This window comes from Microtus pennsylvanicus, chromosome 11 (assembly GCF_037038515.1).
Source record: "Microtus pennsylvanicus isolate mMicPen1 chromosome 11, mMicPen1.hap1, whole genome shotgun sequence".
Classification (NCBI taxonomy): domain Eukaryota; kingdom Metazoa; phylum Chordata; class Mammalia; order Rodentia; family Cricetidae; genus Microtus; species Microtus pennsylvanicus.
In genome coordinates, this window is record NC_134589.1 from 97,488,393 (window position 1) to 97,560,481 (window position 72,089).

General features: G+C 42.3%; 1 protein-coding gene and 1 pseudogene across 2 annotated transcripts; one reads left to right on the top strand and one right to left on the bottom strand.

Moving 5' to 3' along the window:
• The first annotated feature begins 9,381 nt into the window (after positions 1–9,381).
• Hapstr1 (HUWE1 associated protein modifying stress responses) lies at positions 9,382–41,094 on the top strand. Of its 2 annotated transcripts, XR_012907066.1 has the most exons (5): positions 9,382–9,947; positions 10,578–10,658; positions 20,132–20,407; positions 34,938–38,580; positions 38,722–41,094. XR_012907066.1 is itself a non-coding variant. In XM_075942006.1 (4 exons), the coding sequence occupies exons 1-4, from the start codon at positions 9,722–9,724 to the stop codon at positions 35,180–35,182; spliced, it is 828 nt and encodes a 275-aa protein (XP_075798121.1). In that variant the 5' UTR covers positions 9,382–9,721; the 3' UTR covers positions 35,183–41,094. The 2 variants fall into 2 exon arrangements, 1 of the variants encoding a protein (XP_075798121.1); XM_075942006.1 differs by having other exon boundaries at positions 34,938–41,094.
• On the bottom strand, positions 14,786–15,820 carry LOC142859638 (large ribosomal subunit protein eL39-like; annotated as a pseudogene).
• Positions 41,095–72,089: the final 30,995 nt, after the last annotated feature.

Consider the following 72,089-nt stretch of genomic DNA (forward strand, 5'->3'; position numbering starts at 1 on the left):
TTCAATTCCCAGCAGCCACATAATGGCTCACAACCATCTATGATGAGATCTGCTGCCTTCTTCTGGCATGAAGGCATACATGCAGGTAGAACACTATATACATAATAAATAAGTAAAATCTTAAAGAAGAAAAGGAATATTGTTAGCATTTTTTCTTTTTATTGTTAGCATTCTTGAGTATCTGGCTTTTGTTAGTTTCTTATCTATGTAATTTCAAACTAGCAATTCTCCTGCTTTAGTCTTTATAAATGTGTATTATTATACCTGGTCCATGAGGATAGATGTTTCTGGCTTTACACACACACACACACACACACACACACACACACACCATATGCTGGGAACACAGATGTGCACTACAGCTCACATTTTCCAAGAATCTTTTTTTATTTTTTATTTTTTTTTTTGGTTTTTCGAGACAGGGTTTCTCTGTGGCTTTGGAGCCTGTCCTGGAACTAGCTCTTGTAGACCAGGCTGGTCTCGAACTCAAGAATCTTTTTTTTTTAATATTTCAAAATTAGTTTTGTGTTCATTTTTATACGTATGACTGTTTTGCTTACACATATGTATGCATACCATGAACATGCGTGGTGCCTATCAAAGTCAAAAGAGGGCTTTGGATCCCCTAGAACTGAAGTTATGGACTGTTATCAGCAGTCATGTAGGTACTGGGAATTGACTGAGGCCTCTGCCTGCAAAAACAAATGTTCCTAACCATTGAACTGTCCCTCTGGTCACTCACAGAGGTCACATTGTTACTTTCATATTCCTGTGTTCCATGAGACACTAATAATAAGACAGGTGTGGAGACGCAGGTAATAATGTAGAGAATATTAGCTTTACTGGGGGCCAGGGGGCTGGAGAGATAGATGGCTCGGTGGTTAAGAGCACTGACTGCTCTTCTAGAAGACCCGGTTCTAATTCCCAGCACCAACATGGCAGCTCAGTTAACTGTCTTTAACTCCAGTTCAGGGGATCTGACACCCACACACATACATACCTGCAGGCAAAACATAATAAACAATAAAAAAAAATTTGGGCATAGTGGGACGCGCCTTTAATCTCAGCAGTCAGGATGCAGAGGCTGGTGGATCTCTGAGTTCAAGGCTGGCCTAGTCTATAGAGCAAGTTCTGGGACAGCCAGAGCTACACAGAGAAATCCTGTCTCAAAAACAAACAAACAAACAAACAAACAAACAGGGCTGGAGAGATGGCTCAGTGGTTCAGAGCACTGGCTGCTCTTCCAGAAGTCCCGAGTTTAATTCCCAGCAACCATATGGTGGCTCACAACTATCTATAGTGGGATCTTACACCCTCTTCTGGGATAAAGTTGTTCATGGAGACAGTGTACCCATATACATAAAATACATAAATCTTAAAAAACAAAAACAAAACAAACAAAACCCACAAAGAATATTACCTCAACTCTATGACAATTAGCATCAGAATCCACAAACTCTGACCTGCTAAAGTTGCTTGCTGACAATCTGAGTTTGATGCCTGAGACACGTGTGGCACGCACAGAAACACAAACAATTGCAATTTAAAAAGGGAGAGTCAGGTATGGTGGTACATTCCAGTACTTGAGAGACAGAGGCAGGTTGATCCCTGAGTTCGAGGCCAGCCTGGCCTGGTCTGGCCTAGAGTTCCAGAACAGCCAGGGCTACACAGAGAAACCCTGGGGTAGTAGAGAAAGAAACTGAAATAGAGTGTCAGGGTGCATCTCTGGAACAAACAAACCAAGAACCCTTTTTGAGAGGTGAAAATAAAGGCTTGCTCCTGCTGGCTGGAAGTTCTGGTAAGAAAGCAGACATCTTCCCATGTTTATTAGAGACCTAGTATTTGTGTAATATAATCGCATTCCTTCTTGGACCTATGACCAAAAATAGATGTCTTCACAAGGAAAGGTCAGAGTCAAAGCTGCTCATTGAATCTGAGAACAAATACGGCCTCATTTCTTAAAGCTTTAACAAGAGCCAGGTGTGGTGGTACATGCCTTTAATTCCAGCATTTGGGCAGATCTCTGTGAGTCCAAGACCAGCAAGTTTAATGTTGAGTTCCAGGCCAGCCAAGGCTGCATGGTTAAATCCTGACTCAGCAAACAAAAACAACTTCCAACATGGTCCTGGCATGGTGGTGAGTGCCTGTCAGTCCAGCACTGAGGAGGTTGAGGCAATGGTTTGAGGGCAGTCTGGACTACACAGTGAGTAGGAGACCATCTGGGACTACACAGCCGCATCACAAAAGAGAAATAACAATGAAAACAAAAACACCTGAACTCCAAACTTGATTCTTCAAAGATGAGGTAGTGCATGATCGTTGCACACAGAGCAGACATTGGCTTTAGATTAGAAACATTTTGTAGGGTTTATTTATTTTTTTTTTTTGAGACAGGGTCTTACTAGCCTTGGTTGGCCTGGATCTAGGGGTCTACCTTCTTCTCTGAATGCTAGGATTAAAAGTGTGCCACTACGCCTGTTAGGACTTTTTTTTTTACATTATTAATTGGTGTTTATTTTGTATTGTTGTGATCTGGCTTAAAGTATTAAGAATCAGCATACCCATGAGGGAACATGGTGACGAAAGCAGAGGTGTCCCTAAAAGTCTTGCCATCAGCTCTCTGCTATAGACGACATGGTCAGAAGGCATCAGTGTCCCATTAGATGAAGAAGCTGGAGCCCTACTTGCAACTGTTTTTATGATGAACTTATGCTTAATTTCAGTATAGTAATTTTTGAAGCCTTCTTTTATTCCATGTACTTGCTAGCTATCCCTATGTAATGCATTTAAAGGCCAGCCTGGGCTATGGGAGACTCTGTCTCAACCTCAGTTTGAAATGGCAATCCTGCCTCCAGGAATCTCAGAATGAGACTCCTGTTAGACATTTGATTCAGCAAATTGGGCAGGTCATGTTCTTTTCCCTGTGGAAAGGCCGTGTCTCACAGGCCACTACAACAGGAGTGAGGTGTAGAACTCTTGGGATTTTGTTTGGCAACATTGGCATTAAATCTGAGCAGTTACTGCATTCAATGAAGCAAAGCAGCTCTACAGGCCTCTTTTATGTTGTTAACTTGACATCATCAGACAGAAAGGAGCTTCAGTTGAGAAAATGCATCCATAAGATTAGGCTTTAGGGAAGCCTGATGTGGAAGGGCTCAGCCCACTGTTGGTAGTGCCACTCCTAGGCTGGTGGGTCTGGCTTCTATAAGAAAGGAGGCTGCACAAGCCATAAGGAGCATGCCAGGAAGCAGCACTCCTCCATGGTATCTGCACCAGCTGCTGCCCCCAGGTTCCTGCACTTCAATGATGAATAGTGATGTGAATGCATAATCCAAATAAACCTGTTCTTCCCGAACCTGCTTTTGGTCCTGGTGTTTTATTATAACAATAGTAACCCTAACTAAGACAGCACCTCTATCTAAATGTTTGCAAACTGGATGTGGGGTCACATACCTGTAACCCCAGTACCCAGGAGATTGAGGCAAGACAATTGCTATGCATTCCAGGCCAGCCTGAATGACACAGTGAGTGCCTCAGAAAACCAAAACCCAACCTAATCAACCCCCCCAAAACATGCTTGCTGATTTCAGGTTAGTAGAAAGATACTCCCCACCTCTGCCTTCCCTTGGCTCATTGTGGTGACTCCAGTTATAGGCCAGCCTTGGCTGCATAGCAAGACCCTTTCTCAAAAGTGGGTGGGTGGGTCTAGTGAGCTGGTTTAGTGGGAAAAGGCATTTGCTGTGCAAACTTGCTGAATTATTTGAGTCCCAGGATGCCTGTGAAGTTGACATGACAAAAGGTTTCTGATCTCTACATGTGTGACTTGGCATGTGTGCCTATTCATACATCATGCACAAATGTAGATAACAACAACAAAAAAAACTAAAAATGGGAGGGCTGGGGATGAATCTCAGTTGATAGAGTGCTTGCCTCTCATGTTCTAGCTTTGGAGCCTGTCCTGGAACTAGCTCTTGTAGATCAGGCTGGCCTTGAACTCATAGAGATCTGCCGCCTCTGCCTCCTGAGTGCTGGGATCAAAGGCGAGTGCTTGGATCAAAGGCGTACACCTCCACCCAGCCACTCTGCAGAGTCCAATACCAGGTGATGCGGGTTAAATTCAGATGTAAGAGTTAGCTAATAAGAAGCTAGAGCTAATGGGCCAAGCAGTGACTTAATTAATTCGTTATCTGTGTGGTTATTTCAGAGCTAAGCGGCCAGGAACTAACTAGTGGCCTCCTTGAACAAATTGGTGCCCAACATGGTTGACTAAAATCCACTTAAAACCTGAGAGGGCTTGAAAAGGAATTCTAGACACAAAATACAGAGTTTAACAAAGCTTCTTTCTTGCTGTTTGCTGGTGGTGTGCTGCAACTCCTTTAAGAGGTTTTCCTGATTCAGCGTAGCAGAAAAAAAGCCGTGCTGTTTTGAAATACCAGCTTTCTGGGCCATGCTGCCAGCAGGACCTCTGGTTCTTTCGGAAGACCGAATATTTGGATGGGGATTGTGAGCAGCGTACTACTACGGCTTGCCTGATGGCAACTTGGACCAGCTTTGTTCCTGGAAGTGGGGCAGTGTGTGCGGCAAGTGGCTCTGTCATGCTGAACTGGGCGGGTCAAGCAGGCAATGCCATATTACCCGTAGCAATGATATAGCTGAAGTTTTAAAGCAGCACTTAGCATTTTAAGAAGCACTCCTGGACAGTAAAGAATTACAGATACACAATAGGATAGATTCAGACATAAAAGACCTCTAAATGCGTCACAGTGTGTTTTAAAAATGTACGTAGGCTTAGGAGAGAGAAGAAAAAGAGTACAAAGAGTTGTAAAAATAAGTAAATGGTTTATAAAAAATGAAAAAGTCTGTAAAGAGAGAGTACAGACAGTCATAGATTAACGGAGTAAAGATAATAAAATAAATATTAAAAAGTAATAGATTTAAGACAAATAAGTCATGTAAAGATGGAGAATACACAGGGAGTCTGGATTATGTATACTATTGTGTTTCCTTTGAATTTTTGACTGTGAAGGAGCTAAATACAGACATTTTATTGTATGGCTGCTAAACTAAACCTACATATATGTTTTAAAGGTGTCTTGTCTTCAAAATTTGGGTCTAAGGATATGTTGTTTTGGAAAAGAGATTCTTCTTTTGTTTCCACAGAAGATAAGAACCTGTGGATTTCTTCCAAATAAATGTGGTTTGAAGGACCAAGACCCCCAACACCCCTCAAAAATTACTTCTCCCAATAAACAACAGGAAGCAGTTTGGAGAATAACTACGCCCGTGTTCTCAAATATTGTCTGTAAATATTTGTTTACATTTAAAGGGGGATATGCTATAGAGATTGCATTGGTATGGATCTTGGTCTATTGATACAAATTTAAGGTCAATTTTGTTATATGTCTATTTCTGCTCTTGATTAAGATATTGTGGTTGTGCAGTGCATTTAAAATATAATGTATAATTAAGAAATATAGGTTAATAGATATCATCTATAAAGTCAAGCTTGTAGTAATGTTAGTTAGATTTTCTAGATGTACAGAGATGTATTTCAGATGGATAGGTATTCTTTTTTTTTTTTTTTCCGAGACAGGGTTTCTCTGTAGCTTTGGTGCCTGTCCCGGAACTAGCTCTTGTAGACCAGGCTGGCCTCGAACTCACAGAGATCCGCCTGCCTCTGCCTCCCCAGTGCTGGGATTAAAGGCGTGTGCCACCACCGCCCGGCTTAGATAGGTATTCTTAAAACCTTTCAAAGATTACAGAATATGGTATTTAAACTGTTTTAAGAAGTTAGGACTTTTCATGACAATGAGACATATGTGCTCCTGGCAACACCAGTAACTTCAAGAAGAAGATGGGCATCGAAGAGGCTCCTTATGGAGTTTGTTAGCCATTTGGGTAAGAAACTGCTCTTGCCTGGACTGCTTGATGGCATGCTATATGAAATGAACATACAGGACCCACAGAGAAATGACTGTTGAACTTGCTGAAAGGTGAAACAGTCCTTCAGGGTTCCTGTTTCATGAAAGAGACTGCCAGACATTCTGCAGGACACAGAAAAATGTGACTGACTGCCAATATAGGTAGACTGTCTTTGGAATTTCCTGCTTCGTGGAAAAGTCTGCTAGATACTATGGGCCTGTAGACTGAAGTTGGGTGCCTGAACATTGCAGAAGAACTTTGGGTGACTGTCCAGGTAGCGAGATGTCTCTGTCAATTCTAGAGTTTTGGAAGTTGCTTACAATGTACTTCCTGTTTACTTAGGTAATATATTTTTCTGGAGTCTTTGATGGAATTGAAGAATTTATAGTGATATTTATAATTTTTCTTAGTTATGATAAAAGATAAAGTAGATATAAATATTGTAACCGTAATTCTTGCTTGATACCTGTTTTGTTATATGTAATTTTACTAAGTTAAAGTTAAAACCTTCCTTTTTATTTAAACAGAAAAGGGGAGGTAAGGTGGGATTCCCCTCTGTATGCTATGAATATCATTGGTTAATAAAGGACTGCTTTGGACCTATAGCAGGGCAGAACTTAGATAGGCAGGGAAAACTAAACCGAATGCTGGGAGAAAGGAGGCAGAGTCAGAGAGAAGCCATGGAGCACCCCCCCCCCCATGTAGATCGATGCTGGAACTTTAGCCGGTAAGCCACAGTCACTTGGTGATACACAGATTACTAGAAATGGGTTAAATTCAGACGTAAGAGTTAGCCAATAAGAAGCTAGAGCTAATGGGCCAAGCAGTGATTTAATTAATATAATATCTGTGTGGTTATTTCGGGGCTAAGCAGCCAGGAACTAACTTGCGGCCTTCTTCAACAAGGTGATGGTAGCACACACCTTTAATCCCAGGACTGGGGCGCGCAGGGAGCAGAGGCAGGTGGATCTCTGTGAGTCTGAGACAAGACTAGTCTACAGAGTGAGTTCCAGGACAGATAGGGCTACACAGAGAAATCCTGTCTCCAAAAGCAAAAACAAAACCAAAAACAACCCACAGTCCTTTGCTTCCTGACATGATTGCTATCCAAATTGTTATGAGGAAAAGATTTGGAGATTGAAGAATAATAACATGTAAAATAATCACTTCACCAAGCAGAGACACTTGCCTGTTATCCCAGTACTTGAAAAAAACGGAAATCGCCAGTAGTTCAAGCCCAATCTGGGCAAATAAATAGTGAGTTCTCGGTTAATCTGACATGAGATCCTGTCTCAAAGCCCTAATCAAACCAAACCAACTCCCCCCCCCACTTCAATGTATTTAATTTATTATTATGGTGTGCCTGTGCGTGTGGAGGTCAGAGGGAAACTTTGTGAGGCTGGTTCTCTCATTCCCCCTCTCTATGGGTTCAGGCTGTCAAGGCAAACACCTTTAAGCTAGGTTCAGCTAAGTCAGGGACTCACGCCCTAGGCTGACTTGGAAATTGCTCGAACCTCTGCCATTCCAGCTATCTCACCCTCCTTTTCCCTGGAGGGAGGACATCTACCTCTAGAACAGGAAGTCTCTCTCTCTCTCTCTCTCTCTCTCTCTCTCTCTCTCTCTCTCTCTCTCTCTCTTCTCTCTCTCTCTCTCTCTCTCTATATATATATATATATATATATTTTTTTTTTTTCAAATGACTCAGTTCTCAAAGGTTATTTCTGGGGAACAGGACTGTTTGGGAGGATCTGATGAGATAGGCAGAATGAATGACTTACATTTTTCATTCTAGCTTCTCCAGTCCGCTAGGAATTTATCTGTGCTTCACTCCCTAGTCAGAGAAATTGCCCCCTTTGAGTATCTTCTAATCCCACGCTGGGACTTGTCTACCTCCCATATTTGACCTTATGCTCTGTGGCTTTTGCAAAGCTGTTTTTAAAATTTTAACTTAATTTTTGGAGAGTTGGTCTGCCTATGATGTCCTGGCTTATACGGAAGGAACTCAATTTGTGACGATCCTCCTGAGTGCAAAGATTGATTTCGGGTGTGTTCCACTAGGTCTCTCTGACAGATAAATTGCTTTTTACAGGCTAGTTGTGGGCACCTGAAGGATCCATGTGTTGATTTGTGATAACATTGCTTAGGCTTCATTGAGGCCAATTTAGGATTTAAAAACAACAAAACGAAACAAAAATTTACCAGGTGTGGTGGCACATGTCTTTATCCCCAGATCCCTGGGGGAAGAGGCAGAAGGATCTTTGTGAGTTCGAGGCCAGCTTGGTCTACAAGAGCTAGTTCCAGGACAGGCTCCAAAGCTACTGAGAAACTCTGTCTCGAACCCCCCCCCCCCAAAAAAAAACACCCCAAACCAAAAACCAAAGCAAGGAAAGCGACATCACGCCCGCCTTTGAGTCCTGTCTCAAGTGAAAAAGGAATGCGAGCTTTCAGACAGACCAGATACTGGATTTGGGGGAATGCGACAGGTCGGGGTAGTGGACAGAACGGAGAGTGATTTCAGGAGAAGCTAGAGCAGGGGCAGATCCTGCTGGGACTTTCAGGTTGTGCAGACGGTGCAGGGACCTCGGCCTAGGCTGTCAGCTCGGAAGCTGAAAGGTCTCACCATCGCCGCTGCCCTCCGCCTTCCAGACCCGATACCCGGGACTGCCCACCCTTGGGCGCTGCGCAGGCGCGGGAATACCAGCAATTGCACAGCAGGGTCGGGGGAGGGACGCGGCCGTCGCACGTGTCCCGGGAGCGTGCACAGGACAGGTGCGGACCGCTGCTAGCCCCAGACCGATGCCCAGCTCGGCCTGTCCCGTTCTCCCGGGAGCCGCGGTGGGAGAACTTTCCTTTGGACTCGCACGATTTATTTGCCACATTAAGGTTAGGAACTCAGGCATAGAAACATGGAAGGCGCTATGGAAACAGACCTAGGCTGCAGGACCCAGGAACCCGGAGTCAGCACATAAACACCCCGTGCGCACGGGCTCTCAGGCCCCAGAGAGGCCCCCGCCGGGTGCGGTCACCCGGCCGCATCACGTGACCCGAGATGGACAATACGGCTAGCAGGCACTGCGCACGCGCAGCCCCTCTGCGCCGGCTGACATATACTTTTTTTTTTTTTTTTTTTTGCTTTGGTTGGGTGCACGCAAACACTGTCAACGCCTCCCCGCTCCGCCGTCTTCATCCTCCCTGACATTTACTCCTTCCCCCCCCAACCCTCACCCGCCCACTGATGACATCAGGGCGACAGGCGGACGAGCCAATCAGAACTCTGTGTTCAGGGGCCGGCACGCGGAGCCCGTTGCAGCGGGCCAATGGGGAAGGCTGACGGCGGGCGCGCCCCAACCGCCTCCTCCCGGGGCTGCCCCTGGCCCAGTGGGCGGCGCTTTCCAGTCAGCATGTGGGCGGGGGAGGGCGGGGCCCGGTCGCCGCAGAGGCGTCGACGCCGCCGCCGTCGACGACGTTCCTCAGTCTTCGGGGTGGGCTCGGCGGCGCAGGCCGGCCGGGGGACGCCGGGCGGAGAGCAGCGGGGGTCGGAGCGAGGTCGGGGCGCCGTGGGCGGGCGGTAGAGGGGTGCAGGCGAGGCCAGGGCAGGGTGCGGAGCCTTCGAGCGGGGTCAGGGGGGCAGAGGCCCCGGGCTGTGCGGGGCGGGCGCCGGCTCCGCCGGGCTTGCAGCAGGGGCCTGGGCCGGCCTCCGGGCCGCTTCTCCCCGGGCTTGTTGACGACGACGTTCCCGCGGGGGCCCCGCCTGAGGAGGACGCGGCGGCGGCGGCCAGGCCGCGGGAGGCCGCGGAGGATGGAGGAGCGGAAGGAGGAGGGCGAGGCGGAGATTCAGGAGCACGGGCCCGAGCACTGGTTCTCCAAGTGGGAGCGACAGTGCCTGGCCGAGGCCGAGCAGGACGAGCAGCTGTCCCCCGAGCTGCAGGAGGAGGCGGCCGCCGCCGCACAGCCCGAGCACAAGCAGCAGAAGCTGTGGCATCTCTTCCAGAACTCGGCCACTGCCGTGGCTCAGCTCTACAAAGGTGAGGCCGCGCCGCCATCTTGGCGCCGCCCCGGCCTGCGGAGCTGCCCTTCCGCCCGGCTCCCGGCTCGCTTCCCGGGGCCCGGTCTCTCCCCGCACCCTGAGGGCACAGCTCGGCGGCGGGGAGGGGACGGCCGCGCCTCGGACCCCTTGCCCTCCGACTCGCACCACGCCGACGGAAGAGCGGCCCTGGGAGGGGGAACGACGAGGAGACTTGGGGAGACCCCCCGACTTGGAGTACCCCTGGAGGGTGGTCCCCACATACCGGTCAGGGTGTCCCCGGCCGGATCGAGGGGATAGGGGAGGAGTCCCTGTCACAAAATGGCGAAGGAGGCGGTGGGGCGGCCCTATTGTGCCCCGAGTCGGCCTCGGGGCGGAGACTGCGAGGGGCGCCTCCCTGCGCCTGCCAAGCCGCGTTTGCAGCTCCGGCTTCGCTGATGTCAGATTCCCCCTCCTCGACCCAGTAACTCCGGTCTCACGCTCTTTTGGGATCCCCAAACCCTGAAGAAAATGGCGAAACCTAATATGGCCGTTGCGGAGTGACTGACGCCCAAATAACATTCTCTTCTTTCTCTGTGTCCTTGTGTGTCTTTTTATCTCCCCTATTGTTTCCCCCCCTTTTTATTTCCAGACCGAGTGTGTCAGCAGCCAGGACTTTCTCTCTGGGTCCCCTTCCAAAACGCAGCCACCGCCGTCACCAACCTCTACAAAGGTAAAGATAACCTTGCTGCATTGCCAGGCTAAGGGGGAAGGGAGGAAGGACGGGCCTCTTCAGATTGACGGCTGACGTTCTGAGTGTGTGTTCTGTTCTCAAGTCTAGCTTCTGCTAACCTTGAATGCTTTGCACTTTGAGGTTATCATTGGTGTTCTGGCTAGATGTCTCCAGGCAATTTTTGACAGTCCTCCGCCTTCTCCCTTGGGGGGGATATGTGACAGTGTCTGAGGAACACTTAGTTGTCATCCGTGAGAGGGGTCTGCTGTTGGCATGTGGTGAGTAGAGGCTGCTGATAATTCTGTAGTGTCTTGAGATATCTCCAGCACCTACCCTTTTTAGCAAGGACTTAATTTACCAAGTCTTCAAAGTGGTGAGGTTAATTGAGACGCTCTGCAGTGGAACACTGGTGAGTCTTGTTCTTTTGGAAAGGCTTCGAGGGAAGATGTGTGTGTGTGTGTGTGTGTGTGTGTGTGTGTTTTAAACTACAGAGGGGATCACCGGCCCTTGTAAGATTCATGAATCTGGCCTCTTAGAGCATTCAGTGAACTCTTGCTGTTTGGATTAGAGTTGTGCACACTTCCCTGTCTGTAGCAAGTTCATCAGATCTTTTTCAAAACTACTTTGTAACTGAGTGTATATTGTTGGTGTCTGAATGAGAGTTTTAAATGGCTTTGTGTTTGGTGCTTTTGGAGTTCATTTTTAGATCTGATTGAAGGTGTATAGGTCTTGCCATTATACTCTTGGTAACAGTAGATTTGACTTTGCATTGTTACAGCTTTGGGAATATCCTTGTGATAAAATTAATTTGGATTTGATTGTTAGTACACATGTTGCTAAAGTCAATGGCTTCAAACATTTAAAAATCCAGTAATGATAATAGAAATTTGTGCAGTTCAGCAAATAATAATTTAGGTTGGAAAATTATGGAGCATCTTTAGTGTTAGGATCTTTTTGTTGTGGGTTTTTTGTTGTTGTTGTTGTTTGTTTGTCTTGGAGACAGGATTTCTCTGTAGCTTTGTAGCCTCTCTTGGAACTTGCTCTGTAGACCAGGCTAGTCTTGAGCTCAGAGATCCGTCCGCCTCTGCCTCCTGAGTGCTGGATTAAAGGTGTGCCATCACTGCCTGGTGAGTGGAGATTCTTGTTGTCAGCATTTTGTAAGAGTTTTAGAGTATACTTGGCAGCTTGAAGGGACAGTAATTTTGAGAACTGTTAACTGTAATTAATGTTAATTTAGGGAACGAGAAGCTTATAGTCCAGTCTTACTGAAGAAACAGAAACTGCTTATTTATTGACTTTTTTTGCTTTTGTAAGATAGGGTCTTTTTCACTTTGTAGCCTAGGCTGGCATCAAACTTGTGGTTCTCCAGCTTGTCTCTACAGTGCTCGGATTATAGGTGTACACCTCCATGCCCTGCTAGAAACATAGGTTACGTGATTACTGGTCAGCTTTGATTTTTATATAGCTGGGTTTAAAGTTTTAGGGCAGAGTGTTAGGGATGGAGTCTAGGGTCCTCAAAAATGCTAGGCAGTTAGATAGCTGCTGAGTCACAACCCTAGCCCAAGTTTTATAAGTTTGACTTACTGAAAAAATTGATTTTTAGCATCTGTTGGTGCTTGGGTTCTTGAGCATTCTCTTTGGATAGCTCATGGTTTAAATAGAAACAGAATTTAGAACTAATACTTGAATTAAAATTTTACCAAATTTTAATTCCTTAGTGTATAATTTGCATACAATAAAATCGCCTTCAAAAAATGTGCCGTTTCATTTTGACACATACATTATTAGCAAATAGAATATACCTTCCCCTCCAGTCCCTGGCAACCAGATGGCTATATACTTATAAAATAGCTACATCAATTTCACATTGTAGGGTATTATTAGCTCAATGCTTTGCTTTATTTTTTTGAGACAGTCTTTCTGTGTGGGTCAGACTGGCCTGGAACTCAGAGGTCTGCCTCTGCCTCCTGAGTGGTGGAATCAAAGACTTGCACCTGCCACTATATTCTCCCAAAACTCAGTACTTTAATGTTGTAGAGTAATAATAATTTTGTTATCCTGATAACTAAGGCTTATCACTTTTTCCTTTTGTAGTTTTTGTCTGAAAGGAAAGATATTTTTCTGGTTGCTGGGTCCCTAGCCTAAGCCATATTACTTTCTGATGTGACGTCCCATGACTTGGTGCTAGTGCATGTCCCTCTAGGATTAAAGCTAGAACTTCTCTTTAAAAGATGGAATGAGTTGGGTGTGGCACACACCTTTAACCCCAGTAATGAAGGGGCAGAGGCAGACGAATCTGATTTTAAGGCCAGTCTGGTCTACAGAGTGAGCCCCAGGATAACCAGGACTACACAGAGAAACCCTGTCTTTCAAAACCAAAACAAACAAACAAAAAACCAAAATTGGTTGTATTCCGAAATAATTTTTTTTTTTTTTAGTTTTTCAAAACATGGTTTTCCTATGTCAGCCCTGGATGTCCTAGAACTCTGTAGACCAGGCTGGCCTTGAACTCAAGAGATCCAGCTGTCTGCCTCTGCCTCCTGAGTGTGGGGATTAAAGGTGTGCACCACCACCCCCTCCAGGCTAAAATAATTTTTAGTTGATTACTTCATTTGAAATGCTTATTGCTGGACATTGTGGCAAATGCCTGCAATCCCCGTAGGAGGATCACTGAGTTCAAGGCCAGCCTGGGCTCTATAGGTGAGACTCTTGTTTCCAAATAGGTAGGTTTTTTTGGTTTAGAAAATTTCTTGAGGAGCATTGCTTTTGTTTCTGTAAGACATGTAGTTCCTGGATTGTCAGTGTGAATTGATAGTAATAAGTATCCTGTTAATTAAAACATGCTTATTACCTCACAGGAATGGATAAATTTTGTATGGAATTCGGTATTTTCAACTCCTTAGTTTTGTTATAAGGAGGGTGAATAATATTGTACTTTCACACACTCCCACCTTTTCAAAGTGTGACCACTATAGAACAGGAATACAACTTTTTTTATTTTCGAGACAGGGTTTCTCCTTAGCTTTTGGTTCTTGTCCCGGAACTAGCTCTTTTAGATCAGGCTGGCCTCGAACTCACAGAGATCCGCCTGCCTCTGCCTCCCGAGTGCTGGGATTAAAGGCGTGCTCCACCATTGCCTGGCCAGGAATACAACTTTAAGAATATTTTGCAGCCGTGTGGTGGTGGCGCACGCCTTTAATCCCAGCACTCGTGAGGCAGAGGCTGGCGGATCTCCGTGAGTTCGAGGCCGGCCTGGTCTACAAAGGGAGTTCCAGGAGGCTCCAAAGCTACAGAGAAACCCTGTCTCGAAAAAAACCAAAAAAAAAAAAAAAAAAAAAAAGAATATTTTGTTATCTGGGAGCTGGAGAAATGGCTCAGTGGTTAAGGACACTGGCTGCTTTTCCAGAGGACTCGGGTGCAATTCCCATCACTGCAACTGCCTGTAACTCCAGTTTCAGGGGATCTCACACAGACACACATGTAGGAAAAGCATTAATGCACATAAAGTAAAAATAAATTATTAAAAAAATATTTGACTATCTTAAATAGAACCGGTAAAATAAGTACTGTCACAAGTAAATTCAACACTAAAAATTCAAGTCCGATTGTTCATAGTTCTGATGATCTATCTACTTAGGTGTTAACTGATTGACAGGAAGACAGACTTTGGAGGGTTCCTCTTAAGTGGGCGATGCTCTCATGTATTTAATGTATTCAAGCATATGATAAACTAAAAATGGCTTATTTTCCAGCCAGGGAAGAGTGGTGCTCCTTGGTAATTCTTTGATTTGAGCACACAGGAAGATCAGAGTTGAGGTAGAACTCTTTTAAAAGGGTCTTTGGGGACATGCTTATTTGCTTGCTTATTCATTTATTGATGAGTGTCTTCTTATGTAGCCCGAGATGGCCTTGAACTTGAGTATTGGAATAATTTACTGCCCCCCCCCCCGTTTTGTTTAAAGAGGTCCTTTTTCTGAAAGGTTCTGTCTTGTTATTGGACAAACTATGCCCCTGATTTAGACATAACCAAGTCTCCAGGTTAGAAATGTTGAACTGCAGTCTGGTAGGATTGATGATGGGTGACCATGATACAGACTAAAGCCTCAGTTTTACCATTGTGTGAATCCTTACAGACCCAGCTTCGTTCTCTTCTAGTGTCTTCGTGGAGTCATACCTGATTCTGTTAGCTGTTTTCATCTGAATCCTTTGAGGAACTGGACAATTATGCTTTTGTTTCTTGGTCAGGGCTCCTTTGATTCTGAAAGTCTTGTGAGAAGACAGGGTGAAAAGCAGAGTTGGGTATGGTGCACCATGGCAGAGGAGAAGCACAAAATATTTTCAAGTTACATTTATTTACTTAGTATGTGTTACATGTGTCTGCAGAAATCAAGGACATAACTTTTGGGAGTTGGTTCTCTCAAACATGCATCAAACCCAGGTCATCAGGCTTGGTGGCAAGGACATTTGCCTGCTGAACCATTCACTGACCCTCAGGGATCTTTTTTTTTTTTTCCTCAGGGATCTTTTTAATTGTCAGTAAGCTTTTGAAAAATTGAGCATGCAGTGGTGATTTAGTTGGGACATGGCCAGAAGGAATTGGAAAAGAAAAGCAAGTTAGTTTTGTCTACTTGTTGAGGACTGCAAATATGGCTTGTTGATGAGAGACGTTGGACCTTTTATGCCAGATCTGTCAAATTGTCTGCTGCTTTTGGGGGGGTTAGGCAAGAAAATTCTGGTGACTGGTTCCCAAGAACCAGTGATCATTCCAAAGAGAACAGCATGCCTTAAATGTTGGTTCCTTTTCATAGTATGAATTTTATGTCTTCAACTAAAGGGAGTGAAGTGGTTGTTCCATTCTGCGTAGGTGTGGTGGGTACCTAGGAAATAACAGTGCTCTACCTGCTTTACTTTGTTGAGGGTAGTGGTGTTGGATCTGGAACCCAGTTTGCAATGATCTGCCATAGAGCTGCACCACCAGCCAAGTGTCTGCTTCTCATCGACCTCATTTCCTTGGGTGATTTGTTTTCCATTTTGGTCTCTTGGTTCCTCATTAGGAAGGTATAGCATATACATCTTTTTTTTTTTTTTTTTTTTGAGGCAGTGTTCTTGCTGTGTGGCTTAGGCTGGTCTCCAGTATACCCAACCACTAGGATCATAGACATGCTATCGTGTCTCTGAATTTCTCCTTTGGCTTGGGGAACATAACTCCTTAAGATTGGACTGGTGGTTGTCATTCAGGACAAGGTTAGCCTGGGTGCCTTATAGAATACTTAGTCTGGGCTGGAGCTGGTGCCCTTGTTTATTAACCTTTCGGAGCCACAGAGAATCACTTCTCAAATCCCCGCCCCCCATTATTTCTAGTCTAGCCTGGCCTCCTGCTTCCTTTTTAGCTGTTGATGACCTTGAGTTTGAGATCATCCACCTTCCTGGGACAACAGACTTGTGTTATCAAAGTCAGTTTATTCCATGCTGGGTATCTTTAAGTTGTCTTAGCATGGGTTAGGTAGAAGTCTGTCACATTGAGAGCTTTCTCTTGATACTGCATACTTTGAGTTGTTGTGTATCTGCTTAGTAGTATTGAAGGATAGGTGAGCTTCATGCTTCAGAATCTGCTACAGCACAAGCTCTTCGTTTTGTGTTTGGCATTTAGGGGGTATTCAAATGTAGACAGTGCTGGTGATCAGGTTTTAACTGTTTCAGTTATTTTGCATAGTGCAAAGTGCTTAATATGAAAAGGACTAATTCTAATATTTTTTTGTCTTCTAAAGTTGCGTATGTCAGTAAACTTTGCAGTGTGCATCCTTTTTCTTTTTAACAAACAAATTAAATAAATCATGTCATATTCTCTCTCTCTTTGGTTTTTCAAGACATGGTTTCTGTTTCTCTATGTGTAGTTCTGGCTGTCCTGGAACTCAATTTGTAGACCAGACTGTCTTGAACTCACAGAGATCTGCTTGCCTCTGCCTCCTGAGTGCTGGAATTAAAGGTGTGCACCACCCCTCACATCTTGTTTCTAACAATCATTTCAATTCAGTGTGGCCAGTTTGGACTTAACCTGTTATCTGTACTCCAAAGGTGAATGGGCATAATGAAAATCTGGTACACGTTGGGAGTGCCTATAATAATAGTCAGACAAAGTGTTCTGCCTGGAGTAGATGGTAAAGGTCTGTGACTCTATTGTAAAGAGTACCAGACTTTGAAGCTTTTTATTATTTTGCCATCTTTTCTTTTTGAGACAAGATGTTGCTATATAACAAATATTTTAGGCTTTCTTGGAACTCACCATGCAGCTCAGGCTGGCCCTGAACTTGCTGTAGTTCTTTTGCCTTGACTTCCCAAGTGTTAGGATTACAGGTGTTTGCCACCATTCTGTCTTTAAATTTTATAGGATACAAGCATTTTCAGGTCAGTGAGATGGTTCTGTTGTTAAAAGTGCTTGTTCCCAAGTCTGAGGACCTGAGTTTGCTTTCCACAATCCATAAGGCGGAAGTGTTGACTCCTATGGTTGTCTTGACCTCTGAGCTTGTGTCCATATACATCTAAGTAAAATAAATAAGTTGGCTTTATTGGTGTGGACCAGTTGATCTCCCTAAGTTGTAGGCTGTATATAGGAATAACTTGATTTGGTGACCTGCTTTGTGTTTTTTCCTTGTTATTTATGTGTGTGACTTATGTCCATATCTATAGTTTTGTGTTGAGTTTGGTTTTATGTTAGTGCTACTTTGAAATGTAGAAGAGCTCATACTAACTTGCTACAGAATTCTTATCTAGAATTGAATGGCTTATTGAGAATTAGTACACCTAGCTAGGTGTGGGATTATACAAGTTAGTTGCTTAGGACTAAGCTACATGTTCTGTTCCTATATCAAATGTGGAGAAAACTTTGTTCAACACATAGTTATCCAGACAAAAACTTGGAGTAATTTAGGGAGCGGGGAAGGACAGGGATGCTTATAGCCATAAGTGGCTGCTGTGATTCTCTCCTGGTTCCCATCTTTTGTTCTGGGTGAAGATTAGAAAACCACATAGGAGGTGAAAAAGAAGTTCTTAGTTTTTGGTACTAATTTCTTAGGGACTGCAGGAGAGTTGTGTTCCTAAAATAATTGGAAAAAATTTCATTTTGACTTTTAACCCAGATCCTTATGTTCCTAATAAAAACATTACTTTGGTGTTGGTGATATAGCTCAGTTAGTTGAATGCTTGTCTAGCATGCTCAGTGGTCCTGGATCAAATATAGCACCTCATAAACGAGGCATGGTGGCATATGCCAGTAAACCCAGCTTTCAGGAGATGGAGGCAAAAGGATAAGAAGTTTAAGGCCATTCTTGTTATAAGTGAATGGCATTGCAGGTCAGCCTAGGTTAATGAGATCCTGTCTAAAAACAAAACCTAAATACCTATTTTTCCTATTTGTTGAATTGTAGATGGTCAGTGTAAATTTAAATTTCAGTATTTTGTGGCTAGCAATTTCCTTTAGAAGTGTTGTTTTGATCTAGTATTGTGTTCTAGGCTTGTAAAGAAAACTCATTTATTTATTTATTTAAAATTGAAGAAGTGGATTTTTGGTGACGGAACTCTGCCTCTTAACCTAGCTTTGGAATAGGCCCTTTGAGTCTCAGTTCTAGTTTCTCAATTGGGATACCTGCTTTGCTGACTCAAAAGTTTTGTATTTAAAAAGAAACATTAAAGGTCTGATGTGTACTCAGTGGCAGAATATGGATATATAGCATGTGCAAGATTTGAGCTTGAGCACCAAAACCCTGATGAATTTTGGCTCTGTGAATTATGTATGAAGGTGCTGCATAGATTGTTTTTAGTGCATGCCACTGCTGTTCTAGGAAATCCAGACTTTAAACATCTATTTGGAAAGCATTTTTTAAATAAAGCATGGATTGTTCACTGTGACTCAAGTAATAAGGGCGTGTATTGTGGTTAAAGGGTGGGTTGGCAGTTTGATGCTCTGAAGCTTTACCTTGAGGTTTATGGTCCTTTTCCAATAATGACTTTGATTTTAGTAAACTAGTTCTGGACACAAAATTATCCCACAAGTTTTGTGCCCTAGGTTTTTGAATAAGAGATCTGAAACCTACAGGTGCAGATGTGTTCATCAAAACAGTGTTTAAGTTCTGTTATTAAATTTAACTTATTTTTGAAAGATAAATCTTCCCCATTTTCTTAAGCACAAACCTCTCCAGTTAGGAGAAATAAAGAAAAACCTTCCTTTAAGTAGAGCAGATTTCTTTTAAATTTTACTTATTTATATTTTATGTATGAGTGTTCTGCATGGATACCTGCATGTCAGAAGAGAGCATCAGATCTCATTATAGATAGTTGTGAGCCACCTTGTGGTTGCTGGGAATTATAAACTCAGGACTTTTGGAAGAGCAGCCAGTGTAATCACTGGGCCATCTCTCCACCTCTAGTAATTTGTTTTGTTTTGTTTTGTCTTGTTTTTGTTTCTTTTTGAGACAGAGGGTGGATTTTCTAAAAACCTGATTGCTTGGATTTTATATTTTTCTTTGGCCCCAAGGGATGATGCTTGATTTTCTTAATAGACTTCTTAGCTCTTTCAGAATTACTGAAACTCTCAATAGAGCTTTTCAAGTTCATCTGAGGTTTATCTACTTTTTAAGGATGCCTTTCCCATCTTTCCTCTAAGAGTTGGAAAGTGCTGTGTGTAACCTTCATGAATACTGTCTTCATGCCTATTCTTATTTTTGAGGAAATGAGAAAGCAGCAGATACTGAGTTGGTTGATGGTGATTTGGATTCTAGAAGTGATAATGGAGAAATGATCTCACTCTTGAGTTTTTATATCTGAAATTAGACTCCTGCTTTCTCAGTTATAATGGTTTGGAATTTTTGGTATTTATTTGATTTTTTTTTTTTTAGAAATTTATTTATTATGTATATAGTGTTCTGTCCACATGTATGCCTACAGGCCAGAAGAGGGTGCCATATCTCATTACAGATGGTAGTGAGCTACCATGTGGTTGCTGGGAATTGAATTTAGGACCGCCGAAATTGTAAGCAATGCTTTTAACCTCTGAGCCATCTCTCTAGCCTGAAGTTTTTGGTTTTTAAAAACAAGCGCTGTGTACTGACTGTACTGAAGCTTGCTCTGTAGACCAGGATGGCCTCGAACTCCCAGAGATCCTCTTGCCTCTGAGTGCTGGGATGGGTTTTGGACTACCTTGTGGGTGCTGAGCAAAGGTCCTGTGCAAGAGCAGTAAGTTACCTGCTGAGGCATCTATTTAGCCTGTTTGAACTTATATTTTAAGAGACTAGACCTAGCTGGGCGGTGGTGACACATGTCTTTAATCCTAACACTCAGGAGGCAGAGTATATTTTGGATTCAAAGACTGCTCATAGCTTATTCATTTTGGTTAAGTGCAAAGTGGGTTTCTTTAGGAGCAAATATAGTACAACTGTGATGGTAACTGTATATTTTCCTTTTCTTTTTATTTCTAATAGAAAGCGTGGATACCCATCAGCGAAGTTTTGATATTGGAATTCAGATTGGCTATCAGCGACGCAATAAGGATGTCCTGGCCTGGGTTAAAAAGCGCAGAAGAACTATTCGTAGAGAAGATTTGATCAGCTTCCTGTGTGGAAAGGTTCCTCCACCACGGAACTCTAGAGCTCCCCCAAGACTGACTGTAGTGTCCCCTAACCGAGCTACTTCAACGGAAACTAGCTCATCTGTAGAGACTGATTTGCAACCCTTCCGGGAAGCCATAGCTCTGCATGGTAAAGCCGTTTAAACATATTTCTTTGGAAAATGGTTAAGGGTGTGCCTGTGGACCCATTTTCATGTTTAGGGTTAGGTCCAGATAATATTGTCTTATTTTGTCTATATAGTAAATCCTGGTTCTAGAAATGTTGAAATAGAATGCAAGCTACAAGCATACATTGGCAGCCCATCTGATGGGTTAGTTTGAGCTTATTAGTATTATAGTAATTATTTCTGCACCACTGATTAGAATTTATTGTTTTGCACCCACATATTGTACATGTTTTCTTAGTCTTTTTGAGTCAAGGGGGGAAGTCCTTGTGTCTTAAGAATTCTGTTAGTTACAGTTGCTTGGAGTGCTTGGTCCATGATAGTCAAGTAAGACAGGAATTGTTGAATTTGTTTACATGGAAAACAGGGACTACCTTTAACACCTTTGGTTATCTAGTATAGAGAGTGAGTTGGTAGCCCAGGGGAAAGAGGGTGGAGAAGTCATACTCCCTCTGCTGCTGTTCCTCAAACCTTTATTGTTTAGGTGGATAGGATTGTGAGAGGTATAGCCAATGGCCAAGTCATCACTATTTTCCAGGCCAGATCTGTCATGCAGATGTGTTTTTGGCTTAGAGGATCTAGATATTAGAGAGATGGGGAAATGTTTTCAGTGATAAATTTGCTGTTACTGTCATAAGCAATAGAGAGGGCTACTTACTCTGACATGTTAAACTGCTGTGAAAATAACAGCAACCAAGTAAGACTTGTTTGAAACCAAGATGGGCACATGATCAAACAGGTGACTAGCCAAGTAGAAGTGAGTCAGGTCATGCGTCCTGTTGACAGCTAACATTTTTAGGCCATAGAAATGGTCATAGGTCTTTAAAATAAGGCTAACCTGCTAATAAACAGTGTGATATGTCTAAATGGCTTCTATATCTTAGAAATTTTAATGTCTCCAGAGACCATACGTCCTTTGGCAACCATTTCTAATTTACTTTCTTTCTTGTATCCCTAGTGAAAAGATGAGAGCTGGAAAAGCGTTGCCTCCCTCCATACCATTTCAGATTTACTTGCTAGTTAAAGCACTTATTCCAGGAAGAAATTTATATGAATGCAATACCTATGATTGCATACTTTTTCTGATATTATTACTATTTAGGTAGTTTTTTTCCCCCTACTTACTGTATTAGTGTGTCATATTTCCTTTTAAATTTGGAAAAACAATTAGAGGTGTATAATATGTCAGATTGATTTAGTGAATGGCAGCATGCAATATAGTTTCCTCTCGTATTGTCATTTCTTATGATTGAATTCATACTTCAAATATTTTTCCTACATACTAGTATCCTACAGAGCCAGTTTTACAAATCAAGCCTTGCTTTCTAGCTAATAGTGTCAGGATATATACAGTAAAAGGCAGCCCAGATTCCATGAGGAAACTCTTATCCTAAGTGCCAGTGTGGTTTTTTTTCAGATCCAATTTGTTCAACCTATGATTTATTATTTTTTGAACTTTGAGAGTCTTGTAAGATAGTTGTAGAAAGGACTATTACTTATGCTTAAGTTATGAGGGCATTAATAAATGTAAGTATAAAACCAGTAAAAATAAATTTTACCTATGGTGAATTCACAGTAAAATAACTAATTAAGTACATATTTGAGCAGAGCGTATTCTTTATTTTTTTGTTTTGTTTGAAACAGTGTACCCTTAACAGGTTCGTACCTCTAAAGTCATGTAGTTAAACAGTTTTGGGTTAAAGTTTTAGGGCCTCTTCAAAGAATTTTTAGAAACAATTATACTTGAATGTCGTGTTCTAATGGGTGTCAGTTTACTGAGGAGAGGGCTAGTCTTATTGAAGATTTAAATGAGGGTATTTGGATTAGTCAGAGGGCATTGTTAATTAAATGGTAAGGTAGACAAATGACTATGATATTATCTGATTTGTATTGAACTCTTAAGGTGATTATTTGGAAACATCTTAATTGGATAGAGATACCAGAGTTTTTTGTGAATTATTTGCATAGTCAATTTTGAAATATAAAGTCAAATTACGAGTTTTTAGAGTACTTCATTGGATTTATTGAAGGGTGGGTCTAAATTCATGAAATTTTAGAGCAAGGCAGAATGGAAAAAGAGTATGGCGAGGTAGAAATTTGTGTTTGCAGTGGAAGCAAACATCATGTTCTTCATCATTTTATGAAAGGGACAACTTCCCTCTTAAGTGTATTCATTAGTTCCTGGACCCCCTCCACCCCCAATAAATACCTCCACCAAAACATCTGTCCACACATAACGTCTTTGATTATTAGAGAAAAAAATAGCAGGGACTATTAAGGTGATTGCAGAGTGTTTCATGTAGATGGAGAGTGTCAAAGAAGACGATCCCCCCGCCCCGAGGGATAACCTCATCAGCTGGGAACCAGCTTAATGTTAATGGGTAGTTTCAATCAGAAGTGGGTTCTATTCCAACATTTCCAATAGAAAAATATTCTGGTGTACAGAAGTATGAAATATAAGATAAATAGATATAAGCTGTTTTACTGATTGTTTTTATAAAATAAACTAGTACAGATGATGATGCCTTGTATGAAACACAAGACTAACAATTCCAGTCTCATGTATTGGGAGCTTTAGGATACGGTCCTTGTTGATGGATCACTGAGTGTTTAGCAGAGTCCATGCTTTTAATGAGATTTGAACAGAAGAATGGCTACTTCAGGTACAAGTAGGTGAAGGGTTTTGTTCCTTAGGTGGTTATGTGACAGAAGAAGCCAAGGAGCATGCTTCAGTGCCATATGGAGTTGTACTTTCTTTGTCAGATTCCTTTTTGATAAGAGGCACAATCCTTTTGTATATTAGGTTTCTTCAACCCCTGAGCAGTGGACATGTTGCAGTTTTGATCACTGCCTTTCCAGTGTATGTGGTAGAATGTGGTCATCATGAGCTGACAGCTTAGCCTCAGGGAGTGGCTTGTGTTACCTGGGCTGGAAAGGAAAGGAGGTAGCTGTTAATAACAGAAGCTGTGGTGACTATAGCAGTGGTTCTCAACCCTTTAGGGGCCCAACCACTGTTTCACAGCGGGTCACCTAAGACCATTGAAAAATAACCATATTTACATTATGATTCATATCAGTAGCAAAATTACAGTTATGAAGTAGCAACAAAATAATTTAATGGTTGGGGATAGCACAGCATGAGAAACTCTATTAATGGGTCACAGCATTTGGGAAGGTTGAGAACTACTGCTATATAGGATTATTTTTTGTTTTGGGATAGGTCTCTACATAGCCCTGCTGGCCCCTACTCAACTGTGTAGACCAGGGTGACCTCATTCATTGAGTTCTGTCTCCAGAGTGTTGGGATTAAAGGCATGCACCACCACTATTTTTTTTTTAAAGGGAAGGTCTCATTCTATAGCCCAGAAAAATACTCCATTTAATGCTCATCAAACAACTTCAGTTAAAACTAAGTGATGGTGGCTAGCAACGTGTGAGACTTACAAGACTAACTATGCTTTATTTGATCACTTTTCTGTAGCATGTTGCTTATTTTCTGTGCACTATAGGACTTAGTTATTAGATGTTACATTCACAGAAAATGAAATATATAGGTTCATGCTAATTGATTTTTTTTGTCTTGGTTAATTCTTATCTTAAAATAACACTGAAAATCTACTAAGATTCTCTCAGAATCTTTTTTTTTTTAATTTTTTTAATTTATATTTTATGTATGAGTGCTCTGCAGGCCAGAAGAGGGCATCAGATCCCATTATAGATGGTTGTGGTTGCTGGGAATTGAACACAGCACTTCTGGAAGAACAGCCAGTGTTCTTAACCACTGGACCATCTCTCCAGCCCACCACATTCTCCTTTTTATGTAAACAATTCATGTAGACCAGAAATACCTAGAGTACTTTGGTTATTTTCTGCTAACCTTTCTGATGACACCCTTTCTCTTTTAGGGTGTTTCGTTCTCTTTTGCTACTTGGGTTTCTGAACTTTTTCTCAGGTCCTTGACTGACCTACGTTAGATTTTACAGGATCTCTAACCCTAGCTGCCACTTCCTGTAGACTCTTTAGGGGCCTCTTACTTTTAGCTTCCAGATCTCTCTACTTGTCATTTAGAACTCTGTTGGCTGTCCCACATATGTTTTTGTCTTCTGGTCCACATCCTTCAGGGTGTCCTGTGAGTATTTGCTACACATGACATTTCCTTTTTTTCCTTCCCGAGTACTAGGGCTTCAACCTAGGGTCTTGTGCATGCTGGGCAAGTGCTGTACCACTGAACTGTATATTAGTTGACATTTCACACTAACCTTGGCAAATATATACCATCTCCTCCTCTATAGCTATGCAGCAAGCAGTTTGTGTACTCTCTAGAAAGAGATAGGTGAAGAGTACTTCGATTTTCTCTTGACAAACAATAGGATGATTTATGTTAATGTGTTAGGTATGGCGTAAAATTGGGAGGAGGAACAGCAGAAAGGGCTGTCTCACAGTTTAGCTTGGCTATGGACAGGCTTGTGGAAGGGTCTCTGGAGGAGTTGTGTTTGGGCTTAGGGTGATCTGCTATTGCTGTTATTTCTGACATGATTTAGGTGCCAGACTATCTTTTATAAAACCACTGGAGTGATCTTCCTTCTTCCTACCCTCCCAATGCTTTGCCTAAGATTTTTCTGTGGTCCTACAAGGGCAAATAAAAACCCATTGTAGTCTGGTTTTGATTTGGGATCAATATCCCAGCTCTCCTGTTAATGTCTCACAAATCTCTTTATCCTCCTGTTTACACTGATCATGTAACTTGTGACACAGCCTCTTTTCTCCATTTCTATTTTCATCATTATTTTTAATACAGGCTAGATTTGAATTCTTGTTTTGATTTTCAAAACGGGTTTCTTGGAGCCTGTTCTGGAACTTGCTCTTGTAGTTCAGGCTGACCTCGAACTCAGATCCACCTGCCTTTGCCTCCCGAATGCTGGGATTAAAGGCATGTGTCATCACTGCCTGGCTGGATTTGAATTCTTGATCTTTGTGACTCATTCTCTTGACTGCTCTGCTGGGATTACAGATGTATACGACATCTGGTTTGTTGTCCCCATTTCTTTTAAACTGTAAGACAGGGTCTCCTGTTGTTCAGATTGTCTTAGAACTCTCTTAACTCCTGATCCTTATGCCACTACCTCTCAAATTCTAGGATTTACAGGCATGTGCCTTTTTGTTTTTAAATGTAGTTAGTAGTAACATACTACAGCATATTGATTGGCCTGCAACTCAGTATATAGATATGCAGAAAGGTGGCCTTGAGCATTTGGGTGGTTTTCCTGCATCTGTAGTACTGGAATTGTAAGTGTGTGTTATTACACCTGACTTTCCCTTACAGCTTTTTTTGAACAGAGTCTCACTGTGTTCAGATGCTGTACTTTTCTGATGATCGAGGGCATGTTGTGCCATTCCTTTTGGCTTTTATAGAACCCAGCAAAGAAAATGGTTAATTGTGCTTCTGAATTTACCATAGGAATAAATACAGAGGTCTAGAAGTGACTGTAAACAGCACTTGGGGACTGAGAACCTTTGGAAAGAGGAATGATCTGTGTACCATTCTTGGAAAGGAATCTTGCGTTAGAACAACTGAGAATTTGCTGGTCCTGAGAATGAAACCATGAGAGGTAGTCTTTTTTTTTTTTAACATTAAGTTTTTGACAGCTTATACATGAGTACTATATATATATCATTTCCACCCCATTTTCCCCCTCCAGTTCCTCCCATGTTCCTCTCAAATTTACTTTTTTAATTACTGTTTTATATACATGTATAAATAACTATAACTTGTTCATTTACCTCGATGTTATATGTGTTTGAGACTCATCACTTGGAATTGAAGATTTGATTCTCCTTCATTCAGCAGCAAGTAGCTCTTCATTTAGGGTTTTGTCCTTGTGATATTTTCCTGATCTTGGAATGTCAACTGGTGGTAGATTTGTTCAGGTCTTGTTGAGAACTAGTCTTTGGTATATACTAAAAATGTATTTTTTTAATTTTATGTGAAAAGTTTCTTTATTTTGTGTATATTTACTAAAAGATGTTTGTCTTTTGATGCTTGTTCTTACTGAGGAGCCTGTAAGTTCGGAGCTTGCTGTGCATACCAGATTAGCTTTGGATTTTTAGCTAGTGATCCTCTTGCCTTTGCCTCTCAAATGCTGGGTTTGCAGACCTGGGGCTTCTTAGTATACTGTGTATCACCAAGCCCAAAGGTTCCTCATTTAATATTCACCCGCTCTGTTCATTGATGGAGAAAGGCTAATTTTGTTGTGGTAGAGCAGGTTAGTAAGTGATAGGTTATTTGGGATTCATCTGGCTCTAAAATTTGTTCTCCTGCTTACTTGTCTCTATGTATAGTTTTAGGGTATCTTTTTATATCACTCATCTCTCCCCCTCCCCCCTGGACTTACTTAGGTGGGTGGGAAAGATCTTGATCATTTCAGAAAAAATTCAGAAGAAACATTAAAATTTTGTGTCTGGGATTCTCCTATCAGTGAATCTGGATAAGTGTTTTTGAAGATGAATGTTTGATGGCCAGCTTCAGGTATCCTTGACTTACTGTGGTAGGAAGAGTGCATAATTTTTATGTGCAGGTCACATATCCTATGTAACCTTGGGCAATGTGCTTAACGTCTAATACCATCTTTATTAAAGTGATTTCTATGTGATAGTATATGAGAACCAACTAGGTTGCTTAGCTACCTAACTGTCCCTCCATGATTCTGTCTAAATGTTCTTGTTCTGACAGCTACAGCTTTTCTTCTTGCTTGTAGTGAATTCCAAGTATCACCCTACAGACTTAATTTAAAGCTTTATTTTTTATTTTTGTAAATATCACACACACACACACACACACACACACACACACACACACACACACACACACACGAGTATTTTGCCTGCATGTATGTCTGTGTATCGTTTGTGTGCATGGCCATTGGATTCCATGGAACTAGATGTTTGTGTGCATGGCCATTGGATTCCATGGAACTAGATTTACAGATGGTTGTTAGCTACCATACCGGTGCTGGGAGGTCAAATTTGGGTCCTTTGGAAGAGCAGCCATTGCTCTTAACCTCTGAGCTAGCTCTTCAACCCTGTCTTACTGTTTTTGTTTTGTTTTTTTTTTTGCCTGTTTATTACTTGCTAAATTCTTGAGCTTGGTTCCTGTGGACAAGCTAGAGAAGTTGGTTCTGAGTTTTCCTGTTCAAGCTAGTGCTGTAGAGTTGTTGTTATGGAGATAAGTGCTAGGGTACAAAGTAAGAAGGCACATATATTCTATATATTCTAGAGGTAAGGCTTGTTACCAAAACAAACTTTACTCAATCTTATAACTAGTAAAGCTTCATTCTATGTCATCTCATAATACAAGTGGGCTTTGTAGGTTACTAACTCTGGTCCACACTGATTCTTAAAAATCAAAGGTATCTATTTTCATTCCAAAAATTATTTTCATGACAGTCTTGACTTTTGTAATACACTTCAACCCATTGGGCTTAGGTGGTTCTTCTAAAAGTACGTACTGTTTCTGATTCAGGCCTATACATGCAGGGTCTGGTGTCCCTTTTGGCACTGGTGGGAATTACTGCTCTTATTTGGCATTTTGGTTTAAGATATCATGTTCTCAATTTTAAATTAGTTTTGTGTTGAAAAAAGCAGTGAGATTTTGTGAGAAGGACTTGGACAAACTCAGACAATGAAACTTTTATGATTATGATACATTATAAAATTAAAAGAGAAACAAATCTTTTGTTGTAATTATTACTGCCTTCATTCTTTCTTTTTGGGAGACAGGGTCTCACTGTACATACTTGGCTGGCCTGGAGTTTGTTGTGTAGAACAGGATGGTCTTGAACTTTGGCCTGGAGTTTGTTGTGTAGAACAGGATGGTCTTGAACTTTGGACTTCAGGGAATCTCCTGCCTTAGCCTTCCCAATTGCTGAGATTACAGGCATAATGTTTTTTTTGTGTGTGTGTACATGCATGCTGATGATCAAACTCAGGGGCTTTGCGCTCTACCCTGGAGTGATACTCCAGTCTTTGGAAAGGTACCTTTAAAAAGGATTACTTGGTAAGTTGGGACAAGTTTCCTTAGTGTTGAAGGTTGAAACCTTTTGGTTTGAAAACCCTTCGTTTTGTTTGTGGATTTGTTGTGGGTTTTCTGCAGTTTAGAATGTATGTATGTATAATGATATACAAGTATGTATGTTGTCTTTCTGTAGTTTAGCACTTCCTATAGATAACATTTACTTAGAGTGAATATAAGGTGTTATTTTGTAGACATAGGGACAGGTGACTATAAAAATGATTAATCTCAAGGAATGTCTGATCTGGTAAACCATCCTGAAACATAAGCCTAGGGAATCAATCAGTCTGAGGTACAGTGTGTGTTTGTTCATTTGACTGGTAGGGGCTAAAAATCTGAGCCTTGTGATAATTTACTTTATTTTCCTTGTTGTTCTGAATGAACTCTGGGCTTTCTTGTATGTACTAAGCTCCATCCTTGGTAGCTCCTAGGCTCTAGAGAATCTAGGTAGGGCATGTAAGAAAAGGCAGTCATAGGAATTTGAATTTAGTAATATAAAGTGTGACAAGAATTTTTACCTAGAATTCCTGATTCCTCACACATGAAGCATTAAGAACCCCAAAAGGAAAGGGGTTTTAGGCATTATGAACCAGCAGTTTTCTTCTCACTACAGACTCACAGTGGTTATTTTGGAACATTCTTGGACTTATATGTGGCAGAATGCTTTTTAAAGAGAGAAATAACTGCATTTAGGAGATCTGTGATAAATAGGACACTTAATAGTACCTGGAAGAACTTACTTTGGTTTTCTTCCTTTCTTTCATTCTACCATCCCTTCTGATGCTTCAACAATAACGAGAACTTTTATCCTGAGAGCTAACACAGATGCTTAAAAGTTATTAAAGTGAAGAGATAGTATAGAAGAAACTGCATTTTTTTTTTTTTTTAAACAGCAGAGGACTGGCTAGGACCAACCTTTTGAGAGTTTGTTGCTTGCTGTCTGCTCATCTTTCACGGCCCACAAGCGAACCTCTCCCCCCCCTTTTTACTCTGAGGAGAAACAATCCTGGTGTGTGGAATATTGTAGTGCTTGTAGAATATTGTAGTCAGGTGCATCCTGTTGATAGATTTTCAGCAGATGGTTTAAAAAACATCCTTTGAGCTTGTGTTAAGAGATTTCGGCACCAAAGCAGTCTCTTAATCACTTACATTTGATTTTTTCTTTTTTCTTTTGTTTTTTGTTTTTTTTTTTTCTGAGACAGGGTTTCTCTGTAGTTTTGGAGCTTGTTCTGGAACTCAAACTCACAGAGATCCGCCTATCTCTGCCTCCTGAGTGCTGGGATTAAAGGTGTGCGCCACCACCGTCTGGCTTTCTATTTTCTTTTTTGTTTCTTCGAGACAGAGTTTCTCTGTAACAGTCCTGGCTGTCCTGGAACTCACTCTGTAGACTAGGCTGGCCTTGAACTCACAGTGACCCACCTGCTTCTGCCTCCAGATTTCTGGGATTAAAGGTGTGCACTACAAAAGCCTAGAAGGAACTTTTATAATCACTCTTTCCTCAGACCAGAATCCAAGACCAATAAAATTATAGCAGGGCACTTATAATCACATTAATTTCAGATAAAAAGTTGATATTTTATGTACATACATTAAGGATATTAAATAACCTAGGTATTGGAGATAGACTAGGTATTCAATATTAATAAAACAGAATTTTCTTGGACTTGTAATAACATTGTGTTAGATATTGTAGTGGAAAAATTAAAAGGCTATGAGATCTCAAAGCCAGTTTAATTACCCTAGTACCTATTCAGTAATCTGTTGGTAGCTATTAAACAGTTGAATTATCTGAGTTTCATTTTGGAAAATTCCCCCAAAGCAAAAAGGTTTATTTGCTATCTTGTAATTTCACTCTATAAAAACAAATACAGCCAAATGATTAATTTTTCTAGTCTTTTTTTCAATGTATAAATATTATTTCACAGTTGAGATCATATTGCAAATATGGTACTGTATCTTACATTTCTCACTTAATGTCGTGAACCTTATTTCCTGTGGCATTAAAAACTGTCTTTCAAAAATGATGTCTTTGATAAATGGAAAGCATTTTGGGGTGTCAGTATAACTGAAAATGTTTTCTTGGTGTGACACATGTACCTTTGTAATTGGCTTGATTTAGTGTGCTTTACTTCAATAAAAATTCAGTATTACAATTTACAGATTGGGGTGGGGAGTGGTATCTACTTTTAAATGACCAGAACCTTCCTGGTAGTATTGTTATTTTTTTTTAATGATTGAACTCTAAAACACTAGATGACATTGACACTGCATGTGCTTGCACCTCACCCAGCACATTGCACAGGGAGCACTCACACTTGAGTATACAATTCATTTCAAAGGAATAGAATGCCAACTTTTTAGGGCTCTCAGGCAGGTTGATACCACTTCAAAGTCTGAGGGATTTAGCCTCCCCCACCCCTTTTCCCCAGATAATGCTGGTTGAGCAGTCTGCAGAGGGACCTGAACCTGTCGTTCACCATTATCTTGTGCACCCCTAGGGCTGGTCCTGAAAGTCAGGAGAGCATAGATGGCAGCCTCAGTTGGGCTGGGAGGTTTTCTGAGTGGGGATTTGTTCTTCCTCTGTGACTTAATGCTGGGAAACTGGAGTTTTATGTAATCGATTATGCAAACAGCATTTTCATATTACGGTATGAAATGATGAAATGGTTTGAAAATAATAGTGATGTGCTATTTTTAATGATTTCCATGTAATCTGGATTTCTATAACCTGGACTGTAAACTTGTTTCCACACCACTGGGAGTTTTCAACGAATGATTAAATCATCCTAAGGTTTTTTTTTTTTTTAATTACTATATTGCTCATTTCAAATGGATGCAGAAACATTAAAGCGTGAGTTTGTTATCTTATGTTAAACAATTGAGACTTTTCTGTCTAATGCTACCTTTTCTGCTTCTGTCAAATGATACTTTCATAGTCCGCTTGAAAAACACATTTTTAGTAGAAATTAAGTTGTATGTCCTAAGGACGTACAACTTAGTTTTTAGTTGTGAACCATTTTTAGATTTTCTGTACTTGTGTGGGCTGATTGTGTTCATGTGGCAGAGTGAGATTTCTGAAGTGGCTTTATTAGCTGTCACCGGTTTTCAAAATAAAATTTGGGCTGTTTAAAATTGCTTTTCCCCCTCTGTGGTTGTAATCTTAATTTTTGTTTTTGACTCTTGTGAAAAGTTTTCTTTGGGGAACATTAGTGACTCAAACTTTGAAAAGATTGTCATAGCTGAGGATAGGTGACATGCACCATGAAGTTAAAATCAGTACTCTATAGAGAAGATGCTTTTCCAGGTGTTATGGGGATTTTCAGATTGGCCAAATTGCTGCATAATGTATTTTCTTTTTCATGGATAATTGAATCAATAAACATTGGCTGGAAGTGATTAGTCTGCTCCTTGCTGGAGTGGTTTTGAGTCTTTGGTAGTTGTCATCACCATCATGAACATTCATGAAGAGTATGCGTAGGCTGATTGAAGTCACCTTGTAGTTTCATTTGCAAAAGGGATCCTGAATTATGGAAGTAGACCAGTTTATTGCCCAGCTCTCTCAAGATTTTACAGTAGAATTACAGTAGAACCTCTACATTCTGGAGCAAATATAAATGATGGTAACTGTTCATTGTAACTTGACGGTAATTCAGCATTTGGGAGGCTTAGGCAGGGCTGTTGTGAAGTTGAGGCTAGCTGTGAGCTACAGAGAGCAGGACCCTGTTTTTAAAAAAACAAAACACACACAAACACACTAGAGAAAAGGCTGGGTGTAGTGGTCTTTGCATGTTTTAGTTCCAGCTTTCAGGAGGAAAATGCAGGTAGAATGTAAGCCCTGCCTGATCTACTTATAAACAGGAGGTAGGGCAAGTACAGACGGCTTTTGAACCATTGGATATCATCTAGTAAGATGTTATTATCCTGTAGGGCTAGGAAGAAAAGCAGGGCTTTCTCAGCAAGTTGTTAATGGTCTCTGTGTAGGGGTAATAGAAAACCAGCAACTTGGATGAATAGTTGAGTCTAAAGTGATGGCATTGATTTAAGTGACTAACCAGCAACAACTTGGGTTTATTTCCTGAAATGAAGCCCTGGATTTCAAATGAGTTTTGAAACGTGGGGCAGGACTCTGAAGCATTGTTCTTTATCAGAATTCTGTGAGTATTCAGTACCAGGCAGTGTGTTAAGTCCTTCAGGTATGTAGGGAAAGCCTGCCCATAGGAGGAAATGGTTGATTGTGCTGCATAAGCTCTGGATTTTGGTTTCCCTTCGTTTGTTTAAGCCTCTGTGTTGAGGACAAAGAAGTGTTGTTCCTCAAGGAGCTATTAAGTCTGAGCTCTTCAGGAAGCAGTTAGAAATAAGAGTGGGCCTTTGAGAACAGTACAGGGGTTGCAAGCTAAGGGGTGAAAGAACTCCCAATATGTGACACATCTGTCTGTCAAAGGGGCAGAAGGAAAGCCATAGGGCAGCTGAGGAAGCAGCTGGTAGGTGGGGAGGACAGGAATGAGTGGAAAGTATCAAATGGGAAGGAAGGTGCCATCATGAGGCTAAAAGAGAAAAGTAGACTTAGTAATAATCTCAGGAGAGTTGTGAGCGTTATGGACTCTGGGTGAGCAAAGTTGGAAAAAAAAATACAGTCCTGACTTCAAAAAGAACCACTAATTATAGATACTGGTGATACACAGTAAGTCTTAGGGTAGGATAAAAAGGGCAAGGTAAAGAGCTGTCAAGATGAGTCTAAGAGGCAGGCTAGCCTTGAATCCTAAAACTACTTAATAAATTGGTTGTATGTATGTGAGAGAGAGACAGACAGATTTCTGAGAATAGGGTCTTGACCTGTGTGTGTGAGAGAGGCAGATTTCTGAAAATAGATTCTTGACCTAGAACTTAATGGCAATTCTTGTGTTTCATCCTCCTAACAGTTTTTATATTACGAGGTGGCAGTGTAACAAACAGTTCATTAGTGTGGATTCCCCTTGCCCTCTTTTGCTGAGACTCAGCCAATCGCTTACTACCTGGATGACGTGGAGTGGGGGGTGGGGATACTTTTGTATTGTAGTCTTAGCTTGCTGAATGGAGTCACAGAGCTATATATTTTAGGGTTACTTTGAGGACTAACATTCCTGACCTGGGAAGCAGGCCAGGATCAGTGCCTTCCCACCCCCCAAAGAAAGAAAACCAAAATCAAGCAAGAGCTGGCCTTTGAAAGGTAGAGGGGTAAAGAGGGACACTTTTGTTTTTCCCCAGATAGAATAGGGAGGGGCGGGGCCTGGTTGGTTGACTGAAAGACAGGGAAGTGGGAGAAGTCTTTGTAGTAAGAACAACTTTGGGATTTAGTAGATTTGAATTGGTAGATGCATAGTTTTTCCACTTTATCTTCAAACTTTTTTTTTAAAATAGAATTCAAAATAGGGAGTATGGCCTTACTAGATCAAACCTCGAATTTTGTTTTAAAGATCAGGTGGAATTGTTACTCTTGGAAACATCAGTGATTCTAGATCATTCTCTTTATTCAGGCAGTGGCAAAATTTGAGTGAGGGAGAAATTCATGAAATGGGAGATGGACTGTCCACGCTAGTGTTTAAACTATAATGTTATAGTTTATATGTCCTGGTCAGGCACATGGCAGGCATATCTTGAATATTCAGAGCAGAATGTATATTTTATTTCTTAACTACTCCTGTTCTAAGCAACAAAGGTTCAACAGTTAGTGCTGAGACTTAAGAACCTGAACATGAAACAGGATTCTTTACCCTACCCTTCCTTACTCTTTCATCCCTGAAGGATTGGGGATGGTATTGACTTGGGCTCTTGTTCTCTTAAGGGTATCTGCCAGATACAGTCCAGACTGGATAATGATAATTGCCCTGTTTGTCCAGGGCATCCCCACCAGCGGTCCAGTGTCGTTTTTAACAGTGATTTTTCAGGCTTAATAATGGAGTGTTGGGATTATAGATTACACAGTCACCTTGTCTAAAAGGGTTGTTGGACTAAGCCTACTCAGACCTAGAAATACATCATGCACAGACAGACTACAGAGACATTGTAAGAATGGTGACCTTGGACCAAATAAAATGCCCTGCTTCAAGCATGCATCTCCTGTCCTGGTCTGTAAATTGTATATAGCACTTGCCTAATAGTATAGATGGGAGAATCATATCTTTGTGTTCCTAGCACAGTACTTAATACATGTAGCTTTCCATCATTGTTAATTGCCATTATTATGAATAATGGTTGTATTGCCAAGAAAACGGAGGTCAAAGCCAGATGATTGATCCTTACAGAATAAATTTAACTATTCACTGCTGACCCGTTACAAAGAAATGCCAGCAGGCACTCTTTGACACTGTGACAACATGGAAAATAGAGTGGGTTGCTTTCAGAAGGGTCGACTAATTGAGCAACTCTAAAACCTCTTTTCTTCTTCCTAGGTCTTAGTGGTGCAATGGCTAGTATAAGCGTGCGTTCGAGTACCCCAGGCTCTCCTACACATGTAAGCAGTGGACCGAATGCTAGTCGAAGGAGAAATGGACTCCATGATGTCGATTTGAACACTTTCATAACAGAAGAAATGGCACTCCACTTGGACAATGGTGGAACTAGAAAGCGTACCTCAGCCCAGTGTGGCGATGTCATTACAGACTCACCAACCCATAAACGCAACAGAATGCTCTAAACTGCAGACATTTTCACACCACCATGCTGCTTGAAAGCCACTCGATCCTCAACATATACTATTATTGCAAAGGAAACATGAGGCCATCTTCCCTTGTTCACTGTTTAAGACAAGTGAATCTCTATTGGTTGCCATAAAAGGAAGTTCTAGGTATTTACAGTAGATGCCTCCTGTAACTATGGCTTTCTCAAACTATAATCCTAGCAGAGGACGTGAGATAATTGTGTAGTCATCAGCAAGATCATCATAGGCAAACATATCCGTTCCCAGGCTAAAAGTGACCTTAACTGTGTTTATTATCAAAGGGAAAGGAACTATCAGATGTTTATTTGGTTATAGAATGCTTTCTTATTTTTATTTTTTGGTCCATTTCCTGCTGTGTTGAGTATTTTTGCTTAAACAGTATTGCCAGGTTCCTACAATTGTTAAAACCTTGATCTGGCTAGTAAGCCAGATCTGCAGGCTTCCATTTTTGCGGCCACACTGAACTAGGCACCTGGTTTCCTTAGCGTGCAATTTCTGATTATCAGATTATGCCTAGTTTTCAGTTTTCAAAACAGTTCTAACTCTGGTGATTGTGAGATGTAAAGAGGTGCTATGATGGTCATGCAAGTAATATTTAATACTGAATCAATACACAGAACTTTATTGGATTCACTTTGTGCGTGTTAGTGCTCTGAAAATAGCAATATTATTAACCTGTCCCCAGAATAACCCTGTAGGCTTCAGATACTCAGTTTTAAAACAAGTACTACTTCCTATGCCAGGCACTTTACTTCTGGTTAAACACAAGCTGCATTCAGAGTGACCTGAAAAATGGGTCATGATCTTTGAGAGTGGGCTTCCTTTTTGGTTTGGTAGTAGTGAGAGGAAACGGATGGTGGGAGTAGGTATTTATTCTTTAGTTTTTTTTTTTTAATTTTTATGGATGCCCTACTGTGTGTAGTTGTCATAGTGGGTGAAAGATGATAAATATGTTTTATCTGCTACTAATGTGAACGTAACTTAAATAGTAAAATCCAACTTTTCCTGTTCCTCCATTCCTCTCAGAAGTGCAGTTTGGAATTTCATTCTGGAAAAGATGAGATCGCATGGAGATTCTCTAGATGTTAGGTAGACCCAAATAAAAGCTCTCAGAGTCTTCTTTGGGTAAATATAAGACCTCTTGTAGCTGCAACATTTTAGAGCATGTTTCATCTGCATTTTTACTACCTGAACTGAACGGTAGTCTATTTAGAAGACTGATGTCAGCCTGCCAGGCACTGTGATCCATTCTATCCTGTGATATTATATATCAAGTAGGACAGTGAAAATGTTTCTGTGCAAACTTGTAGTCCAGTTCAGTTACTTCTATTTTTATCCTTAATAACCATTGCAAATCAGTGTAAGGGTTTTTTCTGATAATTACAGCACTTTGTTAAAAGTTTGCAATTTTGTCGGCCATTTAATAATACCTATCTGTGAAGAGACCTTGCTAAGTTAACCATTACTGACTGAGTGGGATGTGAGTGGAATGTTAGGAATGTTGTGTGAATTGAAGTTCTGTATTCATTGTAGGTATAGCCCTTATTTAAGACAGTGAAATCCATATTCAAACTAGGAATGAAAATAAGGTATTTCTCAATTTTTGCAAAAGTGGAGCTTTCTTTTATTTGTTTGAAAAGCAAGAAGAATTACAGCAATTTGTTGTTTTACCTTAAACGGACAAGCCTGTGCATCACAAGTACTTCCAGGCTTCCCTTGGGATATACCAAGTTATGGAATTCACTTTTGCTTTTCTGAGGTTGTGAATACATATTCTGGAATTGGGGTTTGGTGGTGTGATGGCTGCCGACAAGAAGACAGAACTCCTATTCCTAAGGGACTTGAGACCAAGGAACACGTTTCATCTTTCTTCCTGCCTTGGTCCTGTTTCCTCTGTCCAAGTTGAATAACGATGTTCTTGGTTGTTTGGTTTAAGTTGGTGCTCTGAAGCTGAATCTCAGTGCCCTTTACTCTCAGTTGTCAAATTTTGATAAAACGTGCCATTTTCTTTGGTAAGAGAAAGCAGGTCTAATGTCTGCCAGAACACAATTTATATGCCGAACTATTGGCTCCATTAAACTTTTTAAAAACTTTAGCATCCGTTACTTTTTTCCTTTGCATTCAATATCTAGTACCTTCCTCACCTTGTTAGCCTGCCCTCTCCCTCTTCTCTGTCCCTGTTTCCGGATTCTACCAGAAGAGAGTAACCCTGAGACCCACCAGTACAAAAGTGAAAGATTTTCTAATCTTAGCAAAAGTTAGTCTGACTGACATAGTTCAGAATCTTTTGGAAATTTCCATTTGCCAGTTTAGATGCAGAACATCTAAAAAAAACCCACATACTTGTATAGTACTCTTTAAAAACAACATTGACTTTTTTGACTTTTGCTGTATTTTTTGGACAGGTCTTCTGTGTAGTTCAGACTGACCTCAGGCATGCCATCCTCCTGCTTCGGTTGCCTGAGTGCTACAGTTTACTGGCATGGTGCTTGCCTGGCCTTTTCAGTTGATCAAGAAGAGAATGGGGTGCTCTTGAAGCTAAGCACTTGAGTGTGGGGGAGCTCTATCTTTGTCATGAGCCGGAGTTTGCGTCTCTAGGTAGTGTGTGAAGTTTTTTTAACTATAACCTGACAGGAAGAGGCTGGGTTCATACCTCCTCTTCAACGTTTTGAATATCACTGGGGGGTTCAAGTTAGTATTTTATAGAGCAAATTTAATTTAATTGGATATTTGACTTTCAGTGTTGTTTACCTGACTGAGGTAGTGACATATACCTTAAATCAAAATTGAGTCATTAATCATTAAACATACTAAAAAGACAGTAGCTTGGCTGGTTTTATTTTGGTCATCAAGTTCCAGTAACTTTGTAAAGGATGTCTAACTTGTGATCAGAGGTGCAGGATAGCGAGGTTTTTCAGAAGCTCTCTACTTGGAGATGTGGGCAGCCTGGTTGGTTAGGCTTAGGGAAGTACTGTGCAGAGTCGTAAAGTTTTAGGTAACGATTACGGTCTACATAGAAACATTTATTAGTGATATATTTATATTATTAGATAGTGGGATTTTTTCTTTTTTTTTCTTTTTTCTTTTTTTTGGAGGCAAGGTCTTATGTACCTAGTGCTGATCTTGAACCCCTGATCTTCCCGACTTCACTTTCTGAATTCCTGAATTCTAGGGTGACAGGCTGGTGTCACTGTGAGACACACTACTTGGATTTTACAAAGTTTGGTAATCTTCAGACCTGATGCTGTTTGAAATCATCATGTTTAAAAGCAAATGTTCATCTGCTTAGTTAAGGTTCTGGAAACAAAGGACATCCATGTCAACACATACATAGTGCCTGTGACCTTTCTTACCTTTCCTAAAGCTGTTACGTTGTTGGTTCAACTGTCCTTTCCTGGAAAAGAGAACTTCTGGATTGCAGTCTAGAATAAGCTGAGGTGTGTGAAGATTATGTGGGAACATGGTTTGAGACTGACAGGAGTGCCATGCTATGTGGTTGGCATGCTTGTAGCAAGGTTGGGGCTTTACTTGTATGAAGGAATCTGCTTGCTCCTTGTGACATCAGTAGACAGCAGCTTGTGCTCGGTGGGCTTGGAGGTTCCAGCACAGGTGTTATAGTTTCATGGATGCTTTTCCAAGTTTTTTTTTTTTTTCCTGGTACTACGCTTATTTTTTTTTTTTTTTTTTGCCTCAGTAGAGAGGAGTAGCTACAGAAATTTACTGTGTAGCTTGTCCTGTGTTCTACAGATTGTTTCCCATCAGAATATGATGGAAATCCTTATTTTTTATGCAGGTCCCAACTTGTCATAATTAGTCATAGTACAGTAACGACAATTCTTGCTTAAGTTTTATACGAATTCTGTACAGATGAAATTAATAATTCAGGCCAGTGACGGACTCACACCTGTAATCCCAGCATTGGAGAGACTTGAGACAGGACCACCATGAATCTGAGGCCAGCCTAGTCTATGGTAGTGAGTTTTCTGTTTATAAAATGAGACTGTGGCTCAGTAAAATAAAAACAACAAAGGGAATTACCAATGCAAATGAATTCGTGTTTAAAATACTGATGAGATCTCGCAGAGTACCTTCTGCAAAGGCACAGGTTAATCCTTGCATTGACACAGTCACAGTGCCTGTTGTGAGTCTCTCGGCCAGCGTTAGGGCTAGGCTTCATTGCAGCAGGCTTCTCCTGTGAAGGAAGCTGGCTTACTTAATTATGCTTGGATTTCAGCACCTGACTTAACTATAACTGCCTTTCCTGGCACACTTTCATCATCTCTAAAACAAGTCTGGGAGGAAAGGATGATTTTTCTCACAAGTTCCTTGAAAGTTGGAAAAATTTTGGCCATGTTTATCTTGGGTGAGCTCTTGAATTCTGGAATGTGATTGATAGTTTTTCATTGTTTTCCAGTGTGTTATTGATTACAGTGGATCATTGAAAAATAAACACATACATTTTTTGTGTGTGAAGAAAATTTAAATTTCAATGTAAAGGTCTTTTGACTTGTCTTCTCTCTCACTTTCCTTAGAGGTAAAATGAATAGTTTTGGTTGAAGAGAACTTTCTGGACAATTTTCTATATATTTATAAATCTTTTTAGTTTTGAGACAGTCTTATACTGTAGGCTGGCCTTGAACTCTAAGTGATCTTCATGCCTCATCCTGTTGATTACAGGCTTAAGCTACTATTCAAGTCACTTCTGGATGTAGCCATAGAGAAAATATTCTAATTGGGATTGTTGATTTCATCTTGTCTTAGGGGCAGTTGGAAAGGGGAGGGGGCAGGCAGCAAACAGAGGCTGTGTGCTGTGGAGTGTTTTCAGAACAAGGGTTTGTCCATATGTTGAAGTATTTTTCAGGGCTGGATGCCTTTATAGGAAGGTGCCAAGGGTGAGTCTCATCCTCAGCTAGAAGGGTGTGCTTCTGGCCTCGAACTACAGGCAGTTTAAAAAGAGCATCAAAGAGGGAGCTGCTGGAGGTTGTGTTCCTATGCTCCAGGTCTGGTGGGCTCAGATCATCTGGGACTGCCTTGGAGAGTTCCAGCATCGGCATCAGGAAGTTCTGCAGTCCCAGAGTGGTGTTTGTATCCACCCCAGGAAGGTACTTAGACACTCCTGGGGACCCAGCTGCCTTAGAATGCAAAAATCCCTAAATCCACCCAGGAATGGGACACTGTGGTTGAGCTTTTGAGGAAATTCTCAGACCATTGCCCTGTCCTTGGGGTGGAGGTGCTAGGGCTGAAATCCTGGGGAGAGATCCCTTGTCAAAAGTCCTGAATTGCAGAGGTAAATGGATTACTCTTCACTAGTTTCTTCTTGCTGTGATGAGTCTTAGGGTCACAGTGGACACTGGATTTCAAGGTGCAGTATAATTCTGTAACTCAAGTTCTTTAAGGTTGCATAGAACTGTGGGTTACATGTTACACTGAGTACATGAAGGCCTGCCTTTTGTTCATCTTGGTTTCTCATACTTTGGACCATGCTCTCCAATGAAAAATGCCTCCTCTGCCAAGACAGTGGAGAATACATACACATGTGTACACATGTCTACAAGCCTCAGACATCAACATTCACCTTTCTGGATGATGAATTCTGTAGTTTGCTGCATGATACTGTAGCAACATCACCGTTGTGAGAACCTGGGCCCTGGACGAGCAACAACACCCAGCAGAGGGTATGGATATTTCCTGGATGGGTTAGTAGATTGAAAAATGGCTTTCTGCCGGGCGATGGTGGCGCACGCCTTTAATCCCAGCACTCGGGAGGCAGAGGCAGGCGGATCTCTGTGAGTTCGAGACCAGCCTGGTCTACAAGAGCTAGTTCCAGGACAGGCTCCAAAACCACAGAGAAACCCTGTCTCGAAAAAAACCAAAAAAAGAAAGAAAAATGGCTCCCTGTACCCAATACACAAAATCGGTTTTCCTTCTTGGGCCTTTAGATTGCCAAGAAAGCAGAACAAAGGGTTGCTACAAATATGGACTGGGGTAGGCGTGTGGGCGAGAATCCAGTTTTGCCCCTAGCTACTTCTTCAGCCCTGTCTGGAGTCTGTTGTGAAGATGTCTGCTGACACTTGGACTCCAGCTGATAGATGTGGATATCCTCTTGCTTTTTGAAGTTTCCTTGGGTTCTGGGGGCCCTCTTGGATTCTGTGCCAGTTCCCAGCCTCTAACCCTTCCAGAACCCTCTTCCCTCCCAATTTCATGTTTTTAACTTTGCATATTAGAATCAACGTTTCTCAAGCTATACCCGGAAAAACTAGACAGGGTGGGGCTTAGGCACCAAGATACTTAAAGTTGTCAATAGAGAATCACCAGTCAGGAGCTTCTGAAATGTTGTGCAGAAGGAATGTTGGGTTGGTGCCTTGCCAGGTTGGCTGTGCGGGTGACCAGTGACACCAGGCTCCTCAGGCCCCAGGAAGGGGCCTTTGAGGAAGCCAGTGTGACCATTGTGTTCCCCTGGGGCAGGCCTCATCACTGGTCTGGGCAGTAGGAAGTTGTCACTGGCATAAGAAAGTCTGAGTCGAGACTCACCTGACCTGACCTGGCAATTCTCTGTTACATTGGGTTTTAAAGCAGACTCCTGGACTTACTGCCCATGACTGCAAGCACACACAGACCAAAGATTTGGGGCAGAACAGGGCATCTCCCCCCCCCCCCCCCATAAAGGTGAATTAAAGGTACAGTTGAGTTCTTGCCTAGCATTTCATCTACTGCAGGTGCACCCGGAGCCACGGCCCTGTGTGGAAAGCTGGACCAAGGTCAAGCCTGGTGGATACAACAAAGAAACTTGGTTCTAGAGTGCATGAGCCATTGTATTAAAGACACCAGGAATCCTGATATAGAAGCAGTTACAAGGCCTGGGGAGATAGCTCAGAGGTTAAGAGCACTGGCTGCTCTTCCAGAGGTCCTGAGTTCAATTCCCAGCAACCACATGGTGGCTCACATCCATCTGTAACAGATCTGGTGCCCTCTCTCGGTCTTCAGGCAGAACATTGTATACATAATAAAAATTGTAAATTAATAAAAACAAAACAAAAAAAAGCATTTACAAATGCCTGAGGTTTTCCCTCCTGTGTGGAGGAAAGTGTTGGGGGTAAGGATGGAATGTGCAACAGCTGGAGGCTCCTGAGGGCTGAATTAGTGGAGTATCCCCCTCAAAATGACCCTGGTATATTTTCTTTTGAGAGTCGAGGAGCCTGTCCGCAGATGAGAGGACTGGCTTGTTGAGAGGTGCTTGTGGCAAGCATAATGGGACCATGACCATGAACAGGTGGTTGCCTACACCTCTGCCCTCACGTGGACTATTACCAGCTCTACTTCCTCTCACAGTCCAGGGCTAGCAGTGAGTGATACCCTTACTACCGCCAGTGCATTTAATCTTTTTAAACCTAGTCCTTGCAGCTCCCACCTTGGATTGGGTTTCCAGCACCTTTGGAAGTCAGGAAAACTCCATGTCTCTTGGGACTCAACATGCTTGCACAGGGTACTGAGGGGTCCAGGTCGTCTCTGGGGAGGGGAGGCCCCTTAAAAAGGAAGATTTGCAGCCAGGCGGTTGTGGCGCACGCCTTCAATCCCAGCACTTGGGAGGCAGGCGGATCTCTGTGAGTTCGAGGCCAGCCTGGTGTACAAGAGCTAGTTCCAGGACAGGCTCCAAAGCCACAGAGAAACCCTGTCTCGAAAACCAAAAAAAAAAAAGATTTGCGTTATTTCTTGGTTCCAAGAACCCGGCAGGCCCTTCTGAGGCATGAAAGAAACTGCTTAGCCCAGCAGTGTGTTCGAGGCCAGCCTGGTCTACACAGTGAGTTCCAGGACGGTCAGGACTCTTAACACAAAGAAACCATCTTGAAAAAACAAAAAAGAAACAGGATTGGAGTTCTCAGTGGGTTAAGAGAGATGTTTTTGGGCGTGATCCACGGGGGCCGCCTTTTACTCCAGTTGGAAATTTTAGTGCAAAATTCCTGGCTTTATTGTTGTTTTTACTTACTAGTTCATTGTTTTAATGTTTCTGCATAAGCCCAATTGGCCTTGACTCATTGAGTAAATATTTATTAATGGGATTCCCATCTTGCAGAGAAGAATGAGGTTCCGAAGGGTTAAGGGAACGGCTGAATCATCAGAAGGTCTATCCAATCTGGTCTGTCGAGAAAATACTTGTGGACGGTTCTTGTACAGTTTAAGTTTGGGTTCAAATCAGGACAGCAGAGGGCAATGTCGGGAGGTGAACCTGTGTTTAATCTGTAAGGACCGGGGTGGGGGTAGAAGGAGGAACTGCTGCCCAGGACCTGAAGCACAAAAAATTCACATAACCCTCTACGGCTTGGGTGTGGTGCGTTGGATGACTTTAGACCTTAAAAAAGCTACCTACCGCCCAGGGAAGCAAGTCGAAGCTGAAGTCTTTCTCACCCAGGAGTCAGCCCCCCCCCCCCCCCCACTCCCGGGAAGGCCCAATTCCCAACGGGGGACCCCTAAGGCCAGGAATCCTACGTTGTTCCTCGGTGACTCACTTCCTGTTTGGGTGGAGGCAAGCAGAGACAAAAACATCTCTGAACTGCTTCCAGGGAAACAGTAGGGCCTGCCCACTGGAGCCTTAAAGCTGTAGTTCCTCCTGGCACTCTGTCTCGGGGTTAAAACTAGAACGAGGCGTGATTTGAACCCAAGGGGCCTCTTCCTGTTCCCTCACTAAGTCTTGATTCTTCGAAGCTACACTGTTCTCCAAACCCCAGGGCCCAAGGGATTCGTTCCCAGAAGTCATCACTAGGAGGATCTTCTCTGGTCTCCTCACCTTCGCCGTCATTGCAGTTTGTCTTAAATTGGGTCACAATACTCTGACCCGAAATCCATGCAGCCTTAAAGTTTATAGAGTACTAAGCAAAGGTGGATGGATATGCGAGGTTCGAGCAGGTAAGTGGCACAAATGGGTAGCTCCCTGGGGATAGTGGATGTCTATCTGTTTAAGGACATGAATCCTGTTTTGAGACAAGGTTGGGGGGAATTGGAGTTGTTCCTGCCTCTGCTATTTGACTAGACTAGCACACACCTGTATACAAAAGTATACACACAGACCTCTAGGCTTGGGAGACCTGGAGAGGGTTGGGGCCGGAAGATTCCGGAAGCTGCCCTCTCTAGCCCCGCCCCACCTCCCGGTCTGGTCCTGGGCTGGTTTTCAGGAGTCAGTGTGCTCTCTCAGGTACTTATTGTCAGGCCCCACTTCTGCCCTCTTGTCTTTCCTGGATGAGGGAGCTGATGATCTCCTCCGGTCATTCTCCAGGGCTCTGCCTCCAAAGTCCCTCCAGAGGTTCCAGCTGTAGTTACAAACCTGTTAACCATTCATTGGCTGGACACAAACTCATGGTCCTAAGCAAGCAAAGCAGATTCCAGCTTCTCTGGGCTCCGAAGGTGGGGCTGAAGCAAACAGGAAGCAGGCCAGTCTTGCAGGAATGTAAGTCAGCAGCCCTGAGGTACATGCATTCCCGGTTGCCACATCATCCTGATAACTGGTTACCCTAACCATCCTGGGTGCTTTGAACGCATGTGCCATCTGGTAACCCCGGAAGCAAGAATGTGCACATGTTTAGCTCACAAAAGCTGAGGGAGTTGCTTGAAGGTGGCCTTTCTCAAACTTGAACCCTTTGTGTGATATCTCTATTCCTGCTTGAGAGCTTGAGATCCCGTGGGAGAGTAATGTCTGAGGTTATTTGTTGTCTTTGACAATGTGTGTTATGCACGCTAGGTCAAGGCAGATGGTAGAAAATTGATTTTCTTAATTAAGCTTAGTGCGATTTGTGTGTGTGTGTGTGTGTGTGTGTGTGTGTGTGTGTGTGTATACACATCAATATATAGATCTAGATAAATAGACCACACAATATACACACACACTATACACACACACACACACACACACACACACACACACACATTGGAGTATCTGATAGCTTAGTGGGTAAAGCTTTGCTAGGCAGATGGAATACCTGAGTTCAAATCCCTAGACGCCAGGGACATGTGCATGTGCTTCTATAACCCTTGTGTTAAAGGGAGGTGTCTTAGTTACTGTTCTATTGCTGGCAAGAGACACCATGACAAGAAAACATAAAATAAAGCATTTAATTGGAGGCATTGCCTACATGTTCAGAGGTTCATCATGGCAGGAAGCATGGTGGCTGGCAGGCAGGCAGGCCTGGAGCTGAAATCTTGCATCCTGCCAACAGGCAGAAAGACACTGAGACACATGCTGGGCCTGGGATGTGCTCTGGGAATCTCAAAGCTTACCCCCCAGTGATGTATCTCTTCCAACAAGGCCACACTTGCTAGACTTTCCCAAACAGTCCAACTAACCAGGTGCCAGGCATTCAAATGTACAAGCCTATCTATCAGGGCTATTCTCATCCAAACAGCTATAGGAGGAATGCCAGGACCTGGAAGCTTGAGATAGCCTGGTACGTCTGCGACAGAAACAAAACCAGTCACTATCTCAAACAAGTTGGAAGGGAAGGGCTGACATCTGGGCTGTTTGTTCTCTGACCCCCACATACACACGTTATTAAGGAACATTATGTAAAATGAGTATGACTAGATGCTAAGGTTCAGTCTCTGGAGGTAAACTGTAGAATTTGAGTCCTCACTTTAATGAGTTGTGTGACCTTGGACAAACAAACCCGCCTGGCCTGTTAACTTCCTGCCTCAGCTTCCTGGTCTGTAAAATGTAATAATGGTTACTAATTTCAAGGTATTTTGAGGCTTACATGAATTTAACAACTATATTCATAATAGTACTCCTGCTGCTGGAGATATAGCTCAGTTGGTAGTAGTATGGAACATTGCTTAGAATCTGGAACACAGTTGTAATCCCCACCTAAGAAGAGTTCACGGTCAGTGTTCGAAACTGAATTTGAGACCAACCTGGACTACATGAGGCCTTGTCTCAAATAAAATAACAACAAGGAGGGAAATGTGTATAAAGATCTTTTAGTTATTATTTCATGTGCATAAGTGTTTGTGTGTATGTCTGTGTACCATGTGCGTGTCTGCTGCTTGTGGAGGAAAGTGTATCAAATTGCCCGGAGTTGGACTTACACAGCTGTGAACTGCCATGTGGGTGCTGGGAATCGAACCTGGGTCCTCTGAAAGAGCATCTAGTGCTCCTAACTGCTAAGCCATCTCTTCAGACCCAGTGTGTAAATATTTATAGACATACAAGAAATAGACACTACTTCTCTAAAATACAGCATTAATGTAGGTTTTTTTTTTTTGTTTTTTTTTTTTTTTAGTTTTTCCAAGACAGGGTTTCTCTGTAGCTTTGGAGCCCGTCCTGGCACTAGCTCTTGTAGACCAGGCTGGCCTCGAACTCACAGAGATCCACCTGCCTCTGCCTCCCGAGTGCTGGGATTAAAGGCTTGCGCCACCACCGCCCAGCCATTAATGTAGTTTTGTTCATAATATAAACTCAGGGGAATGGAGTTATGGATGGCAAGGACCAGTTTGGGGGCTGAGTAAAGCAGTTGCAGATTCTCAGAACCCACATGAGAAAGCCCAGTGGGCATATTAGCCTTTGCACATGCACCCACACATGCAAAACAAGCATGCACGTGCATCTTCCTCAAACATACACAAAATGAAAGCATGAAAAATGTCCTTCCCTGGTCCACAGACACACAGTCAGACACCAGTCCTTGTGTATCAGTGAGAAAGTGATTCTGCACAGTGAAAACAAGAATGAAAATGGGGTTTTCGAGCTAGAAATACAAAGAAACAATATTAGATGAGACAGTTTCTGTGCTGTCTTGTTGGTAAGTAGAAATTTAAACAGAGCACTTGGAAAGTAGAGGTGAGAAGGTTGCTGTGTGTTTGAGGCCAGACAGGCTTCCTACATAGCAAGACTTGGCTTTCAAAGAACCAGCCAACAAACAACCTGGTGTTGTGGTTCATGTCAGCTCTAACGAGGCTGAGAGAATCACTGCCAGTTTGAAGCCATTCTTGCTTATGTAGTGATGCCCTGTCTCAAAAAACCCAAAGGAAAACAAAAGGGCCTTAGCCTTTGATCCTATCATGTGGTTTGTCCCCCACCATTCCAAAGAGATAATGGTGGGAGCTGATGCTCATGCAGTGGTACCCGCTGTGTATCACTGGTAGAGGAGATGGAAAGCCTTACACTTGCTACCAAGACTCTAGTTATTATGTTATGGAAGAAAATATTACAATGTGGGGAAGTGTTCAAAGTAGGCTAGAACTCAACAGTGTGGGCTTTTGGCCCAAGAGTAAATGCGAGCAGCTTCAATAAATGCTCTGTAGTATGGTATCAATTGTTAATTCAAACCCTCTTCCTCCCTCCCTTCATTGGGCTCTTTTGTGGATGCTGGCTGATTCCCTGGTGGTGTCTTTGCATCTCTGTGAACTGCCCTGGGCTTCTCGCAGCCCTTCTCTTACACCCTTCCCTCTTCCGGGTTCTCTGGTCTAACCACGGACTGTTTCTGGCTGGGCACTGCCATCTAGAGGCTCCTGAGCCGCAGGGCATCTGACCCTGCTGTCCCTCACCTATCACTGGTCTCCAGTTCCAGGGAGTCCCTGGCATTACACACGTGATGTCTTGGAGGGTTGCTTGTTTTTAGACGTCTCCGAGAAAGTCAGCACTAGACAGACCCTTTGAGTTGCAGGGTCCATGATGATTTTAGGATCAGGGAAGCCTTTGAAAACAGTCTTTCTTTCTTTCTTTCTTTCTTTCTTTCTTTCTTTCTTTCTTTCTTTCTTTCTTTCTTTCTTTCTTTCTTCTCTCTCTCTCCCTCTCTCCCTCTCTCCCTCCCTCCCTCCCTCCCTCCCTCCCCCTCTCTCTCCCTTCCTTTCTTCTTCCTCCTCCTCTTCCTCCTTCTCCTCCTTCTTCTTTTTTGTTTTTTGAGACAGGGTTTCTCTGTGCAACGGCCCTGGCTGTCCTGGAACTCACTCTGTAGACCACGCTGGCCTTGAACTCACAGAGATTTGCCTGCCTCTGCCTCCCGAGTGCTGGATTTAAAGGCGTGCACCACCACCTCAAGAACAGGTGGAGGTTATTTTAGAGGACCCCTGGGGCCATCCTCAGCCCCCTAATCAGACCTTGCTGGGTGGAAAGGGTTCTCAATGTCCCAGTAGGATTAGGTTCCCTGTGTGATTTTGAGTCACCCAAGTTTGTTAGTCACAGATCCAGGCCAGTAAGCCAACACTATCATGACACAGGCCCTTGGGAATCTAATGAGAGCCACGTGGCACAGGTTTCCTCGGTAACATACACAGACACATCTCAGGACCTAACTTGAGTCTTTCAGGTTTATTTGGTATCCGTTTTATCCAGGTCTGCTCTGAGTAAATTCCAGGTCAAGTGCTAACTGACCTTTTATTATGGTCTAGGCACTGTGCCTGGGGACACAATAAAAACAGGATGGAGGGGACAGGGTGTGGCTGCTACCTATGTGGAGTTTATGGGTTAATAAAGGCAGACACTGGTGGTATTACCTTTGGAGGGGTCCTGGGTCTAAGATGGGTACAGTTGACATGGAATGGAAATGAAGTTTGGAGCCTCTTGTAGCTGCCCTTGAGAAATGGAGGCAGAAGGACAATCCTTGGGAATGTATGTCATTTGAGGCAAGCCTGGGTTCCTTGAGACTTCCTGAAAAAAAAAAAACAAATAATTTTCCCCTCCCAGCCCCCAACCACAGCCATCGCTAACATTCACCTCTGTCAGCTGTGGTTTCTTTCCATAGCTGAAAATGTGACCAGATGACCCAGGGTCAGTTCTCCTGTTAGCACTGCACACGCTGCATGGTGCATTCAATTTGGGTGCTCAGGGTCCCCTGAATTTTTCTTCCTCCTTTCTTTTGTTTCCTTTTTTTTTTTTTTTTGACCACTTGTCAATGGTCCCTGCTGTGAGAGACTGCTCTTAGTGGCCTCTAAGCCTCTTTGGCTTCCAAGTCACCTGGCCCGGAGCCAGTCGGGCTTTAACACCCGTCTGTAGAGAGAAGACACCCTTCTACAGGCCCTGCGGTGTTCTTCGCCATTCACACCCCACCTATATAGAGAGAACGCTCTGCTATAGGCCCTGTGGTATTTTTCGCCGGTTTTCATGTTTTCAGCTATGGTATAAACCCCCAAATTATGCTCTGCTGATGTCCCATCGGCTCCTCAAACTGTCACTGCCACCGCTTCCACTGCCACAAGATTGGTCGGATCCACGAGTGTTGGGACTAATGAGTCCCGGCCTTCAGCTGGATGTTGGGATTAATGAGTCCTGGCCTTCAGCTGCTTTTCCCTGCTAGAACCTTCTAATTGAAGTTACTAGAAGCTGTGCCTAGCTTAGAGGAGCAGAGGATGGTATTTTCACCCGTTGGCCATTGACTGCAGTGTATTTAAGCCTACATGGTGCTAATAAAGAGGGCTTTTTGGTACCAGCGATTGAAGGTCTGTTTGTCAGTCTGTCTCTGCGTGTGTATTCTCAACCTCCAGGCCCTTGCCCGAAGCTCGCCAACTGGGGTCTAGCGCATAGAGCGCAGACCGGGCCGCAGCACGCAGCACATGAGGCAGCTGTTTTCAATTCCAGCTATTGCTCCTCCCTGCTGTGGCTTGTGGCCTGGCGGCTTGGCAACAGGGTGGATCTTGCCTCTAGGTTGTTGATTGCCTTGGCGGGCCACTTAGTCTAGGGTTAGTAGCCCGCCTGGCAGTCAGTTATTCCAGGGTCACGGAGAGGCACTACCTGGAAGATATGGGCTAGGAGACAGGAAGAAGGCCATGCAAAGTTTGTCAGAGCCTCCGTTTATTAGGGACGAGATACAACCTTTTATAGGGTAAGGAGTTGGGGGGATGGGCACAGGGTTCTGGGCTCTTGCCGCGTGGTTCACGTTGGTCACATGGTCCTCGTTGGTCATGTAGGCAGCAGGTTACCTTCGGTCAGGTCACCTAGGCCAGGAAGTCACAACTAGGAGATGACACACCTAGTTCTCTAGATAGTTTGGAATGGGGGGTGGGTTCCGCTAACAGATAGCTCTCATTAACAGCCAATTTGGGTGTGGGGTAGGCTCTGTCAATAGAACCATTCTTAACACAATTAGGGGTGTGGGGTTCTCTGCAGACTCCCCAGGGTGATGGTTCCTGTAATGATTTTAGGAGGAAATTGGCTCCTGACAGATCCCCCTTTCTTTTATAAAGACAGGCAGCTATTAAGTGAAGGGCATCAGGTCAGAGTCCAACCAAGGTGTCAGATCTAAAGAGAAGGGACTGGGGCAAGAAGAGACCCTCCTCTCGAATGATGAAGCAATTTACCTCTCCTGGGAACAGAGGGGTGCCTTATGATTCTTAGGTCGAGTGGGGACCAGGTCTTTATCCCCCTTACCCGTCTTAGGATTCCCAGTATCCTGTCTTAGGTTGGGGGATTTTCTGCCACAAGTCACCCATCCTTGGAGCTCCTCAAATGAAAGGTATCTAGCGAGATTTAAAGTAAACAGATCACAGGTCACCCTGTCTTAGGCCATGTGGAGCGCACTCCTCGTGCCTGGCACCATGCCATGTTGAGCCGGCCAGTACAGCCTCTGTATGGTGTGCTGTTCAGGCGAGGATCCACACTAACTCCCGTCATTGGGCCCCTGTGTCTATCATTAATGAAAAGACTGTGAGTAGCTCCTCAAACAAAATATAATGATATAATTTTGGGCACCAATAACTCCATCTTTCAGACAAGAAGAAAGGGCATTTTCCAAACCCAGTATTCACCTTTTAATCTGGCCTTAGGTATCCTCCTTCCTAAATGCCTACTCCACAATAAGATTACGAGTGCTGCCTGCCAATAATTAGGGCAGTGTAAAAGGGATCTAAATCTAAAATTTTTTAGCATATGCATTAAACCCAAACATTTTACAGCGTGTGTCACTTTTCCCAACATCTATAAGCAGTTTCAAATATCAGTTCAATTGTAGTAAGGGCACAATGACATACATTGTTGATATCAAATACCACCAGTTCCAGTCTCTGAGCAACAGTGACAGGAACCCTAATCTTTCCCCTTCTTAAGTGAAGAAAAGTTAATATTTTAATTAAAATGAGTTTTGTGTCCCAAAGATTAAAACTGTCTGATGTTTAGTCTGCATCTTAGTTTTAAAGCAAACCAGAATTCAAACTGCAGAAGGAGCTCAGCATTAGTGCTTTAGGGCAGGTGGGATTCCTGAGTGAAGTGAGCTGGATTCAGCTATCTGAAGCACATCCTGGCACTTATCTCAGGTGGGTCTCCCTGGACTCTCTAGGGGCAGAATTGACACCCTGCAGAGTGGTGTAGCAGGTTGTGTTATCAGGCACTCCTCTCCTTGGGGGCAGGAAAGGCCGGACCAAGGACCTCTCCCCAGTCGCCTCTGGAACTCCTCTGTGGGATGTCCGCAGCCTCGACAGCATCAGATCCAGCTTTTATTTTCTTTCTGTGAAAAAAGCATAAACATATCCTCGACCCCAAATATAAATAGGTCGGGTTTTTTCATAATGCATTGCAAGGGCTTTTCCACCTTGCCTTAGCAAAGGTTAGCTTGGTGTTATCACACCAGATCCGTTTGCATCAGGATCTGCTTGCAACCTTTTATGAGTTGCTTTCAAGGAGCCTTGTTACGCTCCACAATTTCTTTTTTATTAGCCATATATGCAGCTCTTCCATTGGAAAAGCCATTTGTAAAATTTAGCATAAAATCCTTTAAGGGATTTTTTTGCTATAACATTAGCAAAATACAGTTGTGTGAATTGTAGCAATAATCTTGGAAAAGATTATTGTTTTTGCCTTTGAATTGAGCAAAGACAATTGTCCAGGAATCAGTCTTAAAATTATCAATGAATCTATTATTTAGTATAAGAAACATTGATTATAGTCAATATTTTGTCAGACCATTCTTCAGCTTTCACCCTGCCCCTTTGTATCAGACAGGCCACTGCTTTAAATTAAGAGTTTAATATCTTAACTGGCAAAACTGAGAAGGTTTAGCCATAAACAGCATTTTTTTTATAAAACTGTTGTAGAATAAGTTTTATATTTAATATATACACTTGTCATAGCTGAATTATAATTAATATTTGTTGATTATTGTATACTTTACCTGTTGATTTATATTTTACCTGCTTGAATACCTGTTAGGCAGCTCTGATAAGCTCTCTATTGGAAACTTTTTTTTTTTTGTAAGAATTTTACCTAGCGGCTCAAGGTCTTTCATAAGAATATTATAACTAGGGCTTTAACCATTGGACATCCAACCAAAAGTTTTTAAGCTATCCTCCTCTTAAGTTTTAAGTCTGCCTTGCAGATAGGAAAATGGAAAAATGAAGCATTTTTTTGACTAATAATGCTGGCCTCATTAGACACCAACATGTAGAAGAATGAAAATAAATCTATATCCATCTCCATGTACAAAACTTAAGTTTAAATGAGCCAAAGGCCTCAGCATATAAAAATTATGTTGAACCTCATAGAGAAAAATTTTTGAAGTATACTTTGCCACATCTCAAACACAGCCTCAGTGGCATAAACATTTGGAGAAACCATAAATCTCCTGAACTGAGAACTTTTGTAAACAAGGCTATATATAGTGGGAAAAGATCTTTACTTATCATAAATCCATTTCAAAAATATATGAAGAACTCAGGAAATTAGTTATTAAAAATTTTAATCCCAAAAAATATTTGTTATAGACCTAAACTGAAAACTCTCAGACGAACTTAAAAAATGACTGAGACACTTAAAAAATGTTTGAACATAACATCCTTTAGGCATCAGAGAAATGCAAACCAAAACTCTGAGATTTTACCTTATCCTTGTAAAAATGACCAAGATTAAAAATTATTATTAACAATTTATGCTTAAGAAAATGTGGGTAAAGAAAAAACTTTTATTGCTGGAAGTGTAAACTGGTGCTGGAGGTGCATACTGACACAGCCACTTTTGGATCATACCTAGTATTAAAAATCCTGGATGAACCTGACTCTCCCAGCAGGAAGAGAAGAATCAAAAATCCAGGGCCAGCCAGTTCAGTGACTCTGCCCTAGGAACCAGCTGAAGACAAAGCCTTGACCTCGGAAAAACAGGTTTTCCAGCTGCAATTATCACAGTAGTTTTAGGAACTAGGGGATTAGGACCTTGGGAGTGGTCCCGAGGCAGGAGAGCTGTCCTCCTGAGACCACCATTGGATTTTTGGAATTTACGACCCTCCCGGACCACTGGGGTGTGGCCCCTTTCCTCAAAAGATTCTTTCTCCTGGTCACTGGGGGTCGAACTCCTCCCCCACCAACCAAGGCCACGTGTGCGACCTCAGCAAGGATGGTCTCCGGGCCCTTGCCATCCAGAGACCCAAGTGAGAGTCTCCCCAGCATTGAGGGACCCTCATTTTGTCTATTTTTTAAAATTAGGCAAATATCTACCTCAAAACTTAGCAATACCCCTTTTGGGCCTAAATACAAAGATGTTTGACCAAACTACAAGGACACGTGTTTAGCCATGCCCATAGCAGAACCATTTTATCATAGCCTAGAATCTGAAAATAACCCAGATGTACCTCTTTTACATCTAGGATAAATGAGACATCATCCTTTGAAATATCCATGAATACCACAAAATATCTTGGAGTAATTCCAAGCAAGCAGGACAGAAGTTTTGGGTCCTGTCATCTCTGCCTGTGAAGGCGGAATTTTTTTTTTTTTTTTTTTTTTTTTTTAACCATTATCACTTGTTAGAGTATAACTCTGGCCCTTGATAAATTTAATTAAGAGGCCTGAGTCTCAGCAGGCCACCTTGAAGCCACACTTGGCAGCAGGAAAGGACCTCAAGCTGAAACAATATGCCTCCCACCCAAGAGCGGGCCATACAAATGGAAAAACTTGTATAAGAACTTTAAATCTTGAAAGATCCCCTACTTTCTTGGGAAAGCAGAAGAAACACAGCAAAAATGACAATTTCACTGAAAGCAGTTTACAGATTCAGTGTAAATGTCCATTAAAAATTATAGCAACATTCCTCACAGAACTCATAGATTTAATGTAAATGTTCATTAAAGTTATAGCAAAACTTTTCACAGAACTCGAAAGAACAATATAGAACTCAAAAGGACAATCTCCAACCTTATACGAAAGAAATAAAAACTCAGGATAGCCTAAACAATTCTAAAAATCCTCTGAATATATCACAATCTTTGATTTTAAAACTTTCCTACAGAAACACAGTACTAAAATTAATCTACCTTAGATATAAACTTATATACCTACAAACTAAAGATTTTTGACCAAGAGGCAAGATTTTTAAAATGGAAAAGAAGCATATTTCCTGTCCTAAATGAAGCTGCAGCTTTTTGAGTCTAGATTCCTGTATAGCAAACCTGCCTGTCAGCTTTTGCTCCATATGGCAGGGGGTTAAAGACATAGGCTCTCTAGCTCTAGCAGCCAGCCTGCTTGGCAGGCATAGCTGTGTGGATTGTACCCTAACTTCTCGCATCTCGAGGGACTCCCTTTTGAGTCCTCAAGCAAACACATAAAGCAAACATATGAATCAAACACATAAATCTCTGTTTTTGACTCTTACTCCTCTCTCCCTGAGTGATTGATTAAATTCCTGTATGAATTTCTCTTCCCTTGAAAGTCCCATATCTTTTTGGACGACGGTGAGCTTGCGCCTACCTTGTCCTGCAGATCTGTCCGAGTTCTACAGCCGCAGAACCTTCTGTTTTCTTCTTGTTGTCCCGGGACTGCGCGTTGTCGTCCGATAGTTGACCGTGCTCCGAGTCGCTGGTTCGGGCGCCACTGTCGATTGCCTTGGCGGGCCACTTAGTCTAGGGTTAGTAGCCCGCCTGGCAGTCAGTTATTCCAGGGTCACGGAGAGGCACTACCTGGAAGATATGGGCTAGGAGACAGGAAGAAGGCCATGCAAAGTTTGTCAGAGCCTCCGTTTATTAGGGACGAGATACAACCTTTTATAGGGTAAGGAGTTGGGGGGATGGGCACAGGGTTCTGGGCTCTTGCCGCGTGGTTCACGTTGGTCACATGGTCCTCGTTGGTCACGTAGGCAGCAGGTTACCTTCGGTCAGGTCACCTAGGCCAGGAAGTCACAACTAGGAGATGACACACCTAGTTCTCTAGATAGTTTGGAATGGGGGGTGGGTTCCGCTAACAGATAGCTCTCATTAACAGCCAATTTGGGTGTGGGGTAGGCTCTGTCAATAGAACCATTCTTAACACAATTAGGGGTGTGGGGTTCTCTGCAGACTCCCCAGGGTGATGGTTCCTGTAATGATTTTAGGAGGAAATTGGCTCCTGACACTAGGTCTCTCTTGGTATTATGTTTAAAACTCCTGCTGCTAAAAAAAAAAATGTGACTTTTTCATACAAAATGTGACAGCTGCCATTTTGACTGAGGTCAGGTGATCTTACTGCCATCTTAACTGAGGTCAGGTGACTTCACTGCTAACTTAACTGAGAGCCAGGTCAGTTGACCAAGTCCCACCATCTTTACTGAGGTATTCCCTGCCTGATTCGCTGGTGTTGACTCTGTTGCATGTGTGTTTTGCGTAGTGGCATGCTTTTGGTAGGGTCCACTAAGAGCCCAATTCCTGTTCACTCTATGTGTATGTTCATACATGTAACTTAAATACACCTATGTTTACTGTTAAATGTTATAATTGTCTGTTCATTGTATCTCATTCAGACTACGGTGTTCATACATGTAACTTAAATGCATCTATGTTTACTGGTAAATGTTATAATTGTCTATTCATTGTATCTCATTCCAGACTACAAAGCAATAAGTCTCATGTTTTAAATTGGTATATACTTTTCAGTCTCTTAATCCAACCCTGATTTACCTGTTAAGTTGAGAGCCAGTACAGTCAAGTTCGGACTTAGCTCTCCAGGCAAATTCTATACTGTAGTTATACCTGATAAACAGCCCCCAACTGCTCAGAGATCTGGGGAATATGGCATTTAAATATTTAATTATTAAAAGAATTCTTAACAAAAAGAGACAGGTTGGCTCCTAGCATCAGCACTCTACTTCCTCCAAAGAAGACAGAAGACAAATGGGTGCAAAATGTCCATCCACAATTTGCTTCAACCACCAAGTGTTGCCCATTGGGCAAAATTGCCTTTCATCTAAACAGAAGATCTCCAGACAGTGGACAGAATCACTGAAATCAATAACCTAGCTGGTCAGGTCAAGGTAGGCTTGTCTTCCTACAGATTTCTTAGCCCACAGGATCTTCTGGAGCCTGTCAGGCCCTGCGCTAAACAGCAAAAGGTGAATATGACCTTCAGCAACCATCGAGGACCCTGAGTAGCTCTAGGTGCCAACCAAGTAAGTTCTCTGTCATTTTTTAATCAATAACTCAAGTAAAATTTTATCCTTCTCAAAGATCTCTGATGCAGTTTAACAGCTGAGAGATTTTGTCAGTTTAAAGGACAACCTCACCAAACAAATTTCAGTAAAACACAAATACAAGTTATTAAGGTGTGTACCTGCAAGTTATAAAGGTGTGAGGATAAATACAATTTCTCTCTCATGCTGCTTCGCCTAGTTGTAAAGATACTTTTCATTGTGCAGAGACATCTGTCACAGTCATCCTGACATAAAAATGTTACTGTTTATGCAATGTATATGTATAAAACTTATGTTTTCACAAACCCAAAGAATTCTTGTGAATTCCAGAGAGCTGAATTGAAGGATCCACCTTAAACAGGTCAGATACACCCCTCTTAATTCCCTGGTCCTAAAACTTATTTTCCTAAACTTCACTTTGTCTTCTGTTCTGACAATACCTTAAACAGGTGTAAGAGACACCAGACATTTCCATACCACAAACACTGAACAGGAGCAAAGAGAGCAGCTATGCCAGAATGTGACCAGCACCCAGCTTTCTCAGGTTCCTCCTCCCCAAGATGACATCCACAAATAAGCAGGAAACAGTATTGAGAATCTGCCATCCCAATTCCTTTAACTGTTGTGCCTAACCTCCTGCCTTTTTATTATAAAAAAAGAGATGGGAATGTAATGATCTGTCCTGTCCCTTTAAGAGACAAGCTCCATCCATTCCCTCCCCTGTCCACTGCCCAGGCAGGCAGATCTTCCTTCTGCTTCCATTCTGAGTCCTTTCCTTCCTTTATCTCTCTCTCTCTCTCTCTCTCTCTCTCTCTCTCTCTCTCTCTCTCTCTCAGTGGCAACTCTGCCTCACTCCCTTCTCCTCACTTCTCCCCTCCCCTCACCATTTCTCTTTCTCTCTCTGCCTCTCTCTCTGCTCTTCTCCTCCCCCCTTTCCCTTTCACCTCCATAACCCACTAAATAAATACCCTCTTACTCTGTATGGTAGGTCTCTCACACGCCATACGGCTCCCTGGCTGGGATCCGCTGGTCCTCCTGGCCCCTGAGCCACTTAGGGGCCTCCTGCCTGGGGCTGGCTGCCTTAGTGGCCTGCCATGGTCTTGGGACCCGCTGTCCACTGCCACCACTTGGGGACCTGTCATGTGGACCCACTGCCCGTTGCAGCCACTCAGGGACCCGCAGCATCTTTTAAAAACTATAACAGTGTGGACACACAGCTGTAATTCTATTTTAAATGTATGTTCTACACGGCCTCTATGTCTCTCTTGTTATTTGTATCTGTTTAAAATTCCCGCTATGGCTCTGAAAGCATAGTTCCTCTGTACAACACGTGGCTACCACAATTTTGACTAAGGGCAGGTCAGATGACCTCACCACTATCTTGACTTAGGGAAAGTCTGGTGACCAAGTCGTGCCATCTTGACTAAGGGCAGGTTAGATAACCAGGTATGCACCACCACCTGATCTGCATAAATGACCGTAATCTAAGAAACACACTACCTCATGGGCTTCTTCATAGCGTATGTAACTTACTTTGTGTGGTAACAGCACATTGGAAACACTCCGTAAATGGCTTTTGATATGGCTTCTTGGTATCTCCTCTAACATCTAATTATGTTAACTGTCCCTCTATGCTAATGAGAACTCTAGAGACAGATCCTCTGGGATCAGGGTCAGGTTGTTTGTAGCTTTCTCTCCCCTGTCCAAAAGAATTATAAAAACACAAACTTGCTGGATTGTTAAGAGCTTATTCAACTAAAAGTGGTGTCATGTGAGTTGCTTTCCTGCTCAGAGTTTTAGCTGACAAAACACAGCATTCCAAATATATGTGGCATTTTAATTGGAATTCTTTTAAATAGCTGTGTTTACAAACACACAGCTCAATTGTTCCACACTCACAACCCAGCTATCAAAACAGTTCAGTGCTTTCTGCTTTCAGAAATGTGGCTGAACATTTATCTTTTGCTATTTGTTTATTTATTATTTATTTCCAGTCAGGGTTTCTCTGTGTAGCCATGGCTATCCTGGAACTCCTTGAACTCACAAAGATCCACCTGGCTTTGCCTCCCAAGTGCCACCATTGCCCTGATTCTCCTTAAGATTTCAAAAACAACCACAATGTTTTAATGATATACAATATGTCAGAAGAAGATAATTTTTGTAATTATTCTACATTGATAGAATAGTTTTGGTCTATAGAGTCTCATCCCAGTTCAAGCTGGCCTTGAATTTTGGACAACCCTCCTGTTTTAACTTCCTATGTTTTGGAATTACAAGTGTGAGACACCAACCTGTCTTTACATTGGTAAAATTTTTAAAAAGTAGCAAGCAGTGATATTTTCATAATGAAATAAGGCGGTATTTTACATGTTAATTTTTACAGAAAATAGAAAAAATATATTCTGTACAACTGTAGACAAACTTATACAGAAAATTCCAAATGTAAAATGGGATGCATTTTGTCTGCTTATAGTCATGCATTTATTGTGGTTGTAGTTGTAGAACCCAAGGCCTAATGCATTCCAGGCCCTTGATATACTACTGTGAGCTGCACCATAGCCTGGGCTGCATTTTACAGGTTCGTTGACCTGGGTATGATGGCAAGTGCCTGTGATTCCAGTGCTTGGGAGGTAGAGGCAGGAGGATCAGGAGTTCAGGGTCAGGAAGTTCAAGACCAGCTTGATCTACTTTAGACTTTGCTTCAAAAATAAAGTAAAATATAATGAAAGAAATGTTACTGTTGGACCCTAGCATCCAGTCACCGAGGAGGAGGAGTTGCCCCAAGAGACCATCTCTCATATCACAGCTGATGTAAAAGCATGAGGATTTTATTAATTCTGTCATGGCAGGGTCTTCCAGCAGTCGGGAGGCTAGAAGACCCTGAATGTCTGGTACAGGCTATTTTTAAAGGGAAAAACCACAGAAGGAAGGGGTGTCTGGGGGTTGTTCTTTAACTATTATGATTGGCTTATTCAAAAAGGCTATTATCAATAATTGGCTGGAGAGTGGTTGCCAGATCAGATGAGGTGAGGGAAAACATCTGAAGGTTACTTTGCCCCTTCTCAGAGACTAAGTCAAAACATCAGTAACTGAGTTAACACCTAAGGGTTATCATGCCCCTATTCAGGGAGATGGAAAGTTCCCAACATCTCAGTAGGTGCATGCATAGCTGGTAGGTCCTTGGTTCCCAGGGGAGGAGGGGAAATACTGAGAGTTGTCAGAAATGGCTTCAGAATTGTCTTAAACTTATACAGTTACGATTTGAAAAGTCCATTGAGTTGTGTGCTATTAAATTGTGAGGACTCTGAGCCTCAAATGCTTCTGTTTTTTCTCCTTGAAATAGCGTGAATGCACTGTTAACCATAGAGGCTCTAAAGCCTGTTCATGTGCTCAACCCACTCTTTCTCCTCCCTCCCTCTTTTTTAAAATTTATATCTCTCTGGGTTGTTTCACTTAACACAATGATCTCCAGTTCCATCCATTTTTCTACAGATGCCACGATTTGATTCTTCTAAAAAATTATTTATTTTCATATGTATAGGTGTTTTGCCTGCATGTATATTTGTGTACCATGTGTGTGACTGGTGCTTATGAGGCCAGAAGAGGGCATTGGATTCTGTAGAGCTGGAATTACAGATAGTTGGTACCATGTGGGCACTAGGAATTGAATCTGGGTTCTCTGGAGGAGCAGCAGCCAGTCCTCTTAACTGCTGAGCCATCTCTCTGGTCCTAATTTCATTCTTTATAGAGGAATGAAATTCCATTATCTTTGTTGTTATCAGGGGCATCTTAACAAGTTTCCTATGGCCTTGCTTTTATGGATTCTTGTCCTCTTCCCTCTTGTTTTATTTTGCATTCAGACTGAAGAGGCCAACAACTCCACCTCCCCCACCAGGTGGGACTCAGAAGAGTCTGACTGCCATCAGTGACAATGGACTTCCCACCATTAGTCACACGGTATAGAATGTTCTTTCTGATCTCTCCTCACCATGCTGCTGTCTGCCTGTCTATGGTATTAATTTCTTGTAATAAATCTCTTTGAAAAAGGGCTGTCTGCCTGTGTCACCATTGTACTTGTATATATGTACTATGAAGGGCCCAGGGCAGCTTGGTACACATCTGCCAAGATAGACTCTTTGGAGACCAGCCAGAAAGTAGGCCTGAGTCTCAGTTTACCCTAAGGCAACACCTGACTCCAGAAAAGACTACAAAGTGGGACCACCCAGGCACTACCTAACCCTAACCTAACCTTAACCCTTACCAGGAATGGGCCAATCAGCATCCAAAGGAATTCCTAACATTCCAGCTATTGTAGATAGGATCACCTAACGTCCCTCAGTACACACTCATCCCCTTTTCAACACTCTTAGAAAAATGTCAGCCAATCAGAGTTTCTGAGCCTTAGAAATCTTACCCCAACCTCTGCTATGATAAAAAACCCCACCCCAACTGAGCTCAGGGCTCTCTGATAATGCCAATATGTTGGTACCAGAGAGTCTGAGTTTGAACTTGTTTAAGTATAAAGGCTCTTTGCTTTTACATACAGGGCTCAGTCTCCTGGTTGTTTTTTGGGGGATTCCACGATCTGGGCATAGCATACCATATTCTCCTTATCCATTTTCCTGGTGATACAGTGTCATGTGTGTGTGTGTGTATGTGTGTGTGTGTGTGTGTATGTGAGGGCCAGCCATGATAATCTAAGTCTGGGCAAAAAGGAAGTTCTTTACTTCGTCCAACCACTATCACCTGGGATTTTGGCCAACGACAAATTTAAATGGAGTCTAGAGTCTCAATAGTTTACCCTGAGACAACGCCTGGCAGGCTAAGATTACCTGACCCTCCTCCCTTCAAGAGCAGACCTTTCAAAGGAAATTCCTGGCATTCCAAGCACTGTAAATAGAAACACCTGCCAGCACTTCACTGGGACACCTCTAGACATGTGTCAATCAGGGGTCAACCTCAGAGACCTCTCACCCCCACCTTTACTACTATAAAAACCCAATTCTAATTGAGCTCAGGGCTCTCCTGATATTTCAGTATGTTGGACATGTGAAGAGACTGAGTTTGCAGACTTGATTAAAATAAAGGTTCTTTGCTTTTACATATGGGACTCAGTCTCCTTTGTTGACTTTTGTGGTGACCCATGGATTTGGACATAACAGTGTGGATAGCGTGGCTGTAAACATGGATGCTCAGATATTCCTGGAATGCTGATTTAGAATCCTTCTGAACACACTAGGAATTGGTATAGCTGGATCATACTTACTTCTGTCCTTTGTGTGTACCAGGAGTCTTTGAAGATCAATAGGAAAGAGATAAATGAAGGAATTATCAAATCCTATGGGAGAATGTTGATTAAGCACTTTATGAAAAATAAAGCAGAGAATGGGAATGAAATGTCCAGGCCTTATAACAAAATGCCAGAGGCTGTGTGGTCTCAGCAACAATCCTTTATTTTCTAACAATTGTGAGGGGTGGCGGTCTGGGGTCAGGGTCAAGTTCTAGTGAGGGCTGTCTTCTTGGCTTTCTCTTCTCTCTGTGTCCTCTGCAGCCTGGCTGAGATGTGGTATGACATCATGGCAAGGGAATGTGTGAGGAGATGTGGTATGACATCATGGTAGGGGAATGTGTGAGGAGATGCGGTATGACATCATGGTAGGGGAATGTGTAAGGAGATATGGTATGACATCATGGTAGGGGAATGTGTGAGGAGATATGGTATGACATCATGGTAGGGGAATGTGTAAGGAGATATGGTATGACATCATGGTAGGGGAATGTGTGAGGAGATGTGGTATGACATCATGGTAGGGGAATGTGTGAGGAGATATGGTATGACATCATGGTAGGGGAATGTGTGAGGAGATATGGTATGACATCATGGTAGGGGAATGTGTGAGGAGATATGGTATGACATCATGGTAGGGGAATGTGTGAGGAGATGTGGTATGACATCATGGTAGGGGAATGTGTGAGGAGATGTGGTATGACATCATGGTAGGGGAATGTGTAAGGAGATATGGTATGACATCATGGTAGGGGAATGTGTGAGGAGATACGGTATGACATCATGGTAGGGGAATGTGTGAGGAGATGCGGTATGATATCATGGCAAGGGAATGTGTGAGGAGATGTGGTATGACATCATGGCAAGGGAATGTGTGAGGAGATGTGGTATGACATCATGGCAAGGGAATGTGTGAGGAGATGTGGTATGACATCATGGTAGGGGAATGTGTGAGGAGATGTGGTATGACATCATGGTAGGGGAATGTGTGAGGAGAAGATGCGGTATGACATCATGGTAGGGGAATGTGTGAGGAGATGTGGTATGACATCATGGCAGGGGAATGTGTGAGGAGATGCGGTATGACATCATGGTAGGGGAATGTGTGAGGAGATGTGGTATGACATCATGGTAGGGGAATGTGTGAGGAGATGTGGTATGACATCATGGCAGGGGAATGTGTGAGGAGATGTGGTGAAAGACCCCCAGTATGGGGAGACTCTCACTCAAGTCTCGGGATAACACGACCCTCCCTCCCCCAGTAACTCACGAGAGACCATCCTTGCTGCAATCACATGAGGTTTAATCGATGAGATGGGAACCAGTGCACTGAGGCCAAGACTCATAACCCACGCAGGGGAAGAGTTCAACCTCGAGTGACCGGGAGAAGGAGTTTTTAAGGGAAGAAGCCACAGCCCAGTGATCCAAAAGAGGCAGGGAGGGTGTCACAGAAAATCCCGAAAATACCAGTACTGTTCACAAGGGGGCAACTCCCTGCCTCTCAAGATCACTCTCAAGGTCATAATCAGCTAGCTCCTGAAACACAGTCTCCCAAAAATACCAATGATAATCACAAGGGGGAAACTCCCTGTTTCTCAAGATTATTCTCAAGATTACAATCTAACTTTATCTTCAGCTACTTCCTGAAACACAGTCACTGAACCGGCTAATACTTGATTTCTGATTCTTCTCTTCCTGCTTAGATTTTTGGTTATTTTCTTCCTGCTGGGGAGGGGGACCTGGATTTATCCAGGGTTTTCTTTGGGGAGACCTGGATGTATCCAGGTCTTTCAGCAGTATGACACCATGGCAGAAGGAATGTGTGAGGAGATGCAGTATGACATCACGGCAGGGGGAATGTCCAAGGAGCAGATGCGGCATGACATCATGGCAGTAGGAATGTGCCGGGAGAAGCAAGAGTCACCGGAAGGGACTGGGGACAAGGTATGTGTTTTCAGGAATGCTCCCAGTTTAGTTCTTTTTACTGTGCTTCACTTTTGACAGTATCATGACCTCACAATAATCAATTCAGATTTTGACTTCATTAGTGGGTTAGCTCATTGATTAAGACAGAGCCCTCATGAGCCAATCAGTTCCCCAAACACTACTGCTGAACTCCATTTGCATCAGGGACCAAGCTTTCAACACATGAACCTTTGGTAAGCATTTTGTACCTAAATCTCCCAGAAGCCCTGCCTCTGAATATCTGTAGGAACTGGTGTTGTGTCCAGAGTGTGAATACCCCCAAACCACCAAGAGTCCAGATCTGATGTAAAAGCAAACAGTCTTTTTAATTACGAGTTAACTTGGGACCTCTGCCTGTCCCACATAGCAGGTAGAGTATGAGAGACTGTTATGACCTGTTACTGACTTGTCCCTTTAAGAGACAAGCTCCACCCACTCTCCCTTCCTCCAAGGCAAGGGGATCTACCTTCCCCTTCCAGTCTGCACTCTCTCTGCCACCTTCTGGAAGAGGTGGCTATGTGTCTCCTCTTCACCCCCCCTTTCTCTCTCTCTCTCTCTCTCTCTCTCTCTCTCTCTCTCTCTCTCTCTCTCTCCCTTCCCGTTTCTTCCATAACCCACTAAATAAATGCCTATCTATCTCCCACCTGCTGCAGCTCCTTGTGGGACCAGCTGTCCAGCCGACCTTCCAAGGTCTCTCATGTGCTGCCTCCCACTCACCGGGGACACACAGAGGCTTTGGGTGGTGGGACCTGGCTTCCCCTCATGGCCCATTTCACCCCTTGGGGAACCACAACGTTTTATCTAAACCATTACAGGGACTCCAAGCTGCAGTGGGGCAGGCCATATATTGGGGATAGAGAAAGGAGTCTGTTAGCTGCATAGCAACAGTTTCAAGATTGGTGTACCTCTGGGCTGGGGAAACTTGTCCTGAGCTGATTGGTCAGCTGCAGAAAGGTTTCTATGCCTGGAGACCATGAGGGGGGTGATTACTGTAATCCACCATTATCAGTAAGGCACTCCCAGAGCTCTCCCAGCTATCTTCTGATTGATTCCCTACCACATGGAGACTATCTGGTAGTTTCTTCCCAGTAATTAGGGCAAGGTCAAGCAAGGATGGGCACTCAGTGCATCTTTCTGGGTCCCTGCAGCTGTCATGGCTACCAGAGCAGGGGGGACTGGGTGAGGGTCTTTCTAGACTTCTGTACCGGTGACAGGACCCAATCATTGGTCCTGCCTACAGGCTCAATGGGATGGTATCCAGATCTAAAAGTCATTAGCTGACAGATGACAATGACATTTGCATCTATTGCCATTCTTTTTTTTTTAAAAAAATATTTATTTATTTATTATGTATACAATATTCTATCTGGATCCCATTACAGATGGTTGTGAGCCACCATGTGGTTGCTGGGAATTGAACTCAGGACCTTTGGAAGAGCAGGCAATGCTCTTAACCTCTGAGCCATCTCTCCAGCCCCTCTATTGCCATTCTTAAGGCCCTATAGTTCTGATCTTTGAGTACAACCAGATTATAGAAACAATATTTTATTTCAATTGTCATTTTGGGACCTATTTTCTAGTATGTCTATGGGCATTATTAGAGGTAGCCATTTTGTCCCCTGTGTAAGTGTTGGCAGATACTGCTCATTTGTTTCTTGGCTGCCCAGACCCAAAATAATCACACAGAAAGCTTACTAATTGCAATGCTATTTGGCCAGTAGATTAAGCTATTTCTAGCTAATTCTTACATCTTAAATCAACCCATTTCTATTATTTTATGTTTTACCACGAGGCTTGTGGTTTACCAGTACTGGTGCATGGGTGTCTTTTTCCTCTGGTGGCTACATGGTCTCTCTCTGACTCTGTCTGCTTTCCTCCTCTATATGCTTGGAACTCCTGCCTTGCTCTAGTCTGCTAAGCCACTGATCAAAACAGCTTTATTCATTAATCAATAAAAGCAACACATATACAGAAAGACTTCCCACACCATTTTCCTTTTTCTGTTCAAATAAAAAGGAAGGTTTTAACTTTAACATAGCAAGATTACATACAATAAAACAATTATCAAACAAGAATTATAATTACAACATTTATATCTACTTTATCTTTTATTATAACTAAGGAAAACTTTAACTATATACTCTTCAGTTCCATCAAAGACTTCAAAAAATATAATATTATATAAGTAAAAAGGAAGTGCATTGTAAGCAACTTCCAAAACTTTAGAATTGACAGAGATGTCTTGCTACCTGGACAGTCACCCAAAGTTCTCCTGTAACATTGGGGCACCCATCTTCAGCCTACAGGTCCATAGTATCTGGCAGACTTTTTCATGAAGTAGAAAATTTCAAAGACAGTTCCACCTATACTGGCAGTTTGTCGGTCAGTTTCTTCTGTATCCTGCAGAATGTCTGACAGACTCTTTCATGAAGCAGGAACCCTGAAGGACTGTCTTACCTTTAGACATGGTCAGGAGTCATTTTTCTGTGGGTCTTGCATGTCCAGTTCATATAGCATAGCATTAAGCAGTTCATGCAAGAACAGTTTCTTGCCCAAATGGTTAATCAACTCCATAAGGAACCTCTTCAATGCCCATCTTCCTCTTGAAGTAATTGCTGATATCAGGAATGAATGTGTCTCATTGTCACGAAAAGTCTTAAGTTTTTAAAACATTTTAAATGCCATATTATTAGTCTTTGAAAGGTTTGAAGAATACCTATCTAACTGAAATAAATCTTTATATATCTAAAAAACCTAGCTAACATGACTACAAACTTGACTATTATAGATGATTATTAACCTATATTTCTTAATTATACATTGCATTTTTAAATGAACTGCACAAACATACCTTAATCAAGAGCAGAAATATACATATAATAAAATTGACCTTACATTTGTATTGCTAATCTAAGATCCATACCAATGCAAAGTATTCATCTCTATAGCATATCCCCCATTTATTTATTTATTTATTTATTGTTTTTCGAGACAGGGTTTCTCTGTGGCTTTGGAGCCTGTCCTGGAACTAGCTCTGTAGACCAGGCTGGTCTTGAACTCACAGAGATCTGCTTGCCTCTGCCTCCCGAGTGCTGGGATTAAAGGCGTGCGCCACCACCACCTGGCTCCCCTTTATTTTTTTAAAGATTTATTTATTATGCATACAATATTCTGTTAACATGTTCACACCAGAAGAGGGCACCAGATCTTATCATCAATGGTTGTGAGCTACCATGTGGTTGCTGGGAATTGAACTCAAGACCTATGGAAGAACAGCTGGTTCTCTTAACCTCTGAGCCATCTCTCCAGCACATATATCCCCCTTTAAAAGTAAACAAACATTTATAAACAATATTTGGGAATTTTGGGCATAGTTCTCTCCAAAGTGCTTCTTGCTTTTGTTGGGTAAAGTATTTGAGGGTTCATGGAGACTTTTTGGGTGGGTCTTGATCCATCAAACCACATTAGCCTGGAAGGAATCCACAGGTTCTCATCTTCTGTGGAAATAAAAGCAGAACCTATTTTCCAAAGCAACATATCCTTAGACCCAAATTTTGAAGCCAAGATGCCTTTAAAGTATAAAAGTTGGTTTAGCTTAGCAGCCGTACAATGAAACGTCTCTCTGTACTGAATTCATTCACAGTCAAAAAATTCAAAGATGACACAATAATATATATAATCTAGACTCTCTGTGTATATTTTGTTTTTGCATGGTTTATTTTTCTTATGCTATTACTTTTTAAAACAAGTTTAATATTTTTTTTATTGTCTTTCCTCTTTTTAATCTATTACTGTTCATACTCTTATAACTGTCTATACTCATTTTTGTCTCTCTCAAGTCTATGTACATTTTATTCAACACTGTGTCCCATTTAGAGGTCTTTTTCATATGAATCTGTCATTTTGTTTATCTGTAATCCTTTTCTGACCAGGAACGCTTCTTAAAATGCTAAACAGCTTGGCTAGGACTAAGGCTGCCTTGCCTTTTGGCTCTGCCCCGTCCGATTTGGCAGAGGTCTATTCAGTGCCAGCTCTGCAAGCCATGCTCACAGCCACATTTCCAGGAACACAGCAGGTCTATGTTGCCATTAGCAAGTTGTAGCACTCTGCTCACAAACCCCATTTAAATGCTCTGTATCCAGACCTCTTGAAAGAGTCAGAGCTGTTTGTGCTGATGAACCAAGAAGCCGGCTCCTTAAGGAGCTGTACAGCCTTCCTTGACACTGCTGAGTCAGGAAGACCTTTCTTAAAGGAGACGTGGTGCTTGTGCTCGCTGCCAGCAAACAGAGCCCACCCGGAAAAAAAAAATGCAGCTATCAAGAAATGGCACTAAACTCTGTTCTTTTTTTCTGTGTCTATAATTCCTTTTTATGTTTTCTCAGATTTTGTGTAGATGTAGCTGCCCAGGTTGGATGTCATTCTGTTGGCAGATACTGCTCGTACATCTTCCTGCTTTCCAGACTGAAAATAATCACAGAGAAAGCTTATTAATTCCCAATATTATTTGGCCAATAACTTAAACTATTTCTAGCTATTTCTTACATCCTAAGTTAACCCATTTCTATTAGTTTATATTTTACCACGAGGCTTATGGTTTACTGGTACCAGCACATGGGTGTCTTTCTCCTCTGGTGGCTACATGATGTCTCTCTGACTCTGTCTGCTTTCCTCCTCTATCTGGTTGAAATTTCTGCATTGCTCTATTCTGCTAAGCCAGTGGCTGAAACAACTTTATTCATTAACCAATAAAAGCAGCACATATACAGGAGGACTTTTCATACCCTGTAAAGGAGTTTTCTTTTGACTTAGCATTTAACCAGGGAGCACAGGACAACATATTCTTTTCTGTAACTACTCCTGGCTGACTTTCATATCTTTTTGTTTTTGTTTGTATTTTCAAGACAGGGTTTCTCTGTGGCTTTGGAGCCTGTCCTGGAACTAGTTCTGTAGACCAGGCTGGCCTCAAACTCACAGAGATCTGCCTGCTTGTGCCTCCCGAGTGCTGGGATTAAAGGCATGCACCACCACTGCCTGGCTGACTTTCATATCTTAATCATCTGTTTACACCTTTGTAACCTGTAATTACATCTTAAATCATTTTCTGAGACCCTCAAAGCCTATAAGCCTTTATATCTTCAGACCTTTATATATCTTAAAACATTTTCTTATCAAGAAACCTAATAGATTTAGAAAAATCAAGACTTGAGTTTTATATATAAAATGAGCTAACCAGCCAGCTATAGCCTTGTGGAAGGATCTAGATGCTGTAATGGTTAAGACAAAAAATGGCACGGTTCCCTGAGGGGTGGCAGTGGGTCATGAGGGGAAACCAGGTCCCACCACATGAGGCCTCTCTATGACCTGCCAGGTCCCAGGTAGGCGGGAGGTGGTGGTGAGAGACCTCGGTATGTATAATTTATTCAGTGGGTTATGGAAGGAAAGGGAAGGAGGAGGGAGAGAGAGAGAGAGAGAGCGAGAGAGAGAGACAGAGAGAGACAGAGAGAGAGAAAGAAACAGGGGGGAGAGGAGGGGAGGAAACAGCCACCTCTTCCGAAGAGAGAGGGGGTGCAGGAGAGAGTACAGGCTGGAAGTGGAAGGAAGAACTGCTTGCCTCAGCAGAAAGGTGTGTGTGTGTGGGGGGGGCTTGTGTCCTAAAGGGACAGGATGGACCATTATAGATGCCTGCTGCTGCCAAGCTGACAAAGTTATAGGTAGCCTAGCTGTCAACACTATCAGAGTTCCCAGATGTATAAGTTATACCTGAGTGTAGACCAAGACGCTTCCTAATCTATTAAAAATGACCTGGACCAGTCCATAGCCAATTAGCTTTACACAGGTCTTCACAGCATTGAGGGGAAGAAGTATCAGAAGAACAGCATCAGTCTTTGCCAGGCCTATAAGGTAAGAGTCTCCACCACCCCCATGGAAGAGGGACATGGGAAGGACCAACTTAACTTTGTCTAGGCAAGAGTGGTGCAATCAGTTCTCCAGTGTTCTGCTGCTTGTCCATAGTCTGGGCTGAGTCCTGGTAGCAATTGTTGTATAGGGGCATATTTCCCAGTGTCCAGCATAGCCATAATCCAGGTGGAGACATTGTTGTGTCCTGTAATCTGTTTTGGAGACCTTAACCTTAGGTCACTTCCAAGATCTGGGAGTCTCTGTCTGATATAATAAAATTTTAAATCAACATTTTAAATGCCATATTCTGTAGATCTTGGAAATATTTGAGGGCTGTGCAGGCATATCTGAATACAAACTTTGTTTCTAGTTACTTGTTTTAAGCTTCACTTTGAAAACATATAATGGGGACCAACTAAAACTTACTCCTGTAATTAACTATATCAGTACTTTAAGAATGCTAACTATTAACTTGTATTTCCTAACATTATATAATAAGTAAGGAGCTTTCATAAGACTAGGACTTTACATTCCATTTCTGTCAGGTTTAGCCTTTAAAATAATGATTTTGAATTGAAGCTAATAAAGAAACTAAATTAGCTATCTTGAGGGTTAAGAACAGTGCCCAGGTAGCCAGCTGCCTCTGTCATTTATTGCACCTTTTGGAAGTTGCTTGCCTGCACTTCCTGCTTACTCAGGTAATATTATTTTCCTTCTTAGGTCTTTGATGGAGTTAAAGACTAGATAGTCATAGCTACTTTCCTCTCATAACTTAGCTAAGACATTTTAGTATAAGACTTAGATTCCTCAGGGTAGGACAACTATAGAAATAATCTCTGTTATTTGCCAGTTACCTTAGAGTGGACATTTAACCTGTGTTTCTTGCTTGATGTTGTTCATGTTGGGTGTAGTTCAGTTTTTGTGTATGTTTTTGTCTTTTCTTTTTTTCTGGATAATACTTGATATTTGTTCTTTTTTGATTTTTGTTGAGCTCTACATTTTTCTCTGCTCCCCTTCCTGCCCTTCCCCTCCCCTTCAACCCTCTTCTAAGGTCCTCATGCTCCCAATTTATTCAGGAGATCTTGTCATTTTCTACTACTCATGTAGATTAGATCTATGTAAGTCTCTCTTAAGTCCTTATTGTTGTCTAGGTTCTCTGGGATTGTGATTTGTGGGCTGGTTTTCTTTGCTTTATGTTTAAAAACCACTTATGAGTGAGTACATGTGATAATTGTCTTTCTTGGTCTGGATTACCTCACTCAAAATGATGTTTTTTAGGTCCATCCATTTGCCTGCAAAATTCAAGATGTCATTATTTTTTCTGCTGTGTAGTACTCCATTATGTAAATGCACCACAATGTCCTTATCCATTCTTTGGTCAAAGGGTAGGCATTTAGGTTGTTTCCAGGTTCTGGATATGACAAACAATGCTGCTATGAACATAGTTGAGCACTTGTCATTGTGGCACGATTGAGCATCCTTTGGATATATATCCCAAAGTGGCATTACTGGGCCTTGAGGAAGGTTGTTTCTTAATTTTCTGAGAAATTGCCATACTGACATCCAAAGGGGCTATAACAGCTTGCATTCCCACTAGCAATGCAGGACCAGGAGTGTTCCCTTTCCCCCACAACCTCTCCAGAATAAGTTGTCATCAGTGTTTTTGATCTTGGCCATTCTTACAGGTGTAAGATGGAATCTCAGAGTTATTTTGATTTGCATTTCTCTGATGACTAAGGATGTTGAACATTTCCTTAAGTGTCTTTCAGCCATTTTAGATTCCTCTGTTGAGAGCTCCCTGTTTAGGTCTGTACTCCATTTTTTATTGTATTATTTGTTCTTTTGATGACCAATTTCTTGAGTTCTTTGTATATTTTGGAGATTAGACCTCTGTCTGATGTGGGGTTAGTAAAGATCTTTTCCTATTCTGTAGGCTGTCATTTTGTCTTGTTGACCATGTCCTTTGCTTTACAGAAGCTTTCCAGTTTCAGGAGGTCCCATTTATTAATTGTTTCTCTCAGTGTCTGTGCTACTGGGGTTCTATTTAGGAAGTGGTGTCCTGTGCCAATGCATTCAAGTGTACTTCCCACTTTCTCTTCTGTAAGGTTCAGTGTAGTTGGCTTTATGTTGATGCCTTTGATCCATTTGGACTTGAGTTTTGTGCATGGTGATAGATATGGGTCTATTTTCATTCTTCTACATGTTGATATCCAGTTATGCCAGCACCATTTGTTAAATATGCTTTCTTTTTTCCATTTGATATTTTTTGCTCTTTTGTTAAAAATCAGATGTTCAAACGTGTATGGATTAATATCTGGGTCTTTGATTCAGTTCCATTGGTTCTCCTGTCTGTTTTTATGCCAATACCAGGCTGTTTTCAGTACTGTAGCTCTGTAATA

Coding starts and splice junctions, on each gene's coding strand:
- Hapstr1 (XM_075942006.1), top strand. CDS start 9,722: ATGGAGGAGCGGAAGGAGGAGGGCGAGGCGGAGATTCAGGAGCACGGG. Junction 9,948..10,577: donor CGTGGCTCAGCTCTACAAAG/GTGAGGCCGCGC, acceptor TTTTATTTCCAG/ACCGAGTGTGTCAGCAGCCA. Junction 10,659..20,131: donor CGTCACCAACCTCTACAAAG/GTAAAGATAACC, acceptor TATTTCTAATAG/AAAGCGTGGATACCCATCAG.